Raw genomic sequence first — 70533 nt, 5'->3', positions numbered from 1 at the left:
TAAGCTCTTATTTGGCTGAGTTAGCTTATTTACGGGATAAGTGCCTGAAAATGAAAATAATTTGAAATCAATCTAAAACGGTAGAGTAAGATAGATAAAGGTATTACAATGCCTAAGCTTAAGGGGTTTAAATACGCACTTTTCAGCGCTTTGAGTTTTACAATTACAGATCGAGGTATTTATATCTAACTATTTATTTATGCATTATAGATATGTGAAAATTATGAAATTCTAAGATATGGGATTCATGTAAATCATGTGATTAATGCTTGACATTAATAATTATAGTTTACACATGCCCTTCATATTCTTTAATTTCTAGGCACTTAATGATAATTTCATTGATATTGTTTATCTAGGTTGGCAAAAGGAAGGTCATAGGACCAAAATGTTTTGTGTGGTCTAGAAGGTGAGTGCTTTAAAACGACATCTAAAGTTGCTTAACAAAAATGATTATGGTGTAATTTCCACAAGGGTAGCTACCTACAGAGAGGAATTGTCAAAATGCCAATCTAATCTTGGTTTGAATCCAACTGATGATCAACTCAGACTCAATAAAAGGGACCTGGCCGGCTACTAAGTTTTATGAGCTTTGCTTAGCTAAGGAGATGCATGTTCTTTAAGTAAAAAACACATATACATTGTCTTAGGATGTAGGGGGTCAAAACACTACATACTTCAGGAAACCATTCTAATCCAAGGCCAATAGGAGAAAGATTGTTTCAATTGAAGATTCTAATGGGAATGTTGTTCAGGATCAAGACCTTAAGAATGAGTTTCTCTGCTACTTCCAGAACCTCTTAGACAAACCTACAGTAATTACACAGGTATGTCCTCTTTCTCAAACTTAATTTCCAAGTTTGTTCATACCTTTTACCTCCACTCACTCATATACCAATAGACTTGGAAATTTATAATTGCATTCTCTCTTTTTATCCTTATAAAAGCCCTTGACATAGTGGCTTTAATTCATGTTTTTTTCTCCCATGCATTCATATCATTGGACAAGATATCATTAATGCAATCAAGGATTTTTTTCATATCTCGTAGAATACTTTCTGAAATAAATTATTCTTATTTGCATTAGTGCCTAAAGTACCTAACCCTATAAATGTCAGTGACTTTCGACATATTTCTTGTTGTAACTTGATCTATAAATGTATATCTAAACTTATTGCAACTAAGCTTAGCACTGTTCTTCCCTCAATTATTAATCCCTCACAGAATGACTTTGTTAAAAATAGACAAATAACAAATAACATACAAGGTTGTGCTTTTGCTAATGGACAGTTTTGGTTTCTTGTTTAAGTTTTTATGCTTGCTTGTTTAAGTTTACCAAGTTGGCTTGTTGTAATGGTCTTTTGAGGCCTTCTTGTATCTTGTTGTTGCCTTGGACTGTGTCCATCTTCATGGATTGTGTACATATTTTATATATTTTATATAAGCTTACCCTTTCAACTAAAAAAAATAGATAACATAATTCTAGCACATGAGCTTTGTAATGGCTATCACAAAGCCCCTTAGCCACCATGTTGTACTCTCAAAAAGGCATTTGATTCACTGCACAGGCAGTTTACACTTGATGCCATACATTTATTTGGTTTTCCAAACATGTTTGTACATTGGATCTAGCCCAATGCATTACTAACCCCTTCCTATTCTATATCTCTTAATGGGCAATTATTTAGGTTTTTTAAGGGCAAAAGGGGCATTAGGCAAGGAGATCCTATTTTTCCCTTGCTCTTTGTACTTGCGATGGAGTTGCTCTCTCTGTCACTCAACAATGCTATCTCTCAAAGCTCAAGTTTTATATGTATCACTGGAGGTGCAACAAGCTGTCCATCTCCCATCTTGTTTTTTATGATCGATATCTTACTATATTTTCATAAATGAATTGTGAAGAGACAAATATGATGTAATGCTTTGGAGTAGGTACCATTCCAACCACACAGCACTATTTGATTGTCATCTCTTTGTGTGTGTGAGTGAGTCTTTTTTTTGTTTGTTAAAGAAAATGGACAGATATTTGTGGCAATAATGTGCAATGTATAGCATGAGTTTATGTAGGTATTTTCAGGGATGTCAATGGGTTTCAATTTAAAGCACCTTATATTTAAATTGTTTTTGTTTTCTCAGTTTTGATTTTTTTTTTAAAGCAACCTCCTAGGCCAATTGTTGGTTCTTCCATGTATAATCCCAGAATTTATAATATATTATGGATCTAACCATCTCTAGTCTATCAATATTTTTGAGTCATGTTTATCTATTGAGTTCAAGTATGTATGAGTAGGTGTGTATGAGTGTATTTTTTGTTAAAATAAAAAATATATATATTAATTTTTTTTTCTTCATGTATTACAACTTCTACCAACCAATAAAATTGGGTTATTAAAAGGAACTACAAAAAACAAATTACATATATTACAACTTCTACCAACCTGTAAAACCTAGGTATTAAAAGGAACCATGCATATGGAAGGAACTTATAGAAGGAACTTTACTAAAGGAAAAAAATATTTATAAAACTGTTTTCGATAAATTGCTTATTATTGAAGTCAAACTTATTACTTCTATTTACAAAATAACAATAATAAATTAAATAAAATAAAAATGATGCATTCCAATTAGTTGCCAATGGGTAGGTTTGGGACATATGATTCAAACTCGACCCATCCCCCAACAAATGTAAGATAAACAGTTAAATTTTTATCAATCATAATAATAAAAAGTTGTTAAAAGTTAAAATTATCGTAAGAAATGAAGAGAGAGAAACAATAGTTAATAGAATTAAATTAATCTTTTATATATATATAATTAATTGGGGCGAGCTAGTTTAGGGCTTTGGGTTTTAAATTATTTTTTTAAACCAGCCCCTAATCCTATTAAGATGATCCTAAATCTGTCTCGGGCGAAATGGAGAAGCCCTTAAAATTACAGAAACAAACATTAATTACTGTAAGTGCAAAATTCTACTCAACCAATAACAATTGAGAAAAATAATACAACACACTCAAGAACAGTAAAAATAAATAAGAACAGTATCTAGAAAAGCGTAGAATTGCTCAATCCTTTTATTCGAGGTCTGGGCCTCCATTTATACACAAAAGATTCGTTGAATTATGGTAGGACTCGCATTGCTTGTCCTCTAATTCTTTCCCTACAGAAATTCTTTACAAATAGAGCTCCTTCCTTTGTATAATTTTCCTTCTGTAGTAATTTCTTTCTTTGTTGTATCTTTCTTCTAATATGACTAATTTCCTTTCAATGAATTTGGGCCATAAGTAACCTGATCCATGTGACATTGATAACGGGCTGGATCTCTTGTTTCAGGCTTGAGCAATGCTACAGAGATCAATTAACTGTGACCTTGGGCTAGTGTCTTATGACTTTGGGCTGTCAACGAGCTTGGATTGGGCTTTGAGCAAGATGGACCTCTGACATTTGTGATGGATATTTATATTGCGATGACGTGTACAATTCTTACTGGAGGGAGATTTTTCCCTCCACAATTACCTTAACCCTAGGTAAAATAAAAGAAACAGAAGGTGAACCCTTATATATCTTGGAGTTTTGCAAGAAATCTCTTGAACTACAAGATATTCTCATTTTGTTGCCGTCTAAGTCATCGAAAAAGACAAAAAATTCATTGGAGTTTAGACCTACAAAGTCCCACCAGTACTGAAAAAGTCTCACCGGTTGGACTTAATTGATAGAATGACTTCGTACTTGTGTGTTTTTTTAAATTAGATTTTGACTCAATTTTGTTCTAAAACTGATCGAATGACCAATACGCATACGAGAGACATTTATTTTCACCATTGTTAAGAGCTTTTGAGAGGGTTTTTGAGAGAAAATCACAATTGATTTTTCTGTTTGTTTTTCTTTATTTGAAAGCACACACTTACTATTTGAGAGTGATATTAGGGTGATGTTCATGAGAGTGATATTAGGGTGGCGTACAAATCGAGCTTTTACGATTTATCTTAGTTGATCATAACATCAGTATTTTTTGTTTCCTTTCATTTTTGTGATTGTGAAAAATGCGAGTAAAATCACTTGAGAAGTGAGTCAACGTGAAATGATTACATTGATGTGGATCAATGTTGCTAGTTGTTCCGAAGTCACTAGGATCAAAACGACAGGTGATTCCAAAGGTATTCGAATCATAGACTCACGTGGAGAGTAGTTTCAAATGTACTGGAACTTGTTGTACGTACTCCTTTTAATCCCAGTGGATTGTTTCGCCAGGTGCGCACAATCTTTGTTTTTTTTTTCGTTTGCATTTTCACGTTAAAGAATTGATGGTATCGTCTCTCATTTTAAATTATTGCATTATTATTGCTATTAATCTAATTTTAATTTGATAGAATTAAAATTAATTTTAAAAACTTAGGTAAAGTGCAGAAAACTCTTCTGATATATAGATTTTGTGCAAAATTAGTCCCTACTTTTTTAAAATGTGCATGTAAGTCCACAAAATTAAAAAAAAAAAAAAAAAAAGGTGTAGAACTAGTCTCTCTGACCACCTTTTTACAAAAAGTAAAGCTGAAAACCCCATTTTACCATTTTATTTCCCATTTTACCCCTCACCATTTGTGCATAGAACCCCCTCTAAACCCAATTCTTCTCTCTCTATTGTTGTATTATACAATATATATATATATATATATATATATATATATATATATATACATACATACATACATATATCTATCCTTTTGAACAATATGATGCAGCAGTTACCTCATCAAAATGGTTTAAGGCCCCCGCAGTTAATGCTGCAACAACAAACACAGCAACATAGACTGCATCACCAATTTCAGCCATCATTTGGCCATTTGCCGGGGCTGCAGTCCCAACTATATCAGCCATAATATATTATAAATACCAGCCATGGCTTGTAACTATAATAATATACATTCAACACAGGACAAAAAATTGATATATTGTACTGGAGGAAATGGCTTGTAACCATAATAATATATGATCGATGTGAGATGGTACAAACCAGGGGTTGTGTAGAATTGAAGCTTGAGATTGAAAATTGGCCTTTGTGGTCTTTCTGTCTCTGAAAATGGATAATAGTATTGGGAAAAAGATCTGGTGGTTTTCCTCTTTGTGTATTTTCATTGGAGATATGATTACTACAAGTTAAGTAACATACTGTGATGGCTTGTAGAAAGATGAATTATTATTATTTTTTTTAATATGAAGTCCCTTTCATATATAATATTGATACTTATCAATCTTGATAGTAATTAGACCATAACATCCCAAATTAAGCAAGGTCCTTTTGATCTTTAACAAAAAATTTGAACGGGTATTGCTAATCATTTATAACCGGATTCTCGCCAGAAAAATCACCGGAATCGGATTTTCGCCAGAGAAGACGCGTGGGGCGCATGACAGCACGTGAAATCTACGCGCAAAATTTCAGGTGGCGAGTGTAAACGCGTGCAACGTCGTCTGTGGCTTTTATTTGCAGCGTCGTGTTCATCTTGGTATTGTGGACCTTATTCTGCCATCAAAATGTGATTTTGATCACGTTTAATTTCTGCGTTGTTGGCTCTCAAACGTAAAGGTTTGATCACCTTCAGGTTTCGACAGAGAGGGTAAGTGGAATGGGATTGAAACCACATTTCAATCCATCTTTGAATGATTTGGGATTGAATTCTAACATGGGTATTGATTTGAGGATTGAGGGATCGAGATCGCGGCCGAGGGCGGCGGTGGCGGTAAATTCTACATGGTCGAGTATGAAGTCGAAGCGGTGGCGGCGACGTAGGGTGGGGAGGTCGTTGGCGACCGCGTCTTGTTTGCGGCAGTACCAGAACCATTTGGCATAGAGATGAAAGAAAGAAGTTAATGGAGGTTTGTTAATAACTTCTGCAGATGCGCGGAAGAAGATGAACAGTGACATATGGACATAAGGCTGTGTTTGGGTTAAGGGAAATTAGGTTTAGGTGGTGTTTGGGATAAAAGGGTCATTTTACATGTTCTTTATTTATAATTATTAATTTATTCACTGAAGGGAGGGTATTATCGTCATTTTACACCACACAGGGACCTATTTGCACCAACTTGATAGTATAGGGGTTTTTTTATCACAAATGAACCTATATGCACTATATCGATAGTACAGAGGGTTTTCTACACTTGACCCTTTTAAAATCAAGAGAAAGCTTGACCTTGCCAACTTAACCTAGTACGTGGCATCACTTAATTGGCAAACATGACAAATATAGTAAAGTCAAAGAAACTACCATTGCATCTCCTCTACAATTCACTTTCATGTAGTACAATTGAATTGAAGTGCAGCAACAAATAACAACATTAGATCAATAATGCCCTCACAGAAAAATTAAATCAATAATTCAAATCCATTAAAATCAATAATTCAAATTCATTAAAATAAAGATGTAACGTCATATTGTTTCAACATTGGATTCTCAAGTCAATGATATTGTAATATTACAGCATAATGCTATATAATTATTGTATATTCTCAAAATATGTGTGTTAGTATTAAAATGCACAGGTCAATGGTCTTGGTATAATGTTGTAGTGGGGGTATTTACGTAATTACAAAGTCTTGGCAGAGGTGGTTCGCATGAGGCAAAGTCATTCCGTTTTGTCTCCTTCAGACAGAACCTCCTCCATGCCTTCCTCTCCGACCACTTCCAAACCCAAACCCTAGAATTAGATCTCACAATTTCTCTTTCTTCCAATCAAAGAATCCCAATTCCGAAGCATTCCTGGATCCTCAGATCATATATTCTTCAATTAACCGTCCCCATGTTACAGTCCCCATTTTACTTTTAGAGAGAGAAAACGTGATCATTCAACAATTCAATACCAAAATCGATTCTATTGGAGCTCTGTTGATGTTGCTTATTGTGATTCTGCGATTTTTACCGATCTGAACGATGGTTTCGGAGCCCGATTTGGTCCTCTACGCATGTATCTCCAAAGGAACTACGATTCTCGCAGAGTTCAACTCCACAGACGCCGGTCTCGGAACCCTAGCTGCAAAATGCCTCGAGAAGGCTCCTCCTTTGCACACAGTGTTCTCTCATACGATTCGAAACAGAACTTACACGTTCTTGATGGACGATCCTCTCGTCTATTTCGCTATATTCGATAAAGATCTCCACAGTTCAGAAGGTCTCTCCTTTCTCAGAAGTGTTAAAGACGCGTTCAATGAGATCATCGATAGCAAGTGTTTGGATAATTTGAATTCTTTTTGTTTTCAAGGCGAATTCAATCCGGTTTTTCACCGATTGTTGGCGCCACCGCCGGCAGATTCAGAAGTTCGGCATTCGCCGCAAGATGTCTTCAAACGCGGCAAAGGAGAGGGTTTGGATTCGCTCAGAGGAGAGAAAATTGGGTGTGTGCCTATGTTTAATGGCGATATGGGTAAGAATTTGAAGAAGAAAAAGAAGAAGAAGAGGTTGTTTGTGGACGCCAATGTTGAAGATGAGGATGGATTCAGTTTGAATGACGACAAGGTGGATGTTTCTGCTGCTGCTGCTGGTGGTGGTGTTCGGAGTAGAGAATTGTCGGTGTTCATGCAGAAGAATGGACTGGTTGCTGTCGATCCGGGCCACCAAAAGGCACGGCGGGTGTGGAAGAAACATGTCTGGGTGGTGTTGTTACTGGACTTGATTGTGTGTTGTATCTTGTTTGGAGTATGGTTGTGGGTTTGCAGGGGCTTTAAATGCATTCGTGGTTGAATTACAGTGTCTCAACTCTAGAGAGGTTTGAAGGCTTTGGTGGTGTCCTGCTTCAAGTTTGGGTGTTTTATCTGTATATTGCTGTTGTAAAATTAAGTTTGCTGAGCGTTCTATTGGCAATCCAATTCAACTTCTGGTTCAGCTTCTACTGGTAATTGCTCTTTTGTCTTCTTCTATGAGATACAATGCCCTTTTATGAATTTTAGGGCTGAGAATATATACCACTCCTTATATGGTTCTGAACTAGCTTGTTTTTATGGCTTAAACTGTGCATAACTACAGATATATAGCATTGCACAGCTAAATTATTTGCTTATTTGGTATTTGGGCTGCATGAAATGAAAATTGTTCCTTTTTGAGTCTTGTAATTTGTTTCAGTTTCAATCTTTTAAATGTGTTATTATTGTTTATGGAGAGATATTTACAGGAAGACTGTTTGGACTGAGATAATATGTGACATATATATTGGGCAAGGGATTCCAATATTATTGATATAAAAATAGACGTAGGTACCTCTGAAAATTGTCAGAAGCCTTCTTTTCCTTTTGATAAATACCTCTGTTTAAATCTATGCTCCCTAAACCTTTCAACTAGATGATCTGTATGCTAAAATGTGTATATGACCATATAGGGTACCTGATGCAAAATCAGGTATTGAATTTTAAATATTTGCCATTGTGACTAATGATGCTTGGCTTCTTAAAAAGATGAAAAATTAAATATTAAAATCTTACCCTCAAAGTTGGGGCTGTTCAACAAATCAAGCCATTTTCTGGCAACTTAAGCTACAGTCAGTTAAAAGCTTGTTCAAGTTCAGCCATTGAGCTGGGCGGTTTTGTGTGATAAATTAACCAACATTGGGCAATTCTCACATTTGATCTTTTTAGTTTAAATGAATAGACAAATAGAACTTATTTATTTATTGGATACATTAAACAGAACTATTTTGATACCATGCAATACAAATATAGAGTCATTGACATGACGAATATAGTCACTTTTGCTGGAAGATTCTAATTAGTATCATGCAGCAGATTCTGTTATCAAAATCAATCAAGCACTAAAAGCTGCTGGCCTGGCGGGGTGGGATGAGATTTAGTAGAATGTTTTTTCTCTATTCTAGTTAGCACCATTGGTGCTTTCTTCTTTGTTGCAACCTTTTCTTATGTTTAGGTTTCGTTGCTATCTTATTAGAAGACTGTTCTTTTTTGTTTAATTTAATTGCTACCTCGAATGATCTAATATTTAGTACAATCCTGAACAGTTTTAGCCTATATAAGCAAGAGCCCTTTTTGGTCATTCTGAGAGCAATTCAAGGACATCGCTATCCCATTGCTTTGGTATGACTGTCTAGATACTTTAAAGGCTAATTAAAGGGTACTGTCCTTTCAGCTTTCACCAAGCCAATTCCACATTAACACCCTATCTTCCAAGAAGAAAATGTGCTAGTTTTTGGCAAGTTTGTATATACAAAATTATGGTCTTCGAGAATAACCTGAAAATGTGCTTCAAGAGAACATGATAACATTGAAGAGAGTATGAAATTTGTGTTTGCAGAGAAGTTAAAATTAATGTGTTTGGTGGGTAAAACAGTATAAAGAAGATGGATTACAGGAAAAGCACCTGTTTAGTCTGCAATAATTCTGTTTATCTACCACTGTACCTTAGAAAATAAGGGCTTTCTAACATGATATGCTGTTTATGTAATACTTCTTTCTCTTTCTTAAAAGCCAATTATTAATGCAATTCTTTGGGAGGTTGAGTGTGCGAGTTCCTGTGGGGGCAAAAATATATAGTGGGTGTGTGTGTTTGCTTGAACTTTCGGAAAAATATATATATATACATATTAATGCATTTGAGCTTGGTTGATGCATTAGGAGTAACGTTTAGACACATTTAGTAGATATTGGCCCATTGCACAAGACCTACAGCTTAAGAATGCAAGGCTATTTACATTATTATGAAAACTTGGGCTACTGAATTTATTCCATTATAGCACAAGTTATATCTGACCAGTTAATAAAAATCAGGATTTGACAGTTCACAGCTTATTTTCAACAGAAAACTTACAAATAGTTGAAAGGACAAAATAATGAATCACAAAAGATAACAGCTGTAAAATAAAACAATCCTCTCTGTTATGTGCATTATTCCTCGTTGGTTTTTCTTCTTTCGTTCTCTTTTTAATCGGCCAACGAAAAACAGGGTTTGATCACTCGTAAATTTCATGCATGCTTACGAGTGCTAAATGTTTATGCATATATAACATATAATATAATCTTATCTCTATATATATACTTTTAAAATTTTTGCCATTAAGATCCAATCTGCTTGTGAAGTTTTTTGAAACTTATAGAATAAAACAGAGCTCAATCTTTATCTATCAAGTACATTTTTTTCATATAGTAGGCCTTCCCCATAAAGTTGTATAGCTAGGCAGGCCTTCAGATCTCTTTATCTCTCTCTCTCTCTCTGCAACTGCAAACCGCAAAATCTACAAGATTCAGAAGTTCAAAACCCATATATTTCAGTTTGTCTATCTGTCTGCAAGAATCAAAAGTTCAAAACCCATATCGGCATATCATTTCAGATTGTTCAAAAAATCAAAACCCATATCTTTCAGTTTCCATCGCCGCTGTTCCAGTTCGGGTTCGCCGTTCGCAAGCTTCAGCCGCTGGCCCGCTGTCTCTCAACTCTCAAGCTTGCGCCCCTATCTCTCTGCAACTGCTAACTTGTATGTATTGGTTTTGTTTTAATTTTTTTTCTAAATCAACTAATCAAGGTCTGTAATTCTTGTTTTGCAAACTAAATCCTATTTGGTGAAATTTTTTATGAACTTTTTAATATATATATATATATATATTTACAATATAAAGTAACAAAATTTGCATGGCATTTTGAGGTAATCACCGTAATCATACATTTTATTTCAGCAAAACAAATATATATTTTTTATTTCTATAACTTCTATTTGTGTGTTTTTTTTTTTTTTTTTGCCAATTATGTCTACAAGAATAATTTGTCATCTTTTGTAAAGAAATACATTGTTGGTGATTGGTGTAATACAAGCCTACATGTTAACACTGCTCTTTTCGCCTAATTAGAATCAGTATTCGATTTTGCAATCGCCCACAATCTAAAACGTACAGACACTTCTACGAAGGTACCCTGATTGTGTCGGACACGTCACTACATGGACATGTGTCCGATACTTCATGGATGTGTCTATAATTTAGAAATATTTTTTATTAATTCGGACACTTAGTCAACACATTCTAAACGCTTGTGATACAAAAACACAGTTTAAAGTGTCCGATCTCTTTTTCATTAAAAAGAAAATTAATGCCACATGTATAACATATTAAACAAGACTACAATTATAATGACAAGATGGTAGAGTAATAACATAAATGATATTTGGATATTCACATAACTGTTTCCTCTAAATTATGTAACATGCTATAATTATCTTATTTAATAAAGTTATAAATGGTGATTTATATTTACATTAACCATGACTATGTTGCATCTATGTCCTACTTTTTAAAGAATTGACGTGTCACCAAATTCATGTTGTATTATGTCCGAGTCCGTGCTACTTGGCTCACAATTGACAAGACCACTATTTTGCTCACGGTTCCACCTACTAATATATTATATATTATGCGTATATATTTATATATATATATATATATTTTTTGATAAGTATATTATTTGTGTGTGTGTGTATATATATATATTGTTTTTTCCCTTGATCAGAATTGCAGTCCCAAGTCTGGACTGATTAATAAAGCTTGTCACAGCAGGAAGGAATGGCAATCCCAGTAACAACCTGTTGCCAATGTCCCACAAACAGAATGGAAAGTACCTTATTTAAAGAGACCAACACTATATGGTGGTCTTCATTTCAATTTTTTTTTTTTTTTTTTTTTTTTCCTTGGAAAGATTTTGGTGTGAAAAGATGTATTTTCTGGAAACGGTTCCGGTTCCATTTCCCAAGTTGTCACTGTTTTTGGGTTTTGTTGGTTTGCTGCTTGTTTGGTGAAATATTGTGTAGGTTTACACTTAGGTGACACACAGTCTAATTTCACTCACACACTTAGCTGCAAAACCATGCAATTATTGTTTGCTTGTGTTTTCAAATTCTGAGTTTTTGCTTTCTATATTGTGTTGGTCTATGATTTCAATTCTCCATACGGTGGCATTGGGAAAACTTTTTTTTTTTTTTTGGGCTGATTTGAAAGGCTTTTTTGTATTATGAATTATTGGAACCAAATAGTTTCTGTTAGTACTTTATTTTATTTTTAATTTTTCCTTTTCTGCATAGGTGAAAATGGAACAATAGGTTGGACATGGAATCAATTGGAAGTATATAGGAAAATCTTGTCCTCTCAAGTAGGGGTTTTTTTTTTTAAAAAAAAAAAAAAAAAAAAAAAAAAAAAAAAAAAAAAAAATCTGAATTATTGGAACCATGGTGAATGCAATGGTGTTATTTATAGATACTGGAAGAATGGTTACTATTTATGTTAAGAGGATTGTTGATAAATTTATTGGTTATTTTTTGGGTATATTACAATCATGTCCGTAGGAATCTCAACCAAAGTGATGAAACGAATTTTTAGATATTTATTGGACGTTTATAGATTTGGTATTATGGTGGCCAAAACACATCTTTTGATCTTTATAGTTATTCGATGCCGATTTGCTGGTTGTGTCGTGGATAGAAAGAGCACTAGTGGAACTTGTCACGTTCCGTCTAGAGCGGATAGATTATACATCAAACAGTAACTTGTGGATTTCAAACATAGCTTTGAGCACATTTTCATTAGATGTGACCATAGGAGTGCTTAAACATTTCTAAGAATTCAATTCGGCATCGTAGAATTATGCATAAGCACAAATTGTTCATTCTAACTAACATTGGTATTCTCATAACTAATTGGCAACTCAAGAAGTAAGGGGGTGGAACTTGGGCGAGCTAATTCAATTTAATCAGGAATTTTGAAATTTGGACTTTAAGTTTACAAATTGAGCTCATGTTCCAGTTGGGTTCTGAATATCAAACATATTCGGATTGGACTCGGGTTCATCCCGAATCCAAAATAAATAAATAATTTTTTTTTCTCCTTTCTCTCTCCTATCTCTCTCTCTCTTCCTTCTCTCTACCGCCATCCCATGTAAACTGAAAGATCTGGGTTTTGATTTTTTGAAGTTCTGGGAAACTGAAACTGAATGATCTGGGTTTTGATTTTATGATCTTTTGAAGATCTGGGTCATATATTTGAGATTTTTTTTCTCCTTTCTCTCTCCTCTCTCTACCGCCGTCCCATGTAAACTAAAACTGAAAGATCCGGCTCATGTTGATTTTTTGAAATTCTGGGAAACTAAAAGATTTGGTTGAACAATCTGAAATTATATGCCGATATGGGTTTTGAACTTTTGATTCTTGCAGACAGATGGGTTTTGAAATATATGGGTTTTGAAGTTCTGATTCTTGTAGATTTTGTCGATTACAGAGAGAGAGGGAGAGAGAGAGATACAGAAAGTTCAGAGAGAACAGAGATGGAGGCGATTGGGGGGCTAAAATGATTTGCCCTAAAAATAATATAATATAGATATATATATATATATATATATATTCAAAAAAATATATATATATATATATATTCAAAAAAATATATATATATTTAAATCGCAACCCGTCAATCGGACCCAATCCGTCCGGAAATATTCGGACCGGTTATGACCATAATTCATATTGGATACAATTCGGGTTGGTTCAACCCAATTCGATTCGGGTTGAGGTTGAGTTGGAATTGGGCTAGGTTGGGTCAGCCTAACTTGCAACCCTACCAAAAAGTCTAGTAAACATTTGGTGATAAATATAAAAATGTAAATAATTTTGGAAGCTAAATTGAATTAAAAAGCTAGAATTTGCAGATGTAAGAATTCCATTTAACTGAATCTCTCTTTTGTAGGTATAATGAAAATATATACAAAGTCTATGGAGAGACATAGAATAATTGTGATTTGTACATTTTCAATCTCTAAATATTTTACTCCACCTAGGTAAAATACATTTGAAGTAGAAAACTAAAAAGTCAAGAGAGATTCTACACCATAATATACCAAATCTCCGGCAAGTGCGTGTGTATAAAATTGTATTAATTTATAGAGCGTAGTCTTCTCTATAGTAATTTAGTATTGTGTATAGATTTTTTTAGATATTCTTCTTTGGGAGTGTTTTAGAGCATTCTAGTAATCTCATAGCCGTCGGATTGGTGACACATGTATATACCTTAGCCATTCAATGTTTGCTCCTCACCGATGTTAAGGTAGAATAAAAAATATAGAAAATGGGATATTTTACAAACAAAAAGGTGGAATAAACAAAATAAAAAATCAATCACTAAATCAAAATGAAAGCAATTGCTTTAGTAATTGAAACCACCTGTAATTAGATTTCTAAACCACCTGTAATTAGAGGGTGACCGTTCTCCCTCACAAAGTATAATATAGGAATAGGGATTAAGATAAAATGAAGTAGATGGATTAAGAAGGGTGACGTGTCTCTTCCTTACAAATAAAGTGTAGAATACGGAGGAGCAGGGTACCTCACAAATAAAATTTGAATTTGAATAGTTTAACATATTGCAAATTTTTTGTGTTTTTTTTGTTTTACGATAATTAAAATTTATTAATGTTATTTGGCCATTACTCTCGAGACTTTTACTAAACGCGACCCATGCATTGTTCACGCAAACATATAGCACACCAAAAAAAAAGCAGAATGTCTTCTGTTTGGATCTAAGAAATAGAGAAATCCAAGGGAGAGGGAGAGAGCCACCAAATTGATTCACGTGACTGCCATGAAATTTACAACTAGCAGTTTTACCAACCAATTTCCGCATTGTGATGCTCATTTGCAGGTTTTCACATTGTCCAAATTATTATTAAGTTATGTTTGGCTGATATGGAATTGGAATTTTAGAATTATAATTAGAATTGATGGAATTGGAACAATATAACTTAAAAAATTAAATTAAAATTTTCTCTAATTCTACTGATTACAATTCCAAAAATGTCGCCAAACACAGCGTACTACTGTTTTGGTTGTTAATACGGCCTCCTCCTTTTCTTTTCTTTTTTTCTTGAGATCTTTTACTCAATTTGGCACATCTTGCTTTAATATCAACTTATTAATTTGAAATTGTTGATATGGTCACAATGAACTAATTCCATTCCAAAGCAAGGTGACTATACTAACCCATCATTTTAGAATGGTGATTAATCAATAGGCATGTGACCGTGGAAAAAAAGAAAAAAAAATAGACATGTGACCTAGCAGTATAAGGTTCCTACGTCTCAAAAAGAGGTCAAGGATTCGAACCTTAGTGGAGACGGTGTGTGTGAGTCCCAACTAAGAAAAAAAAAAAAACAAATGGTGACTATATTATGCTAGAGGATTGTTGATCAATTGATTGGGTTTTTTGGGTACTGTGTGGATCAACAACAGTATATATGAATAAGATGTGGATTTTTAGAAGCATAGAGAAATGATTAGAAGCCTCGGCAAGTATAGAAATGCTATATTCCAATAATGTCCTTAGAATCTCAACCAAGTGATGAAACGATTTTTATGTCTTTTTAAGATATTTATATAGATTTGGGATTATGTTGTCTTTTGATTTTTGTAGTTATTCGATAACTAATTCCCAATAACCAGAAAGTCTCATAAACATTTGGTGATAAGATAAAAATGCAAATAATTTTGAAAGATAAATTTAATTTAAAAGCTAGAATTTGCATAATTCAATTTAACTGAATCTCTCCTTTGTATACAAAGTTAACATAAAATCACATAGTCTCCAATTATATATATATATATGAGTAATTCGAACCACCTGTGTACTTAAGAGGAGTTTCATATCTTCTCTCACAAATTCTACAAGATAGGTATGATGAGTATAAACATATTGCAAATTTGCAACACAATTGAAATACATTTCAAATTTTTTTAAATGATAAAATATAGAGCACTTTATTATCGCCACTTTATTATATTATAATTAAATCTCAGTTCTCATGGAAAAAATAAAAATAAAAATTATAAATAGCATAAATGCTTTTGTTCATACAAACATATAGCAGACCCAACATTTGTGATTGACCTAGTATATAAGCAGACGACATCTTTTTTTATTTTTTGAAAGAATCAGGAGAAATTATAGCAATGACAGCAAATTTCCATATTTAACAACTCAATTATTCTCCAAGTAATTACTGTCGCGTCGAAAGCCATTAACATTTTTGTTTCATCCTCTCTGCTTTTGTCCCATATGAATGGGGTGGTGATTCAGTAGCAGTGGACAGCAAAATGACTTCGTTACGCATTTCATTAGGAACGGCAAATTTTTTGATACATCACATTCATGCATTTACGACGGTGTTGATACTCTTGAAAAGTGTTGTATTTGCTCATAGAACCTGTTTGATGCCGAATGAAGCAAAGTACACAGTAAGCAGGTGTTCCCGTCCCACCATTCCTAGATTTGAGGGCTTCTTCCAAATGGGAGGGGTATCTTGGTGGAAGAAATGAGAGACTCCTCTACAATACAGTACTCGTTGCTAGCTCCACCAAGCTAGCTATATCCGATTTTGGTTGGCTTTTCACCCCTAGCCACAAGTCATCAAAAGTGCAAAATATATGAAATTTTTATTTTTTTTATTTTTTTAACATCACTTAAAATTTTGATAAGACACAAACAACCCTCCTAGTTGGTACATCTCCCGCTCTGCAATGAACTTGACCAAAAGTTATCACTTCAATTCATTACATTTAGTTCTTGTGCATTGACTAAACTGCTTTATATGCATGCGAGAAAGAAGATGAAAGAAAGGAACAAAAAAAGAAGAAAACCTTCAGGACCATTTGTGAGTGAAAGAAACAAAGAATTAAGGATAATTTGGTCTTTTCCTTATTGAAGGTTTTAGAGCTAAAGAGGAGATTGCTGGAACACAACAAATAGCAGCTCCCTATATAATTTTGACCACGATCAAAGAATTACTTGCTTGTAAAAGCTAATAGTTTAAATAACAAATTCAAAACCCAGCTTATTCGTTGGATGATAGTAAATCTGACATTTAATAAATGTGACCAATGTATTAAATCAGAATTGGAGTAGAAAAAGTATGACCTAATAGAGAACTACCACAAGCAAATGCAGAATAAATCAAAACTAATTTTGGCTGACAATATTTCCATAAGATTAAAGAGTGACATTACATAATGAAGATATGAAGAAAAAAAAAAACTAATATAACTGCACCGCGACTTAACTTGAGATATTCGTTCCAAAAAAAAAAAACACTCATCATGAATAGATTCTGAGAGAGGGCATGATGGGCGGATACAACTACCAGCCCCTGTCCACATATAGATGAACAACTAATACTCCTACCATCATCACTACTCTATACATGGCAACAAGTTCTTCTGACCAGAGAAACAACAGTAGCAACAAAAATTCGTATATACTACAAATCGACTAAAGATTTAGATAATTGTCCATGAAACACTAATTTATTAGAGCTGATAAGAATACACGACAGACATTGAACTACCTGCCGGTCTTACCCACAAGGGGTGAGCTTCTTGTTGCCGGCGCCCCGAGGATTATCGTCTTTCCAGTCATCCCATGCCCTCGCCTTCTCTTGGGCAGCATCATCATCTTCGTCCTCTTCACCTGGCCTCAACATCCGGTTGTCCTTGTGCCATGCTGAATTGGCTTCTTCTAAGAACTTGGCATTTCTCTCCTGCCATTTATTCATCATCTCCATCTCCTTTAACCCAGCTTCCTCTATGCTCATAGTAGGCAATCTAATTCACCCCGAAATAGGAAAAAAAAAAAAAAAAAATGTCCGATTAACATTGTATACGATAAGTGTTCCCTTCTAACTACTCAATTATTGGTTTGTTAAAAAGCATGGAAATATACCTGAAACCAGGCTGGAAAACCTGTGCTTTCATCCTTTCCCTTTCACTTGTTAGGCTTCCTCCAACAACACTTGCTGGTCCAAATATCATTGGCTGGTGTTTGTGTTCATGTTCCTGTGAAACCTTAGCTCTCCCTTCTAAAACATCTTGAGCAAAAGTAGCACATGTAATAGGCGGTGCTGGTTTTGTATATCGAGCTCGAACTGCCGCGTTACGATGCCAATCTTCTGCTCTCTTGGTGCGCTCATCAAGAATAGCCTGCGAAACTTCCTCTTCTCCTTCCTGCAAAAGAAAAATACAGCATTAGTACCTCCTAAATCTCTCTATTCATTATAATACGAGCGCCTGACTGGCCATGGTGTGGGGAAAAGAGGTGGTGCTTTTATAAAAGGAAGAAAACTCCATAACAATGTAAACATGATAAATGAGGTTGTGAAGGGGTTTAATTCTTCAAGAATGGATCCTACTATGGCTGTCAGGATTGACTTAAAAAATGCATATGACTGTCACGGCCTTCTCTCTTTAATTTGCTGCAAGATTATGGCTTTGGTGGAAGATGGATTCGGTGGGTAAGGGTGTGCCCTGAATCACCCTAGTTCTCTATCCTTGTGAATGATTTCCCTGCAGGTTTTTCTCAACCTCAGAACGGCCTCAGACAAGGGTGTCTTCTCTCTCCCTTATTTACTCGTTATTGAATTTTTTCTGGTCTAATCCAAAAAGAGGTTGATGCTGGGATATTTTAGTTTTGCAAGGCAGCCCATCAGGTTGGGATAGGCTTTTCCCATTGCTTGTTTTCTAGATGATTTGCCGATTGTCTCCAAGGCTGATGCTGGTACTGCCAAAAGCATTGAAAACTTACTGCAAACCTTCCATTCAGTTTCAGGATTGGCAGTCAACTTTGATATAAGTGGTGTTTTTTTCAGCTTCAGTTAGGAGGAAATGGGTGCTCAAAAATATTTTGAAGATGATGTTAGGGAAAAAATCTTAAGCATTCCTGCCTTGACGGATAAAATCAGTAACTGGAACTCCATAAATCTCTCTTTGCCTGGAAGAGTGGAGCTCATGAAAACTGTCATCTCCTCCTCCTTTTATCATCGGTGCTATACCTTTAAGATTCCAGCCTTCTCCTCCTCTTTGATTGACAAAATGATGAAGTATTTCATTTGGGGAAGTAAGGAGATTGATACGAATATGCATCTTGTGAATTGGAATCAGGTGACCAAACCTATAGTAGAGGGTTTGGGGATCAGAAAGGTTAGAGAAGTTTATAGAGCAGCTAAAGCTACTTTCCTTTGGAATTTTATTCAAAGAAAAGACAGTTTGTGGATTGTCTGGCTTAAAGCTAACAAGGTTGTACTCCCTTCTGTGTGGAGTTGCAGCAACAGAAGCAGGTTTTCTATGTTCTGGAAACACCCGCTGGAGATTAGGGATGATCTTGTGCCTATTGTGTAGTTCAAAATCGGAGATGGTCAATCAACCAATCTATTTTTGGATCTTGATGGTAAGGCAAGTCTCCAATTCAAACTTTTGGTCATAGAGTTGTGAGATGGTATGATTTGTCAAAAATTGCAAACATTAGGGATATTATTCAAAAATGATACTTGGCAAAAGCCTAGGTTACTTGCTCCCAATGCACACCATTACTGGACTCAAATTTCAGCTACTCAGATCCAACAAGACTGACAAAATTGTTTGGAAACATGGTGCCATATCATTCAAATCAGTTTGGAAAAATATGAGAGGCCTTCACCCCCAAAAAGCCTGGTATAAAATACGCTGGAATCAGAGTAGGCCTGCAGCTTGTCTAACCTCTTGCTTAGTCCTTCAGAACAAGATACCTTCTCTGTCCAATCTGCAGTTAAGAGGGTCTCACACCTGTGTCTCATAATTGCTTCAAAGTTATGGACAAGGTTGAGCATCTGTTTTTTGAATGTCAGTACACTTCTTATGTGTGGAGATGGCTGTTTGATATCTGCCACTGGAATTGGGATCAATTGGTCATATGGCCTCTGACAAAGTTCAAAGCTGATACCAAACGAAATAAATGGTGCAGAATGTTGTTTTCCTCTGTTGTTTGGGGCATTTGGTAACAGCAGGAATCTGAATCTTCATCAAGGAGATGCCCCGAGTGGTACTCAATTGGCTGGAGGATCTTTTGGGAAGTCGGTGAATTGGGAAGAATCCACGTCTGATGTCCAAAATTGAATAAATGAGTAGTGCTAGTCTGGTTCTTTTGTATGCCTAGCCTTCTGTCCATTATATAGATGGAAAGAGGTGTTGTGATCATGTGTCGTGCATTGTTGCATTGTTTTTAGTCATCTTAATGTTATTCTGAGGGTGGCTAGAAGCAGTGATAGTTTCCTTTTTCTGTTTTTTTATTATTTCTGTGTTAATATATACAAACCAAAGGCATACTTCTAATTATTACTGGAATAATAATTACCAACTCACCTCAGATATCTTCAGAAAATATTACAAAATAAACATTTAGACAAGTAAGTTCAACTATGATATCTACAAATCCAAAATGCATAAAACTTTTCCTCAGAGTTGATGCCACAAAGATATCATTATTAAGCAACATAATTCATGTTGGCAGAAATACAAAGTTTCAGCAAACATATGATGGTCAAGCTTCCAGGGCCCATGTTAAATTTTTGTTGAGGCTGAAGTATTATATAGAAGTAATAAAGTAATCGTGTAAATCATTAAAATATGGAACATTAAGAAAACAGAACAATCTTTTCTTCCCTTCTTTTCCCAACAATAGATACTTCATTAAATCTAATGAACCCCTAAAAGAAAAACCCTCTAGTCATAAAGGTTTTTCACAACGGCTTCTTAATGTTATCCGAAAGTTCTCTAAAGAGAAAATTCCCTGCTATAGAGAAAATTGGAAAGTTAAATCCATTGGAGATCATATTTTAGAACCTATCCTACTTAATTAACTCAACAAAGCCTTTCGCAAATATTTCCCAGCACCTACATGATTTTGTTTCCCCATTTTCAGTTCAGCTCTACTTTGGAATCCTTTCTGTATCACATCCCAAGCCATCTTATATTTATTCCCGACGTCCGTCTGCCTTCATTTTTAAAGCTTTCTATTATCTTCACAGAACATTCAAAACTAAATAGTTCATCCCAGAAGGTGGATTTATTGGTCTTTGTTACACATGGCCAAACTGTCTCAAACAACTCATAATCGCTAAAGCAGCTCATAATGCCTCATGTTATAAATTGATGACACCACTATCTTCTCTTTATGCGCTCACTAGTTTCATCCATATTACAGCATATCCACCTCGCCATCCTCATCCTCTAAACACATTTTTTACATACTTCTTGGTAGCCTGACACTTCGACAATCCGGTCACTTGCTCAATCCTAACAATTTTTTTAAACCTTCCTATATCATTTTAAATCTATTAATATATATACACTTGCTCTATCCCTCTTTATCAAAGCAGATGCCAGAAAGAGTTCAAAACATAAATAACTGCACCTTCCATTGATACATTAATTTGCTAGGTTGGAATAAACAATCTCCCAGATCACAACTTGTGTTTTAAAATTTTAATGTATGTTAAGTTTGTAAAGAATCTTCATTCCAAACCTTCTAAATCTTTAGTTATTTACATTTAAACTTCTTACACAGAAACCAGAATCTCTAACACCTCCAGCCTGCTAATGATTCATAGAGACAACCATTCTCAAATAAAGTCATCGACACAAAGAGACAAAGAAGTCCAAAGTGAGAGCAAAAAAGTCAAACTCTTACATGCATCCAGATCCAGTAACTAACATAGAACAAAGATCTGGGATTTGAACCATCTGGTTCTTTAACTCGTCCAACTCAGGCAGATTGTTTCCATTACCACAACAGAAAATGATCTTTGAATAAAACATTAGACTTAAACAACGGAGCAAACCAATTGACGGTTTTGTAAGCTTCTACTGTCCAGGAGCAGACCAATTGATGGTTTGTAAGCTTCTACTGTCCAGGCCAGGCCAGTCCCGGTATCAAGTCACTGGTTTTGGTAGACCCATATGTTCCAACAAGTTAACATTTGATATTAATTAGCAAAGAGATGACAATTGTCTATTCCACCTAGAACGGATATGATTTTAATTCAAACAAGTTGCTTATACATTTCTATGGGCATCCTAGAGCAGGTTCCATGTTAATAGACCCGAGACGGGGAGAATTTTTGGAGTAAAAATTCAATCTACCAAATGTGACCTCTTACATTAAATGCAGACATAGGAGAATATGACATGTCTTGCTCTTGTCCATGTATCAAGTTTTCAATTTAGAGACAATTAGACACTGCTTACTTTGTTCCAGATGATATGTTCAGGAAAAGAACAGTGAATTATGAAGTGGCGAAATCCAAAATAGAGATACAGAAAAATCCATTTCACTATTAATATATAAGAATATTTTCAGTGACCACAAAGTAAGCATAACATTACCTGTAATTGCTTTTCCTTTACGGCCGAGAGCATTTCGTCCTCTCTCTTAAGCATTTCTAGTAGATCAAAAGCCTAAAATAGTTTCACAGCAAGAAAAATAGGTTATGAATATGTACAAATGATCACAAATAAGAAACTTGGCATCACAGTAAATATTAAATCTATTAGACCAACCTTACAAAGAGCCAAAGAGATGGTTGTAAGCCATGCCTGCACAAAAATAATACTATCATCACAAGGAAACTGCAACATTTCATTATAATCAAAAAGTAGAATTGTTTGAACTTATATTAACGTGAGTACTGATTGGACTGTGCATTTAATTCATGAATTAATATAATTATTATGTGCACCATGTTTGTTAGATTTATTAATACAGAATCGACAAAGGAACATATAGTAGTAATTGATAAAAGCAACTCAATGGCTTAGGTTAAGTTCCCTTAGCACAAACAAAAGAAATTTGTACAGGATCACATTTGGAGGAACAATGGTATTCACAGTCGGAATGAATTTGGAGCACCATTTAATGGCCAAGTATGGATTATAAATTAAGGATGACCTAAATTGATATAATGTCACAATAACAACTCCAATTGTGAGACAACAAAAAAATAAATCCAAGGATTAGGGAACCCAATCACAGATCATAAATGTCAGTAAACCATTAACTAAACCCAGAATAAGAAATATGGTATAATGTTACCATGGATTGTCAATTCAAAATCCCATGCAAAGTTGAATTTCATTTTATCAGTAGACTTGCAGAGTGGAGAAACCTATAACATTTGCAAGACCATATGGTGGTTTTATACAGACAAGGACGATATCTCGGTATGAGCCAAGGGATGGTGTGGTATTTCTGGGAAAATTTGGCTGTATGAGCCAATGCAGGTAACAGTTATCACAGTGGTGGCGTGATGCAGTGCAATTACTAATGATGGTTGGTGGTCAGTACGGTGATGGCACTAATTGTTGTAGTTCTAATAATGGTGGGTTGGCAGCAGTGTACCAATGACAATGGTTCTGCTTTTGCAGTGGTTTGCAGTTTTTTCTCAGTAAGGACTACAGAATGTGTTAATTGCTTCGTAATGGTGGTAGAGAGCCAGTAATTGAACACTATCCTATAATTATCAAAGATTTTACACAAAAATCCAATTAAATTGCTTTAAAACTATTCCAGCACACACCTAATAATTGCCAATTAGCAGAGGAGGTGATAACGGTGAGCTAAAGATTTTTATTTTCTTTTTTTGTAAAGCAGACACTTTGTGTAATATTAATGCCAAAGGTTATATCTGTCTCTAGTCTTCGTCTCCCATCTATTTTTTTCTTTTTTTAATGATAAGTAATGGTGAGGTAAGATGTTACATACTAAGCAAAAAAATTAAGGCTTAATACAATAGCTTATATAGATAATAAAAGTTAATTCTTAATTAGAATTCATCAAACCTCAATACATATATTGTTTGTATCACAATAGCCTGGCAAAGGTGATTAACAGATTCAAAGACTTCATTTTTCATAATTAGTACATAACAGCTAACCTCCCTTTCTTCCTCTCCATCATCATCCGACAGATCCTCATCTCCTGCCTCAACAGGAGTAGATAAGGCGGAAGCCTTGGTTGAACGCCCACGTCGCTCCTTCCGCTCCTTTATCTCCAGCAGCTTTGACTCTGCAGCTCTTTGGCGCTTGAACCTAGCTATCTGAAGTGGTAACTTTAAAATTAGAACTAAAACATAACTAAAAACTCCCAATGCAATCAATTTTGAGTTGCACAGAGAGTTAGAAGTTATCATGAAGAACATTAAGCATAATGAGGAATGCAGTAACAAACAACACAAATAAATCTATTGATAATAAAATTCAATGCTACCTTCTTTGCTCTTCGATCTGCACCTTGTATGGAAGTCTCTAATTCCTCTTCAGGCACAAGCTCTATTGCCTCACAAAATGATATGAATTCCTGAAAACATAGCAGTATAGAAAATCTTTATCGTCAACATGAGACATACACTATTTAAATAAATAAATAAATAACAAATAAAATATCTTTGCAGACAGCAAAATAAGAACACCAAATGTCCAAAGGCTCTATTTACAAGCATGCTGATATTTAAGCTTCAACACAGAACATTTTTTACCTTTAGCTTTGCCTGTGACATCTTAACGACTTGTATCCTATCATCCTGTGCAATTTTCTCTGTCAACTCAGCAAGATAAAATGGAACCTGACATGAAAAACTGTCAGTATCTGCCATATAAATCACATCTTGTAAAACCAAACCGAATTGAAACTAACATCTATGCATTTGATAATTTTAATTCAAACATTATAAAAGCTAGGAGCCTTTTTCAAAGTGTAAAAATTCAAGAGAACTGAATCTCCCATCCACATACAAACTTCTTTTCCATAATAAAAGGAAAAACACAAAGAAGAAAGGAACAAATATTAATTTATGTGACTAATTTGACATTGATGTCATACTGCAAATAAAAATTAAGTTATAATGGCTTTAAGCATGATAACAAAAATCAATGACTAATGCATGATTTTATTGTGATAGACAGCTATCCATGACCGAATTGTATCCTATCATCCTGTGCAATTTTCTCTGTCAACTCAGCAAGACAAAATGGAACCTGACATGAAAAACTGTCAGTATCTGCCATATAAATCACATCTTGTAAAACCAAACCGAATTGAAACTAACATCTATGCATTTGATAATTTTAATTCAAACATTATAAAAGCTAGGAGCCTTTTTCAAAGTGTAAAAATTCAAGAGAACTGAATCTCCCATCCACATACAAACTTCTTTTCCATAATAAAAGGAAAAACACAAAGAAGAAAGTAAAAAAGAAGAAAGGAATAAATATTAATTTATGTGACTAATTTGACATTGATGTCATACTGCAAATTAAGTTATAATGGCTTTAAGCATGATAACAAAAATCAATGACTAATGCATGATTTTATTGTGATAGACAGCGATCTATGACCCCTCAACTGTTATCCTAGACTTGCTATATGATTGAATTAAACAGTTGAAGAAAGATTAATAGATCACTGAGACATAACAATTTTAAATCCATCACTCTCTTTCTATTTTAAAAAGATTGAGGCATCTTTTTTCCGTTAGTAACACAATTAGTGACTAAGACGCATTTAGAAGCACCCCACAATAATGCCCCTGTTCTGTTACATTTGAAGGTGAGAGAATATGTGATACAATATGACACCAATAAAGTCCTATTACCGAGATAGTACATAAAAAAAAAAATCAGTCTAAAAACTATTTGGAAAATTTAGGTCTTGCTGTATGGGGTGTCAAAGTTTTGCTGTTATTAAGATGCCTGATATATTAAATGATGTCCCCACTTAAGAAAATGAGGGCCTTCCCCTGTAGCAAATTTAAAGGATAAATTAAAATTAAAATAAAAAGAAATAAGGAAAAAAAATAAGGGCCTCCGTGGTTTAGTTTTCTGAGAACAAATTTATGTTCTTACAAGAATTGGAAAAATAGAAAAATATTTGAAATTCATTTAGGTTGACAGTTTTCTAAAAATTGCACACTAAAAATTTTAAAAAAAAAAAGGAGGCTCATTTCTTAATCTGAATACAATTCTGATCTAGAGTTCTCGAAAACTATTTTCGAAGAACTGAACCAAGCAAGCCCTGACCTTGAATGTTACAATTCACAACGGACCCATTCAGTTCTCAAGCATTCTAATTTCAAACAAGTATGATATTTCTGTACGAAAATAATGCTTGTCATATGAATTCTAGATCCAAAGAATTCTAATCATACGAGGAGTTAAACACCAAAACCCAATTACTATTACTGTACATTAATTGTGCAGTTTCAGCCAATCAGAAAATAAAATTATTGTTATTATTTCTCTTTTTGTGGGTCCAATAGCTGCCCTACGAACAGGGCAGCTCTCCCCTACCTAAACCCCAGCTCAAACAAAAGGAGGATTCAATTTTCAGCTCTTTGATTCAACTACCTGGAGACTTACATAACATGTACTAGGTTCAGTCTATCCATGACATGTGAGGTTAGGCTAGGGTTATCCCAGACCAATTTACTTGAGCAGCAGATGTATTGAAAACTTAAAATTACAAACTTTTATCCGCCACAAATACATAACACGCAAATAGTTGTGGGGCTGGAAATGAAACAGAAATTTCGCCAATCTACAAATGAAAATATATATATATATATATATATATATATATATATATATATATATATATATATATATATATATTTTTCACGCTTATAAATGCATAAACGACCATTATTACCAGAATATATTTGAGGTTAGTGGTGCTAATATCATCCTTCGTCTCATTGGTGGAAAACAACCCTAATTTGCTTATCATATTGTCGCAGTGTTGCAAAGCTTCGCATCCCTTTTTCACAGTCTCCTGAAAAACCCACCAAAAAAACCCAAATGAAATCATCTGACATATGTAAATATATATGTGTGTGTGTATACATATGGGATGAAATTACATGATCAACGGCAGATTCGGATGCCAATGAATGAATCTTTCGAGCCTGTTCGAACAGAGCAGGCAGAGACATCTCTTCCATCTTCAATTCACCCATTGGTGATCTCACCGGAATGAAAACCCTAGAAATCAATAAAGGGTTTAGAAAGAAGCTACTAATAAATCTCTCGAATCTGAAACTATGAACTGAGAACGGTTCGCGAAGAAGAGGCTAGATTGATTGCGTCGTTGGCCTCAAGCGAATGTTAGTGTTGGCCGGGTTAAGAGAGGACACGTTAACATATACAAAACTCCGCTAGACCGACTTAAATTTGATATGCAGTCAATTTGACTTAGTCGGCCTATGTGTTCGGTTGAACAGTTCGGCCCAAAAACCATTATTCTTTGACTTAGTTTGTTACAATCAAATTGACGGTTTAGTTGCATCAAGTATATTGTACTGATTCCAAAATAACTGTTCGCGAAGAAGAGGTGAGATTGATTGCATCGTTGGCCTCGAGCGTGTGTTAGTGTTGGTTCGGGTTAAGAGAGCACACATTAACAAATACAAAACTCCCCTAAATCGACTTAAATTTCATATGCAGTCGTTCAACACTTTCGCCCAAAAATCATTATTCTTTGACTTAATTTGTTACTATCAAATTGACAGTTTAGTTGCATCAAGTATAGAAAAAAATTAAAAATAATAAACCCAAATCTTACAAACACAAACCCAAATCTTATCCTTCGACTTCGAGCCTTGGAGGAGCGACAGCCGACAGGAGCCCTAGAACAGAGATAGTTTTTTCATTTTTTTTCTTGATTCGAAAAATATAAAAATGGGTAAAAAAAATTCAGTGGCTAAAAGACAGCCAAACTGAACAAAATTGGGCCCATAAACCCAAACGTTTAATTTCTATTATGGGCCCAACCATTTTTTATTTCTGTATCAGTATTCTTTTCTGTAGGATTAACTTTTTTTTGGGCCAAATTTTGAGGCCCAGGGCTTGCCCTGAACATACCCCACAATAGCACACACAAAGCATTCGAAATGATAGTACGTAGTATATGTTAACAAGCGAACCAAACACTATTTCAAACCCGTCCTGCAAATAAAAGCTCTTTCCAAACGCAGCCCGCCATGTGGATTTGGACCCCTCAGTATATATATATATTTTTAAAAAATAATTCAAACTCCAACAAATTTAAAATTAATTTTGTAAAAAAATAAATACGTATAGACAAATACTACTTAACAATAACAAAAAAGCTAATAAAATTTAAAATTATCATAAAAATTGAAGGAAAAAAAAAAACTATAACTAATAAAATAATGTTCATTTTTATATGGACCAATTGTAAAAATAAAAAAATAAAAAAACCATTTAATTATAACCATTTACACTAAACCCCTTTTAAAAAAATTAGCAAAAAACCCCTTCCAACTAACCTTGGGGTGATTTTAACTAACACTCCATTTAAGAAATAAATAGACGCTATTACAAAAATACTCACCACCAGCTCAGGTGGTTATATTTTTCCGTTGATATAGAGAATCATATAAGAAATTACACTCAAATGGTTGGTTGTGGACTTGTGGAGACACAAGAGCAAGAGTAAAAATTAATCATTGAGGAATTTCATTTATAATTAAGTACACAATAAATATTTCTAAATAAATTATGTTATTGATTCAATTAGCATATTTTAAGAATATTTTCCCTGCCATCAAAACATTATGACCAATATCAAAAGCAAAAATTAATTAGTTTTCTTTTTCTTTTTTTCTTGGAAAGTAAAAAATTAATTAGTTGACCTCGTAGAAAATACAGAACTCATCAAACAAGGGGACCAAAGCTAAGTCTGAGAAAAATATAATGTCAGAAGAATTCAATATTTTCTATTATGTGCAATGAACATATATATACATCATCATATCCCTTGATCCGAGGGATTGACAATGAATTCCCTTGATATGAGGGATTAACAGTAAATACAATTGCCATAATATATATTAGGAAATCAATAATGGAGGAATATTATGTGGTGATTTGATCTTTCTTAACACTCCCCTTCAAGTTAGAGTGTATATTCATAACACCTAACTTGCAAAGTAAATGATGAAATTGTTTGGACCCGAGTGCTTTAGTAAAGAGATCAGCAGGTTGTTGGGTTGTAGGCACATGAGCTGTTTGAACGACACCAGCCTGAAGTTTTTCCCGAACAAGATGACAATCAATTTCTACATGCTTTGTGAGTTCATGGAAAACGGGATTTGCAGCTATATGCAAGGCTGCCTTATTATCGCAATGCAACATGGCTGGTTGTGAGTGCTCCACTTAACCATAGGATTTCACAACAAGTCGTTGCCATAGACCAGTACTCTAACTCAGCCGAAAATCGCGAAACTGTTGTTTGCTTCTTTGTCTTCCAAGAAACAGGTGATTTACCAAGAAATATGCAATATCCAGTAACTGATCTTCGAGTATCTCTACAACGCGTCCAATCAGCATCACAAAATGCCCTTAATTGGCTAGGGCTAATCGCTGATAAGAAAATTCCTTGACCTGGTGTTCGTTTGACATACCTTAACACTCGATGTGCAGCATCTAGGTGTGGTATGCGTGGCTCGGCCATAAATTGACTTAATACATGTATTGCATACACCAAATCGGGGCGTGTGATCGTTAAGTAAATCAACCTTCCAATAAGTTAGCGATATGTAGAGGGATTGTCTAACAATTTTCCATCAGAGTCATTGAGTTTCAAATTTTGCTCCATAGGAAATTCTACTGGTCTTGCACCTAAAAGGCCAGTATCTTCAAGAATTTCAAGTGCATACTTTCTTTGAGAGAGATGAATTCCCTTTTTCGAACGGGCAACCTCAATGCCTAAGAAATATTTTAAATTGCCAAGATCCTTAAGTTTGAAGCGATTACTTAAGAATCTCTTAAGTTCTTGAATTTGCTCCAAGTCATTTCCTACCAATATCACATCATCTACATAGACAAGAACAACAGTAAAACTATTTTCCTTGAATCGGACGAACAACGAATAATCTGCCATTGACTGTATATAGCGGGCATCACCAAGTGCTTCAAAAAATTTTACAAACCATTCTCTGGATGCTTGTTTAAGACCGTACAAGGACTTGTTGAGTTTGTTTACTTTTGTCTCCCCTTTTCGCCCAAATCCAGGAGGTAGTGTCATATAAACATCCTCGTTAAAGTCACCATGTAAAAATGCATTGTTTACATCCAGATGGTGAAGGTGTCATCCTTGAATGGCAGCTAGAGAAAGTAAGATATGCATGGTGACTAACATGGCAACAGGAGCGAAAGTTTCCCCATAGTCAAGACCTTTTATTTGGTTGTAACCTTTCGCAACCAACCTCGCTTTATATCTTTCCATTGAACCGTCAGAGTTGTATTTTATTTTGTAAACCCATTTGTACCCAATAGGTTTCTTCTGAGGTGGTAGTGGAGTTAATGTCCAAGTGTTATTTATTTCAAGAGCTTCGAGCTCAAAGCGCATAGCGTCTCTCCACTTGGGGTCTTGAATAGCCTGCAAAAATGTCTTAGGTTCTGTTTCAAGATAAATAGAAGTGGTGAAAGCATGGTGAGAATGAGATAAATGTTCATATGAGAGAAAATTGCACAATGAGTGAGAAGTTCTATTAAAATTTACCATTGCCAAGTCTGATGACTGAGTTGGTCAAGACGAGAGACCAAAGCCAAGATGAAAATCTTGTAAGTAACCAGGGGGCTTGGTGATCCGCATGGATTTGCGAAAAACTTGTGATTGTTGAGGAGAAGATGATGGATTAGATGACGGAGAAATTGAATTTGGGACTGTAGGTTGTATTGAGCTAGGTGGAGGAGATGGTGTGGAACTAGGTAGAGATGAGTCAGGTATAGGATTAGAAGGTGGATGATAGGTTGACACATTTTCATCTGGAGCATCAAATGGACAAGGTAAAATGAGGTACCGAGGTGACTCGCTGGATTGAGCAAATGAAAATTGTTCTTCATGGAAAATCACATCACGAGAAGTAAATACTTGGTGGCTATCAATATCATATACTCTATACCCCTTTTGCCCATAAGGATATCCAAGAAAAATACACCCTTTAGCACGCACATCAAATTTGGATGGTTTTTGTGCATGGGTGGAAGCAAAGCATAAACATCCAAAGACTTTCAAATGAGTATATGATGGCTTAATTTTAAATAACATCTCATATGGTGACTTACCGGACAAAATAGGTGTAGGTGTTCTATTGATCAAGTAGGTGGCTGTTAGAATAGCATCTCCCCAAAAACGTTTAGGTAAGCCAACTTGAAATAATAAAGCACGTGCTACATTTAAAAGATGACGATGTTTGCGCTCTACTACTCCATTTTGTTGTGGAGTGGACACGCAACTGTGTTGATAAAAAATTCCTTTTTTCTGCATAATAAGAAAGCATGCTAAATTCTTGTCCATTATCACTCCGTATGGTTTGAACTTTGGAAGAAAATTGGGTTTCAACAAGTTGAAGAAAAGACTTTAAGAGATGACGGGTTTCAGACTTGTGATACATCAAATAAACCCATGTACATCGAGTATGGTCATCCACTATGGTAAGAAAATAACGAGCCCCTGAGATTGAGGGTGTTCGGTACCCTCCCCAAATATCAACATGTAATAATTCAAAAGAATTTTTGGTTGAGATAAAGCTTAAAGGAAATTTAAGTCTTGTCTGCTTTGCTAAAGGACAAATGGAACAAAATTCAACATCACAGGTTTTAATTTCAGAAACATTATTTGAAAGCAAATGCAAAGCTTTATTAGATAGATGCCCCGAACGACGATGCCATAATTGAGAAGATAAGGAGTTGGCTGACTGGCACATGGCTCCCCCTGGGGTTACTAAAAAGTATAGGCCATCCCGCTCAGATCCCATCCCAATCATCTTCCTCAAGCGTTGGTCCTGTATTGTGCAAGAATCAAAGGAAAATGTTATTGAACAATTTGAGTTTTTGGAAAGTTTACTAACTAAAATCAAATTAAAATGGAAGGATGGAACACACATAACATTTGTCAATGTTAAATGAGGAGAAAAAATGATGGAACCAATATGTGTTACTGGAGCTAGGGTCCCATTAGGTAATTTAACAGTTTGGCCTCTTACTGGAGAAGAAGAAGTAAAACAAGTTTGGGAGCGGACCATATAGTCTGTTGCTCCACTATCGAGAATTCATGGAGTTTGTTCAAGAGATGAAGTGAGACAAAGTGATTTACCTGACAGATTGGACATTGTGGATGTGTTACCTACATGATGTGCCATAGGAGTTGTTTTATTGGAATTGTTGAGAAGAGTAAGGAGTTGTTGGCATTGTTCTGGGGTGAAAGGAACTCCACTTGATAGCTCTTGCCTTGCAACTGATGAGATTTGATTGGCAGTAGCTTTGAAATTTTCTTTGTGGAGTCGGTGGCCCGGAGGATATCCATGAAGCTTAAAACATTTCTCCATTGTATGACCCACCCATCCACAATGATCACACTTTGGACGTTCTTTGCCTGCTTTCTTCTTTCCAAAGTTTGTATAATCATATTTTTCTCGACCACCAAAGTTTCCTCTCGTTGTAAGAGCGGCTGCTTCTGGGATTGTAGGTTTGTGAGAAGACACTTGTCGTTGTCATTTTTCTTGAAACACCAAAGAGTATGCTCGGTTAACAGAGGGTAATGGATCAATTAAAAGAATCTGTCCACGAATCGCATGGTATGAGTCATTGAGACCCATAAGGAACTTCATGGTTTTTTGACGTTGTTGATATTGTTGGATCTCCTTCATGGCACCACAAGAGCATGCTGGAAGGGGGCATAAAGCAGATAGTTCATCCCAAAGCCCCTTCAATTTGGTAAAATAAGTCACCACAGACATGGTGTCTTGAAGCAGTTCATGAATACTTCACTCAATCTGGAACACATGGGGAGTATTGACCTATGAAAAACGTTCCTTCAGGTCTGCCCAAATGTCATATGCGAGATCACTGTAGATCACACTTTGATATATATCTGGTGAAAGAGAACTAAGCAACCATGATTTCACCATATTGTTACAGCGAATCCATTATTGTAACTCAGCTACCGAAGAGTCACTCGGCTTTGGGATAGATTTGTCAATGAAACCGATCTTATTCTTAGCACTCAAAGCCATAACCATAGCACGACTCCACGTACTATAATTGCCTTCGGTTAAGGGTTGAGTTACTAAGACTACTCCTGGATGGTCAGAGTGATGAAGATACAAAGGATTATTTGGATCTTCATGCTTAGATCCAATCGATGTATTCTCCTTCATTGCCATGGATGATTCTGTCATGGCTTGTTGATTCTCTTGTCGGAATAGACAAAAGAGCAGCGGAATCAGTAGGGGTTTGCCGAAATGAGCAAACGATGTAGATTACCAAGAGCGTTTAAGCTCTGATACCATGAGAAAAATATAATGTCAGAAGAATTCAATATTTTCTATTATGTGCAATGAACATATATATACATCATCATATCCCTTGATCCGAGGGATTGACAGTAAATTCCCTTGATACGAAGGATTAACAGTAAATACAATTGGTATAATACATATTAGGAAATCAATAATGGAGGAATATTATGTGGTGATTTGATCTTTCTTAACAAAGTCACATTAAACGGGAGTGAGAGCGGCAAAGTTTAAAATTAAGTGAGAGCGGGAGCGCCGTAAGAGCGTCTGTACATTTATTAATATATACTATTCTAATTAATGTATTAAAAATTTTATTCATCAATTGGTATAATATATATTAGGAAATCAATAATGGAGTAATATTATATGGTGATTTGATCTTTCTTAACAAAGTCACGTAAAACGGAAGTGAGAGCGGCAAAGTTTAAAATTAAGTGAGAGCGGGAGCGCCGTTAGAGCGTCTGTACATTTATTAATATATACTATTCTAATTAATGTATTAAAAATTTTATTCATTAAATTTTTTTTTTTTTTTTTTTTGACTTTTGTAATATAAAGTTATTTAAAATTAATCAGTTATTTATTTATTATTTTGTTCTATTAAGTAAATCTAAGAAGTAGTTATATATTTTAATGGTGGAAAATGAAACACAACCAAAAGTTGGCATTCTGGTAGACTTTCTTCTTTAGTCTCCACACTATCATGCTCACAAGATGACAAAAAGTTTGATTGGTCAAAATCAAGCCCATTTGGCACAGTCCAATAATCATTGTTGTGCTCACAAGAGGCAAATCCGACCCATCTGACCCAATCCGCGGATTACAAAATAGATTCGCGAACTCAAATTTTGAGTACGCAAATCCGCATGCGGAGCTGGATTCATCGACCGTTTCCACGAATCATGTGACTTAGGACCAAAGTTCTATAAGGAAGCCCATAGGCGACATGGACACGAGAGTTGGTGGGTGTTTTAGTAATAATATTTATTTACTAAAGGGGATGTCAGTTAAAAAAAACCCAAAGTTAGTTCGAGGGAGTTTTTTGTACAAAAAATTCTGAAGGGGCTTATTGCAAATGCTTACAATTTAAGAGGAGTTTTTTGCAATTATATTTATTATTAATCACGACAGATTGAGGGAATGACAAGTTTTAAACTATTATCCCAAACTCTCCACTAATCCAATTAGGATCATTCAATAGAAATGGGATGGAGAAAAGGCCTAGAGAAACGTATTAAATTGATATGTCTACCAATAAATCAATAATATTATACACTCATCACATTTTGAAAAACCAAAGTAAATTGTTTCTCACTTTTATGAAAATTGAAAATATATTAAGAGTAGCATATACGGACTGGTCTCATCAAGTCTCAATTCTTACCCGCTGCATCCATGTCCATCATGGTGGACTCTCTTACTCAATTTTGAAACAATTTAGTCCAATGAGTATTAGTTCAGATAAATTATCGTATACTTCAAAATTACATGGTCCTTGTTAATCAAAAGCTGAAATGTAAATAAATATATCAACTTTATTAATTTTTTGTTCACATAATATTAAAAAGAGATTGATTTAACTGTTTAATTTGATGCTCGATCCATTGAAGAATATTGAAGCATCCCTCCTTGTTTTGTAATTTTCTATCCTCTGAAAATTGGGAGAGAGAGAAAAAATTGATAGTTGCCACAAATATTTAATTTTAGTTTCTAACAAATATTTAATGGTATTAAAAATGATTAGATCAATCTTATTTGAGCCGAAAAGAAAGAGAGGAGAGTAAATGGAACAGCTTTATAAAATTGTGGATAATGAAAAGCTTATGCAATATTTGAAAGTGCCGAATCTACGTCTTAGAATTGAAATTATAATTGAAGAAAATTTAGTTCGAACTTTTAATTAAATTTTTTCTAATTTTAAATTCATACCATCCAATCGGTACTTCTAACTACAACATTAACAAAAGTTTGAAGATCCAGAGACACAAATTGGAACATATTAGTTAGGTCCGGGAGGCAAGTCTGATTCTTCTTCATTAAGCAAGAATTAAATCCTTAAACAAACATTCAGAGTTTCGAAAATTAAGAATAATAGATAACTCATTAAGTGTCATCATCTTGTGAAGTTGAGTTTTTATTTTTGTTGATCTAAAATGCAATCCCAATTGTTTTCATATTATCATTTTTGGCATATTTTTCACAGCCATCATAATTATAATAAGAATAATAATAGAGAGATCGAAGAATTGACCCCGAATAAGTACCGAATCTGACGTGTTTTTGTCCATTTTATCCACCTAAACAGTTTTTAAAAAATAATTGTTTAACACGTCATAAGAATGGCCAATCACGTCAAATTCAATGTTAATTCGAGAATTTTTTTTCGATTTTTCTATCATTATTCTTATAATAATAATAATAATAAAAGTCCACTAAAATAATATTAAAGTATATGTATAGCAAAATTTGTTTGGGTCAACACAGCACGGGTAGATGGTTTGGTGAAAAAGACATAGAATAGTCAGAAGCAGCAGCAACTTGAATATGTTAGATGAGGAAGATTATTGATGTTACTTGCTCTCATTTATGCAGTGACCTGTCTCTTCAAATATAATTAACATTTGATGTCCCCTCCTTTTGTTACACATTTTAAAGTTAGTTATGTTAGGTATGCATTTAATGTCTACGTGGCAATTTTCATGGTGTCATAAATTTTGAAAAAAAAATATAGCCACAAATCTTATTCTAATTAAACTCTTGGTTTAAGTAATTCCACTTGGGTAGGTGACATGAGTTAGAAAATGATTCAATGCAAATTAAAATTTTATGAAGTCTTAGGTCCATCGTAAAGGTTTGGTGGTCCCCAAATGAGGAGGTGGTTCAACAAATATGTCATGTTGACTCCTAGTTTTGGACTGCATATGGATCATCTTTAGTTATTTGTTAATAGAAAACATAAATTTTGATAATTATAAAAATACAAACTCTTACAAAATTCATGAAATACCTCAGGTAAAATTTTCAAAATTCAGAAGGATCCCTACTTTTCTAACTCATTTGTTCAACAAAATTTTCAAAACTTATAATTTAGAAAAAAATTAATGTCTTTTTACCTTTACGCAGGTAATGCAAAAATTTTAAGAATCAAAGTTCAGAAAAATACCCCACCTTTTCTGTTCATTATTACTTTGGTTCAAAACTTTTTTCTCATATTATTACTAAATTTTAGGCTTTGTCACTGGGTGTTGTAGTAGTATCGAATACTCGGACACACGTTAGACTCGGACACATGTTAGACTTGCAGACACGGACTAGGGGCAAGTGTCGGATACAGTTAGGGATGAACCTGAAAAAATATGTCAGGGGAGGGGGGGTTAAATAAAAAAAAATTCAGCAGGGAAAATTGCCGCCACTAAATTTACTCATGGGTTTGTGCGTGGATAGGTTAGAAATATCCTGAAATTCGAATATTTTATTTTTTAGTTGGACATGATATGGACATATTTTTTGGACACTTTGAGGACTTGTGGAGTGATTTTATAATGATTTTTTTTAGAAGAATGAGATTAATTGCAATTTAAAATATATTATGGATTAATTGAAAAGTAGCATAAAATTTAAGGAAACAAAATAACAAACATTTAGCTCTAAGATCCAAATTAGTAATTTTATTCATGATTATATAGATAAAATGACCAAAAATTATTATTACATATATACAATTATATATTATTTTATTATTATTTGACGCATTTAGGCCATTTTCATGTCCTATTTTTTAAAATTTATTGTATCGTCGTATTCAATTCGTATAGTGTGGTATCCATATCCGTACTTCAACTTTTCTATACGTAATTAGCCACTAACATGCTGTTGAACTGAAAAATAATAATAATAATAAATAAATAAATAAAATAGAAGAAAAGAAAAGAGAAAATGGAACATGTACTTATTCGGAAATGAAATGAGATACAAACAGGAACAAAGCCAATCAAGGACATGTGTAAATTTCTTACCAAGGTAAAAAAAATAAAATAAAATAAAAAAACAAACAAAACACAACAGCAATTACTCTTTACAAAAATTTGAAGAACATGAACAATTAAGGTCAAGCAAGAGTGGCCAGAGACATAATCTTCGTGGATTTGGCCTTGAAACAGGCCTGCCAGAGCTTCTTGATGTGGATATTCACTTTTATAAGTACATAATCACATATATGTGTGTGTAATTTATGCTCATTTCAATTGAGATATACGCCATTCAATCACTCCCAAATTATATGTATTTTTAACTAATCCTTACAAAGATTATTTCTAAAATTATTCATATACTTAGGTTATTAATTACTATTCAATCACACAGCAATAAGGTAAAAAGTCCAAGAAACAAGTGCGATAAGAAGAAATTCATGAAATTGTCATCTTATTCGGTCAAGAATTTTTTTATTCATCAAAAGAGTAATTTTAAGGAAAATGTATACTTTATGAATTTTTATTTGCGATTTTATCTTGAATCAGGTGGACTGCTTATTTGAGAGTTTTATTTGGCTATTTTGTGTATTTTAAATGTAATTTTTTAATAAAGGAAAGATCATAATATAGGAAAAATAGCAAAACTATGACTACGAAATTCAAATTCTAATATAACTTAATAACTTGAATACAATTCTAACAGATCGTTTGGGCAGATAGAGAGAGAGAGAAACTAGTGCTTTTCTTTTCTTTTTCTTCAACGAATAATTGGTTTAGTTTTGTTAAAATAGAAAACATAAATGCATAAAAAAATAAAGTGTAATATGTATTAAAATATAGAACAATAATGTCTTTTTAAATATCGCCATATTAAATTTAATATTACATCTTCAATTTTAATTTGAGATATATATAGCACTGCTCTAATTTTAATATTTTTGTCCATCAATTTTACATTTTTGGCCAAATTTGATCAAATTAGAATTTTTCAAATTTTTCAAACATTTTGTCAAAATTCCCCGAATTTTTCTAAAATATCTGTAACTTCGATACTGCTCGCTAGAATTTACAAAGTACAAATTTAAACCCCCACCCCAAATTTTTAAATTTTTTTATCGAGCTCTGTGAATCAAATAAGTGGGACCCATCCATAGTCTAATTTTGCCGAGGACCCCACTATACGAGTTGATGAGTGAAGAGAGAGAGAGAGAGAGTGTGTTGTTTGGGTTCCGGATTCCCTAACAGCTGCGTACCGACGTCCTCTGCTCTCTCTCTCTCTCTCTCTCTCTTTCTCTCTGTCTGTATATATATATTTGCAATTTCTGGGCTTCTCATCCTCAAATAATCCCAAAACTGCCGTTGTCGTTTTATATTGGTTCAGTCGAAATCTGATTACACATACCTACAATAATCTCTGTGGATGAGTGGTCCCGTATATGCCCATTTTGTTCCCCTTCACCAACTGGGTTTCTGTATTTGATCAGCAAAGATGATTATTTGAATGAGTGCTCTTCTGGGTTTATAGCTTAAGCAGCAGAGTACCAGGTTAGGCTCTCTTCACTACCTCACTGGTCCACGTTTTTCTGTTTGGTTGCTGAAAAAGTGTAGCAACAGAGTATAGGTTTTAATTTTCGAAAAAAAAAAAAAAACAGAGTATAGGTTTAGCAAAAATATGGCAAACTTGAGGTGTTCTTTTCATACTTTGAAAATCACAAATTAATTTCCTTCTTGTTCTCAGGAATCAAATTACTACAACTTTTGATGTTTTTAAGGATAGATAGAATGTCACTTTGATTTATATTTGGGATATTCCTTTCTGCAAACAGTCTGAGTGTTTTGGTGAAGATTGAGACAAAATGGGCTTTTTGAAATAGTTGTTGAGGTATTAAAATACTAGCTTTTTAGTTAATTATTAGTATTTTATTTCATGGGTACTTTGCAGAAGTATGATGAGGGCACTATTGTGGGTTACTCTTTTGATTTTCTTATTTTGTCTGTCTTCATTGGTTGCTTTTCTACTTTACAAATCTTGGTTTTAAGTTGTAACATGAGTCTCTCTCTCTCACACACAAACACACACAGGGCTGAAATGGGTTTACAGTTTTTGGTTCAAATAGGTTTGTTGGTTGTAACATAAGTCTCTCTCTCACACACAGACAAACACAGAGAGATGAAATGGGATTTCAGTTTTGGGTTCAAAGATTGAAAACCTATTTGATTTTTCTGATTTATAAAACAACATATTACATTCCGTTATGTGAATGACTCTAATTTGTCTACTCTTTGTTTTGCTTTTCTTTTTCCATTTTTGGCCCACAATGATTATAGCAGGATAAGGATTTCTTAGTTACTGTTCTCCTTCATGGAGACCATAGCTTCATCTGGTTCACTGCCCATTCCTCAAGAACCAGCTGATTATGATGATGTTTCTATGCAGCAGAGTTTGCTCTTCTCTGATAGTCTCAAGGTATTCCCTTTCTCACTTCCTTAAATTTCAATTCCTATTTTTAGGTTTGCAAAATCAGTAGCTGTTATATTCCATTTTCGGTAGATTTTTACGGGCGGCTATTGCAGTCTTCCTGAACATATCAAATTTCAGTATCTAGCTTACCTACTAATAAAGTTAAGATGGAGAATTTGAACAGTTGCTCTTGAGGACAGCAATTATTTATGAAGACAGTATTTCCACTGTGTTGATTATAAAATTGCAGCCGGAAAGAGTTTTCTATTGGGTTAAATTTTTGGTAGAGATGCTATCTGTATAAGAAAAGCTCCTTGGTCTATTGTTCAAAGAGTTGAGTCCAGTCTAAAGAAAAAGGTACCCTTCAATTATGGATACTAGATTGTGTAGGCTAGGAATAGACCTAACTTTTGGCATTATCGGCACAGAAGTTGCTGTCCTAAAATTTGAACACATTTTCTGTGATATTGTGGCCCGAATTTGGTTGCTGGTTGCATTGTTACCCGTTTCGAAATTTGTTAACCAATTGTTCACTTGCAGGTCATGGACCCTATTTTGTACTCTCTCGTAACCCGGTATACAAGGGCACTTAGGGGTGGCCTGGGATGGAGAGAGAATGCTGAAAATCGCATAGAAGTGAGAGTGAGAGCTAGGGTTTGGGGGTTGAAACTTGTAATTTAATGTCTTTTGCATAGTGAAAACTTTCGCCGGATCTTCACCGTGGGCGTAGACAACTTGTGTCGAACCACGCTAAATCTTTGTGTTTTTTGTGTGTGACGTGTTTACTTTTCTGTCTTAATTCTTGATTTGTTCTTAGTTCGCTGCGTTTGTCGTAACAAGTTCTTCTTTGGCTGAACTTTTATCACTATGCCAACCTAAGATAGAATCGCCTAGTTTTCAGTGTTTACAGTGATTGGGGCAGTTTCACATTCATCTTTCTTATTTACCCATTGCTCAGATCACTCTCAACTACTTTTGCCGTTTAGGTTACCCATCCATGCATGTAGTATGTACCATGTATGCCTTTTATTTTGTTAGTAATGCAACTTGGCATAAGACTCATGCCACATGTTCTTTTTATTGCGTAGCAAATATTCAAAGATTTTGCAGTTGTGCTTCCTAGCTTTAATTTTATCTTCTCATTGAACTTCTTTATGCAGGATTTGAAGAGTCTGAGAACACAGCTCTACTCGGCAGCTGAGTATTTTGAATTGTCCTACACCTATGATGACCAAAAACAGATGTGAGCTACTCTGATTCATTAGAATACTGATTGTTTATAGATGTGGATTTATTATTTTCCATCCATCTCAGTTGTTTGATTTTCTTTTTTATCCTCAAATATTCTGATGAATACAGAGTGTTAGATACATTGAAGGATTATGCCATTAAAGCCCTCGTGAATACTGTAGACCATTTGGGCTCTGTCACATCTGAGGTTAATGACCAATTAGATGAAAAGGTTGATGAAGTTTCTGGTACAGAGCTTCGGGTATCTTGCATTAAACAGGTGCTCTTCTGCTGCTTGGTGTGACATTTATGGTTTTAGTTTTTTTTTTTTTTTTTTTCAAGAAATATTGCTTAGAAAAATTCATTTTGGAGAATTGATAATGAGATGAACAAATTAATGTGGGTGTAGTAAACAAAGATATGGTAAATTTTGGGTGCTGAGAGCGTTGGGTAGGATGAGAAGCTCTTTTCGTCTAGACACCTTCATGTCCTTAGGTCAAAATTTACCATATCCCTAGACAGAATGGTGGCAGAAGGATTAATGTAGTTAAAACATCCCAAGTGTCAGACAAGGCATTGTTGAGTTGTGATATGGCCCTCGATAAGTTATATATCTATCTACTTTGGAAAATTGAACATTCTTGACAATCATAAAAGCTGAACACTTGGAATGATGAACATGAAAATGATGGTTTGTCTTGAAATATGTAGCTTTAGACCCAATGATAGAGCCAAAAAATTACTCTAGAGGGGGGAGACTTTTGATTTGGTAAAAGGTAAATAATAAATCACACAATATTTAAAATGAAATGGTTGAATAATATTTATTCGGGACACATTCAATGTTGAGATTGCATTTTAATAATCAACTAAGCGTCTGTAATTGTTCCAGAATAAACGGAAAAAACAGATATGGTAGAGCTGGGATGGTTTTGTATGAGGTCTATCTTGAGCTAGATGTAGAGGTGCATAATTAGGGGAGGTTTGATATTTGCTCTTTTTATAGAGTTCTTGCAGATTAGGAAATCACCCCATTTTTCATGCCTTTTCATTTCCCTTATCATCCTTCCAAAAGGAATAGAGTCGATTCTTTTACCTCCTAATACTTCACTGTGAGAGCCTTAATAATATTGGATCTGTGTTATGGCTTCAAGTTTTAATTTCTAGATAATTATAAAGTGGAATGGACTTGGCCTTTTTAATTTATTTTTGGACTGGATACCCAAAAACTATAATCATGAAAAAGTTTAAATAAATTTTGGATATTTCTAGAGGGCCAACTTTAAAACTATCAGAAAATATATATGCAGGAAAAATATATATATATATATATATATATATATATTTAGCAGGGGCAGCTGCCCCAGTAAACCCTTCTTGGATCCATCCTTGTAATAGAGGATTTATAGTTTTCTCATGATTAAATAGCGAGAGGACCTTTTTTTTTTTCGGTCGACGATGGTGGTGAAAATAAGGATAAGGTGGAGATGCATGGTAGAGAAGATTTTTGTTTTTTTTTTTTGTTTTTGTTTGTGCGCACAAATTTTGGCTAGATAATGTCAGATAGGATAGCTGAAAGTTCCCAATCGTTCATGAGTTTAATTTGTGAGCGATATTTTTTGCAACCAAGGGAAGTCTTTTCTTTGGGGAATACTTTGGTCTAACACTAAGACAAATTATAATTAATATCCTACTTGTTGTCTTACTTGAAAATAGGAACAAAAGTGGGCTACTGAATACTTAGTGCTGAGGAAAACATAATCTTAGTGTAGATAGCACCATGAAATATATAAAAATAGGCATGGAAAAAACACTAGGAGTAAGAAAACACAAGGATTTCCATGGTTTCAACCGAGTAACTATATTTGCTGGTTTGAACAACCAATGTGAGTTTTTGATGTGCAAGCTCACCCTGTATCGTGAATGGCTGAAAGCTCACTTGGACTAAATCCAGTGTCAACTTTCGGCATAGCAAAACCCTATTTTTTTGATTCAGCAGGGAACATGAGAAAACTCTCCCACTTGCACATTCTAAAATATAGGGTAACCATGACAGTGCAGATAAAATATTAGTCAAAATTTGACCTAAAAATTAACGCAATATTGAGCAGCATGTATGCACATAATACTTGGTGGGAGAACATCACCTTCATTCTACCCAAACACTTCTATTTAAGGATATGTATGATCACATTGAATTAAAAAACCAGCTGAATGACCGGTATGCCTTTCTCCTAGTGGCTCTGGGTCTTACCTCTCAAGTTCTAGGTCAAGGTTTCGATACCGGTGGAGAGAAGAAAGAAAAATAAAAAAACCAGCCGCATCTATGACTATGCTTTTTGTTCTGAAGGAAGGAATCAATATTTTGTATAAATATTTACCCTCGTCATTCCTTTAATGTTATATCGCAGAGACTACGGACATGCCAAGAGTACATTGATCAGGGGGGGCTCTCCCAGCAGTCACTGATGATAAATACTCCCAAGTACAATAAGAGATACATATTGCCAGGCAATTACACTTTATTCTCTCCATTTTTCATGAATTTCCCATTTAACGTTTTTCTTTTTCCTTTATTTTTTCTATGAATTTATTTCTTTGGAGTTATGGAGATAAGATGTTTGAAAGAGGTTCAATTTTCCAAATTTCAGGATTAGACAGGGAGACCATGCATGGGGCATCTCATACTAAAGTAAAACATCAAGGATGCAGCCTGGATGATAAAGAAGACGGGCACCAATTTAGGAATGGTAGCTTTCTTCTTCTTCTTCTATCTCCTTCTTTGCATTGTTTTTGTTTCCTTGAGCTTTATTTTGCTGTCACATGATAACATTTATTAGCTGGTTGTTTCTCCATAGCAGTTCAAACTACAAAAAGAGAAATCCCATCTGCTTCAGTCAGGTAAATTCTCATGCCATATTTTGAAATACATCATTTTGGTACCACCATATAACTATCTACATTACCAGAATCATGTATATATCATGTTACAGTCCATGCAGAAAAGGGCGCTCCCCATCGCCTTCTCCACGACCTTTGCAGCAACCTGCAACTTTTTCGTTCACTGCCACCAAGCCAAAAAAAGAACAAGGCGCGTTCATTTGAATTTTACATTATAGACTTGGTTTTCCTTCTCCTTTTCTCATCTATTTTATTTTATATATTTCTTACTGATGTTCCATTGACATGCATGTAGCAGAGAAGCGAGCAGTTTCACCAACTCGATTTCCTCTTTTAGATCTTGGATCTCTCTCTTCTAGGCCAACCACCCCAAATTCAAAGATGACCGTTCAAAATTCAAGTCGGCGAGCAACTACTCCAAATCGAAGGCTGCCCTTCCCAAATTCAAGTTGGCCAACCGCTCAAAACCCTGCTTCTGCTAGACCAAGGGTAAGCAGAGGATAACTCTATTTATTTATAAAAATGTTTTCTTATCAGCAGAGGGAAAAGTTAACCGTTTGATATACCAATTAAACAACATTCTCCCATCAGTAGTATATCAGTAGTTCTTTTTTTTGTAGAATTCATAATTTCTTCTTCCTTTTTTTTCCCTAATGTTTGAATATCGTTACATTTTGAACAGCATCTTTCAGAGCCTCGGAATTCAGTTCCACTGCATCTCCATTCCGAGAAGGAAATTCCCAAAGAAACCGAACAATACCCCAGAAAAAGTAATCGCCTCCTCAAGTCCTTGCTCAGTCGGCGAAAATCAAAGGAAGATGAGATGCTGCTATACACTTACTTAGATGAATACTGAATTAAGAGGGGAAAAGAGGTAGAGAAGGGCATGAAAATAGGGTAAATGAATGTTGACTTGCTTTTTCAATTTTCCTTCAAAATCCAATTTGTAACTGTAGCCCTTGTTCCCTTTGACGCGTTAGCCTGCAGTGTTATAGTGTATTTTCAACACATTATAAAGTTAGTGGCAATATATGAGGTATTATTATTCCGGTTATTTTTCACTACCCGAAATTTATCTGAAGCATGATACATTCTTTCAATTAATCTTGACATTTCTTTTTGGATATAAGATGCCATTTTATGTGTGTTTTTTATTTTTTATTATAACTTCTTAACAATATATAAATAGTGAAGTTTGAACATTTGATTCTCATCCACCAGCATATTTAGCCTTCTCCATTTAGGAAATTAAGACGCTGATTGCCTATTTATGTGTATCCACACACACACACACACACACACATGTATATATCTACCTATATCATAACAGTAACCCTAATTCCTTGTGACCCAAGTATTAGTATCCTTGATGGACTAGGATTAATCTATGTATACTCACTATCACTCTTTACTTGGTAGAACTTGACTGCATTCCTGGAGCCCGAATAAGAGGCTAATCAGGGTGAATCCGACGGGACAGAGGACTCATCCGAACGCGAATGAGACTAAGCAAGGGGAACGAATTACATTTTTGGTCATAAATGGAACTTTCCTATATTGGACTTTAACATTCCTTCTCCAATTAGGAATGTTCCTTATTAGAATCTACTATATATAAGGACATGTATAGAACAAATAAGCTTCACAGTTCACATATAGCCACTCTCTGCATAATTCCACTGTTCCTTCTTTTCATCCTCTTCATACCCTCTTTTGAGCTTATCAAACAGAGTATTCATTCTTTTTTTTCTCTCCTGTTATTAATATTTGAGGTCAAAGTCATGTCATTCAACGGAGAGTTGTACGAGATATGGTCATGGTTACCCGCAAAAGCAATCTGTAAGTTCAAATCAGTAAGCAAAACATGCAACGAACTTGCATCCGAAGAGTTGTTCATCAAAAAACAAGTTCAAAACATGGCGGCGAAGGGGGATTCGGGGTTCTTCATTCAGCCAAAATCTTGTCAGGGTTTCAAGGACATAACAGAACTGCATTCCGTCTATGGCGAGGACTCCACGCTCGGCGTGCCTCAGGAGTTCTTTTCACACAACGGTCGGGTTCTAGCATCGAGCAACGGCTTGGTCTGTGGAAGAAATTTGAACAACCGGCAACCGGAATTGTTCATCTGCAATCCGGCCACTCAAACATGGCTTTCCATTCCTGTCCCGGAAAGCTTAAGATCATACACAGATTGTGACCTAAATATCGTGTTCGAATGCAACGATATTGCTCTGCCATCCGAGTTCTCTCACGATAGTTATACGTTGATGGCAATGGACTTGGAGGCACCAGAAGATTTTTCAAACTCCAAGTTCAAAATCTATTCATATAGAGAAGGGACGTGGAAAGAGATGGGACAGATGGTTACCGGGTTTAGAGAGATGGAATTTGACATGCCAGTGTGCTACAACGGCACCATCAACTACATTTCAGATTGTTCTCCTTATTTAAAGAAGGGCAGTTCCTTTTACTGGCCTTATGTAGTGTCATATGACATCCAGAGTGGGAAATCCAAGTTTTTAGCAATACCAAAGAGTGCGAGGAAGGGTGTGCATGACTGGAGCTGCAAACTTTGCATCTTTAAATGGAGAAGCGGGACGAACACTAGTATTTGTTTGATTCAATTGCTTAAGGGAACATTCTCTGCATGGGTGTGGAGTGGTGATTCTGATACAAGCTCGTGGACTCGGATTATGAAAATTAGAGTAGGAGCTATGGGGATGATGGAATCGGATCTTACTGTTGCCGGATTTACAGTAGTGAACGGAAGCTCTCTGCTCATAGCGACGGCACAAAAGGTGTATTCTTATGATTTAAGGGGAGAGAGGCATCAGAGGGCTAAAGAAATATGTCATCACGGATGTAGGGAGAATGTGCTTTTCCAGTCGTACTCTAATACTCTTCGTCCTTGTGGGAATATTGGCGCCACCACATTGTCAATATAATGCTTGCGAATCATTCTTTAATTTGTTTTCTAGGCGATGTAATGGTATGAGCAATTAGCGTAAGATTTTCATGATTTCTAATATGAAGTTCACATTGTAATTCATCTTGATTTTTTAAGCATGTAATGGATTGTCCAGTTGGTTTTTCATATAAAAAGTTCTTACCTGTTTTGGCCAGATCATTATAAAAAAAAAAAAACAAAGAAAAAAAAAAAAAAGAAAAAAATTTCCCTTCTGAATTCATTCATGATTCAAAAAAACAAAGAGTTCACATTGTAATTCATCTTGATTTTTTAAGCATGTAATGGATTGTCCAGTTGGTTTTTCATATAAAAAGTTCTTACCTGTTTTGGCTAGATCATTATTAAAAAAAAAACAAAGAAAAAAAAAAAAAAGAAAAAAATTTCCCTTCTGAATTCATTCATGATTCAAAAAAACAAAGAGTTGATGAAATACAGTAAAATTATAACATAGCCTCTAGAAAAGCAATTGAGCATCTAGATATGAACCAAAAAGCCACGACGCAGCCAGAGCTTAATTTATAAAGGGGGAATATTAGTTCAAATTACAACTCAAATGATGGAGAAACCAGTAATTCCATGAAATTCTACTAAGGATGTCACAATTTTATTCCTTGACCGAATGCTTCAATTGTCTTTGTGGCAAGTGTAAGAACGTCTACAAAAGCGCTAAATGATGCACGAAGAAATCTTGCCTCAACCGCTTCGAAACGCCTGTACCAAAATGAGTGAAGAGATAGAGAAAACAAGAAAATATTAGACCCTTAAAGATCAGAGCAAGATTTTTAATACTAAAACAAAGGCATACAGAAGGCGCTTGCCTCTGGGCAAATAATAGTACCATGGAATTACATGACAACAGTGATTTACGCAGTAATTATATTGTAAATAGGAAGATTAAATAATCAGATTATTATTTTCCTTTCCCATATTTTGAAAATGCCTTTTCCTGCCAAAAATACAAATCAAGAATACAAAATATTTTTTTTTTTCCCTTTAATTACAGACTACAGTATTCTGGTGTGACAATGACAATGACAATGACAAACAAATTTCATTCAGCTAGTGGACTGGTTTGCTGTTAGCAAGTTTCATTCCAAGGCCGATGCCAAAAAAATTCAACAACAGTATGGCACATCAGAACAGAAAGAAACACAAGGTTGCATCAACAGATATCTAAGACAGCTGTGGAGATTGCTAGATCTATTTGGCGGGAGGTTTTGGATACTCAGGGCTGCACACTTCAGGGAAATTATCCACAGCTGATCCTTTCACTTTATTCCTTGCTAGTCTATGTCCTTTTCCTGTTTTTTTGTGACGCATTTGAGTTATGTTCTCTTTATGAAGTTGTAATGCAGAGGAATGTCTTTGCTTAGTGCTTTGTACAATTATTTTATCTATAAAATTTTCCAAATTTACTTAAGGAAAAAAAAAATACGGACAACAAATTCGGGTGTGCTTCCAGATATTTCGAACAAAATGAATATCAGAATAATGTAAGCATGTCAAAGACCTTTGTCCTATTTACAGATATTTCTTCCATAACATCTCAAAGGAATCCAATCTATGGTATATCTATATACTAATCAAATAATGTTTTTTCAGCAAAAAGAATATTGAACTGATTTTTGCTTATCAAAAAAACATTAAAACTGATTTTTGAATGAATAAAGTTCCAACTAGTGGTTGTCACAGAAAAGGAGCTCACACAGAAAGCTTCCCATCAGAGACAGACATCTGCCTTTTCACTTTGTCCGGCTGCAACTGCAGTTAAATTAAAAAAACTTGTTACGAATCTAATCAGAAACTACTCATGGGCAAAGATAGCTTGAGCATCATGGAACATCACCTCTTTATCCACAGCCAAAGCTGAATATACTATCCGAGCAGTTTCCTCGGACTCATAATCTACTTCCAAGTCACTGCAAACAAAATTCTTTCATCAAGTTAACAAGAAAAGAAATGAACAAGCACACCATGCCTTGGTTTTGGAAAAGAAAATTACAAAAAATATATAATAATTAATTAATTAATAAAACAAATTATACCTCCAATTCCCCACAGTTCCTTGGAATTGTATTTCATTACTTTATTGATTAAAGTATAGATTCTTGTAGGAAAAGCATTTTACCGCTCAGATTCAATCTTAATATATTTTTGCCAAGATCAACAATAATAGTTCCAAATTTTATCATGACCACTTCCTGTTAATAGCTTATGTTTCATCGATATTACAAATATATTTCCATTTTGCATAACAATCCTGAATATAGAATTTGCTATCATGTGCCAAAGGAGACCAGACAAGCTAAAAATAGAAGCCAATGGCCTGATGCCACCCCAAAACATTACAGCGAACGTAAACCCTTGAACTTCTACTTTGGAAGGTAAGTAAGTACCACTACACTTCACTACCTGTGTGGTGACAAGTAGTAGCTAATCATACTAAAAATTACTATATTTCAATTTATGGCCACTAGTTGGCTATACTATAATTCTGCCAACATGAACTTACCAAACCAAATGCATGAAAAAAGAAAAAACCTCTGTTATATCAATCAATTGGATTTATTTGTGGATAAGCTAGGTTTTCATCTGCCAAGAACGGTTCATCACTTCATCCCATTTCAAGATATAAACACCGAGTTTATCCTGCAGACAATCTTCTCATAATATAGATTATCACACCATCTCTACTTGGCAAAACCATTAATAACTCTTTTCAACCAATCATACTTTTTTTTTTTGATAAATACTTCAACCAATCATACTTTGAATTGCATAATTTGTTAGCTGTTGGCCAATTGGTTCGAATCTTTTTAGGTGCAAGGGATTCAAATAATCTTCAACTCAATAATAGTTATACAACATTCTCTATTATGATTGTAGCACCCTACTCAGTAATTTATGTTTTCTTCTGCATTTGCGTTGACTGGTGTGAATGGAACTTTACAATTGGTTTTAATCAAAAATTAGAACTTTCAATAATTATATACGTAGAAAAACACCCAAAAATTAAAAAAATAAAAAAAAATGAAAGAAGCTAAGAAGCAAATGAAACTAATGAAATAGATATATAATCTAACAGTATAAACAGATAAATCACTTAATAATCTATGAAAAGTTGAAAACCCTAACCAAAATGACGAGTATGGACCAGAAAAATTGAAAACCCCCATGTGTACAATCCAAAAATAATAAAGCAAGAATGTATAAAGCCGATACAAACCTTCAAAAATATACCGTTAAAAACATAGACTTAGAGAGAGTAAGAGAGAGACTAACCAGCTGAAGTCCCACTGGGAGGGAGGAGTTTGGCCATATGTTGTCATGTCTAGCGCCCAATCCAAACCTTCACCGACTCACTCTTCTCTCTCTCCCCCGTAGAAAAAGGAACGAGGAGACCCGTTAGGGCAACATGTAGATTTAAAACCAACCCATATGGTCAGTCAAGCCTGTTTTTTTCTTTTTCATTTTTTTCAGTAATATATATATATATATATATATATATATATATATATATATATATTTATTTATTGTTTTTTTCTATGAATTTTGGTGAGTCAAAGTATATTCAGTGAAACCGAAAATTCAAACCGGACCGGTTAGTTTGGTTCGGTTTATTAGCGGTTTGGTTTGATCATGACTCTAAATTTATAGAACCGTAAAAATACAATTTGATCACGGTTTGAAATCATTTACAATTGAATAGAACCAAACCGTTAAGTTGTATATATATATATTAAATTATACATATAATATAATATAATTCTAGAGTGGCCTAATGTTGCTCGTTTTATAAATTGTGGTGTTTGTTGTTGAATTAATAATTCTAAATATATTAGACTATTAACAATTATGAAGATGTTCACTGATTCATATAAATTTCAAAAATAAGAAAAATAAATATATTAGTAATTTTGAATGTGGTTTATTATTGTGCATTTAAATTTTAAATATAAAAAGAAAAAGAACAGTAAAACCGAAACGAATCGATGTTTGATTCGATTGGATTCCTTTAATGAAATGATTCAATTTAGTCCTATATTTTCTAAACCCATTAGAAATGATTTGGGTCGATAGGTGCGTACCCTAAGTCAAACATTAGTTTATTTGATGGGACACAAATCATTGGACACTATTGGTGAAATATTATCGACTCATTATATCCTTTTTTTTAATAGAAGAATACATGGACTTTATATGGTTTACTCAGCATGTTACAGAAATAGAAGTCTTTTAACATCTACCTGACTATCAGGTGATAAATGTCCCAGTCATGACATTTACTTCCAATAGAAGGATATAATGTTTCTATTTAGGTAAATAAATAATGTATAAAACAACATAATATACAAATTTACAAGGGGAATGAAACCCCAAAGGCCATACATTTAACAAAGGCCAAGAAGCCAGAAAGGCAACAAAATAAAAGAAGCCAAAACCAGCTAAAATCTACCACCGTAGAGACGCAAAACAGCCAGAGCCAGCAAGCTTGGCACCATGAAGCCACACAAAACCGATAACAGCCGAGCATAGCAACAAATACTGCCCCGTAGGGAGAAATCCCAGCCATGAAGGGAGAAAAAACATGGGAACTGGAAATGTAACCATGAGCAAGGGCAAGGCCAAAGCACCTCAGGAATAGCACATGTTGCCTTCATTCTCTCAGAAAAAAATAAATAAATAAATTAGGCAGATTCCAAATTCTACCACTGTGCGGAGTACAAGGGCATTTGTTTGTGTATAGTGTTACTAATACTGAACCGTTTGTTTGTATCTGTTTCTAAGCTGAGACAATCTTCTTTGTAGAGGAAATTTCTCATCCTTCAACCCCAGTTTATCCAAGTAGAACACAATCTTTTTTAGGGTTTCTGTAACCTCCAAACTCTCATTGCCCAACTCTCTCTCTTGAATTCTCAAAACCCTCTGAAGCAGCTTCAGTAATTCCTGGTCATCTTTCCCTAATCTAGTCTGAATGGACACCAAACAGTCAAGGGCCTCCCCTGCAGTGACCAAAATGAATATTTTATTAAAATTAATAAATAAATGTTGCAGATAAGCCTTATTCAAGTGATGGGGTTTTATGAAGAAGCTACTGAGGCAACACAGATATCAAATAACCATGGTTAAAACTAGCAATGGGTTCAGATATAATTAACAAAATTGGATATGATAATAGCGAAATTCGCCATGAATAAAAAAACCGTGAAAATGCCAAACACTAATTTCCCTGATATATTGCATTTTCAGTTGGTACTCAAAATTCAAAGTCCATGTTAATTCGAGTATACAGGGTAATGGAATACACAATCAGGTCCAACAGAAAGGCAAAAGGATAATTCATTTCAACATAAAACAAAAGGCAACACAAGCTTACCAACTGGAAGAGATTCTTTGCCAAATGCATTCTCACGGATGCGCAAAACCTCCAGGGCAAGTTGCTCAGCTTCTTCATCCTGCTTTAATTTGTAGAGAATAACTGCAAGATGTAACATAGGGAAGGTGATGGACTGATCATCAGGACCAACAGTCCTCATCATGATCTGTAAACTTGTCCGCAGCAGGCGTTCAGCCTCCACAAAATCCTTGGAGCGTGAATAGGAGGTTGCAAGATTTATAAGATGAGCAACTGAGCTGGGATGTTCTTTTCCTTTATATTTCTCAGTAATCAACAAGCATTCCCTAAGAAGCTCACGGCCTTCTTCTCCTCTGAAAGCAAATAAGACTATTATTAGATAATGATGTTTTCGCTACAGCAACTGCAACCCCATAATGTCCAAAATAATAGCTTGGTTTAAAATTAGCAGATTCTGCTGCAAATTCACATGTAGTCTCAGCTCAACTAATTTAGGTAATTAATCAAACTCATAACCTCAATTAGCATGCTCAAAGATTGATCTCCACCTTCAAAAGTACAAAGTACTAGTTTTTCAAAGTAAATGTATTTAAATCTCATTTTTTCTGTAACAGACAAATGGTTAGAGAAGTCAAGAGACCTCACAAGAAGTTGCAATTGCAGTCCACTTAGGGGTCCTTTTGTAGAAAAAATAAAACTAAAAGTTGCATATTCACAAAATAATAAGAAACAAGAATTGCATCATAGGCTCAGGGAGAGCAATTATAGGACGTAACCACTTCAGAATTAACCTATCAACTTGAACTCACAAAATAAAGTAACCCATTAAGAGATCTAGTGATAAAATGATGAAAAACATCTCAATCCTTCTCAGCCTGTGTCTTGCTGTTCAGCAAAGATAGATTGTTAACTTGTGATAGTCAAAGCACACTGGGGGTTCCTTAATATTTCGGTAATGATAAATAGAGAAAGAAAATACACCAAATTATAAAATTAAAATGAAATAAAATAAATAGCTTTACCTTCCTACTGCATGAAGTAATTCTGCCAAATCTATCCTTGTTTTCTCCATTACGTTGTCATCTAACTCCATAAAACCTGAATCCTTGAAAACCTGAAGCGCACTCCTGTATAAATTTATGGCTTCATCCGCATTCCCTGCAAAAGCAGCATATAAACCATTCTAAAAAATGAAAAGAGGTATCAAATTTATAAATAAACTGTTTAGCACCTTTACATTTTTATTATCCATAATATCAGGCTGAACAATTGTCAATATAATTGGAGATATTTCTTGACCCTGTACAAATTTTGTGCTGTTTACCATTCACCACTTAAGGTTGACAGGTTGAGAAACACACTGAAGTAATGATCTAATGTAAGAAATATAAGTAATATCATATTATATTATAGCATAATGAGAAGAAAACATTTGCAAACCAAGAAAACTGCAATATTCACCTTCTGCACACTTCACATTGGCTAGGGAGCACATAGCTATTCCAACTCTTCCATCATTCTCCCCATATAACTTTTTATATATGTTCAAAATTCTGCATTTGAAAGAGAAGGCGGGGGGGGGGGGGGGGGGGGAAGAAGAAGGTTAACTGTCTGAATGCATAAATCCATAGAACCCAAGGCAAAAAAATAAATAAAAAAGAAAGTAGAAGAAGAAGGAATATGCAAAAGCAAAGTCACCTAACAATATGATTTTTGGCATCAGAAGCTCTTCCTTCCTTGATTAAAAGATTGCCAAGGCCAAATAAAGGTACTACCAAATCCTCGCTTTCTGCACCTTTACTCAATTCCAATATAGCAATTGCACGGTGATATGATTCTATTGCTTTTGTGGCCTTTCCTACAGAACCAAGTACTTTTGCCATGCCTAGTAATGGAGTGACGAGAAAAGTACTATCACTCCCTACCAAAAAAAAAATTAAAAATTCAATCATCAAACTGCATCTTTCAGAATATTGCCTAACTAAAGGAAATACTAACAGATATTTTGGCACTAGCAAGAGCTAGAACAAATGTTGATCAACAGAACAATTTAGTGCTAAAATGCTCCTTCAAAATAAAAAATAATGGACCCAATCTATGAAAAATAAAATTTAAATTCAGCACAATTTGCAAAGGTCAGAGCAGAAACTCCAATTAAACAATTGCAGTAGAATTTACATTTCATTCCCTTTCACATTGCTGAAAAAATTGAAAGGATTCAAAGATTATAAATCATTTGAGTACAACAAAGCGGCCCAAATTGAACACAAAGGTGGTCAAAATTTAATGTTAAATCTTCTTAAACATCCAAAAAGCATTATTTGACATTACAATTTAATGCTGATTCAATTACCAATATTCTTTTATAGAGTTGAAACGGCAGATAGTTCTATCTAAATATGGGGACTTTTCACTGGACCCAAGATGGTTCTCTTATGTCTAACAAAGAGTTATGACTAAACCAGTAAAGGGAAACATTTTGTTGCAAACAAAAGGTGCCTAACCCAAGACAGACATAAATGAAAAAGAATTCATGTAGTCATTTGAAGCGAAAGGAATTTGGACTTGAAACTTTTGTTGAGCTGAGTTGAGAAGATACAGTTTTTTTAGCTTTCTTGAACAATGAGAATGAGAAGTATGGTAAAATCATTCTCTTCACCTGGAAGTATAACTTAAAGCGAATCATAATATGAATCTTTGCACTTCTTCATGAAAATTTGAACTAACATTTGCAAGCATCAAATTAGCTAAATCAGTGAAAAATTATAATAACATTTGCAAGCATCATTAGCCAAATCAGAAGCAACAGAAGAAAATTAAATTGATTATGAATTTAAATTAACTTCCCGCTCATCATTGATGAATTGTCATATTATTGTAATTATTAATTTTCCAAGAAGGAAGTCCGTACTACTTTTAGGGTTACATCTACAAAACTATTTTCAAGCTAAACAATAGCTTAACAAATCTACATGAGAAAAAGTTAACAACATCAATCTCAAGGTCAATAATACTTCACCGCTGACCAAGGCCCTGTTGTACCAAGAACAGAACCAGAATTGGGTAATGCCCCTTAGATTAATACATTTCAATCAAAATCTAAGTATACAACTAAGAAGCACGGACACGGATACGGGACACAGATACGACACGACACCGACACGGCGACACGGCAAATCCAAAAAAATTAGGACACGGACACGGCGAATAGTATATATATATATATATATATGATGTGGTACTTTAAAAATTACTGAGTGTTACTATTTTTCATCAACCTCACAGTGAAAAAAAAAACACAAATCATAACTCATAACTAATAAACTATAAAAGAACAATGTTGCAGAGTTATAAAACCAAATAAAAAACAAGACATTAGAATAATAACTAGTATCATTTAATCATCATTGCAACTTCACTCCAAATACAAAAGCATAGACAGAAAGGACTATTAACATTCATGACTGTTTAACATTCAGGACTTTACTATTAGCACTTAACATTCACAAAAACCTAAAGGCTAGTCCCCAAAAAAGATACAAAAACAAGTCAGTGTACTATCATTTATTCCCATCCATCATTTGACCTAGGACATTTACCATTTACAATACCAAAAGGGTAGTACAAAACAAAAAAAAGAACATATCAGCATTCAAAAAAACAAATTAAAAAAATTCCAGAAGTGTCCGTGCTGTATCCGTGTCCGTGTCCGTGTCCGCTGAGTATCCGTGCCGTGTCCGCGGAATATCCGAGCCGTGTCCGAAAATTCAAAAAAAATAAAAAAACACCAAACACGTTTTTTGGCGTGTCCGACACGTGTCGGGGCGTGTCCGACTCGTGTCCGTGTCGGACACAGATTCTTCGCCCATTTTGGAGTGTCCATGCTTCCTAGGTATACAACAACAACAACCACGCCTTTTCCCAATTACTTGGAGTCACCTAATGAATCCGATGTTTCCATTCCGCTTTATTTAAGGCCATAGCCTCAGTCAATCCACATGCTATCATATTTTTCTTTACTAACTCTACCCACGTTAACTTCGGTCTTCCTCTTCCCACTTCCCCTTAGTATTACCCTCAATGTGAACTATGTCACATTTCCTAACAGGCGCACTTAAAGGTCTTCTTTTGCACATGTCCAAACCATCTTAACCGATTTTCTCTCATTTTATCTCAAATTGGTGATACACCAACCATCTCCTAAATGTGATCATTTCTAATTCTATCCCTTTTAGTCTTACCGCACATCCATCTTAACATTCGCACTCACTATATACAAATGTTGTTTCCTAGCTGCCCCATATCTAACTATAGCATAATGAACTTCAAGTTGGTTATAGTTGTCAAGGAAAACCACTAGAATCATACCTAATCTCAATGGCAATATTTCCAGGGATTATTTAAATGCGGATTTTAGTATCCACTTACTGTGGTACGAACTTTTGAATTGTATACAATAATAATGTAATAGTAACATTGACACAAATTTATTAGCATGTAAAATATCCAGCAAGCAGCATGTCTAGCAAAGTGCATTTGGAATTAACATTGCATTTTAATCAATTCTTTCAAATCATGAACCAGGGATCTGCCAACACTGGCAGATCAGCCAAATCAAGTTACTGTAGAAGATTTAGAACAGCCACTTTCAACTACAAAAAATACTACAGAACAGTAAATTTTTCAAAGATTACACATACCATATACTCTCTCTAGAATTTCAAGAACTCTCATGTACGCAAGCATGGATTTCTCAGATTTCCCCAAGGTTGAATACATACTTCCCATATGTGTAAGTATTGAATCCAGAAGAGGTTCATCACCTTTTAAACCATCAACAACCTCATTCAGCTGGCAGTCCACGAATATGTAAAGAAAAAGAGGAAAAATTTTGCTCAGAAAGAATATCTTAAGTAGAAACATAAAGTTTCCAAACAAGATGGCAAGTTTGAATAGACAAAAGCTTAATTACAGTAATATATACAAGAATAGACCAAATTGTCAAGTTTGAATAGCCAAAAGCTTAATTTCAGTAATATATACAAGAATAGACCAAATTGTACATATCCATGAAAAAAAAAAATCTCTAAAATATAGAATTTGATGGTAGAACTTCAAGGTGGCACAAAAGATATTTCTCACACACACACACACACCTGTATCTATTTTAGCATATAAGCTACTTGCAAATATAATGACCCAATAAAGAAATTTATCAACTAAAAGTTAATATAATCAAAACGAAATAGAGGACAATAGGATATAAACTCTCCTCTCTCTTTTCAATAATATAAATTAGCATTGATCTACTAGAATCTTCATGTCAATATAATAATGAGTATGGCGGCATTGTTTTGATTAATCACCGCCCCACCAATAAGTTCTACGGATAGTAACAAAGTAAATGAAAGGGGACAGCCTCACACACACACATATTCTGAGTCTCAAATTACTTAAATAAGACATTACCATGTCCAACAAGGATCCAACCATCTTGAAGTCCCCAATGGCCATGTACCCCAAGGCTATGGTGTCAAGAATAGCAGCCTCTTCTATGCCCCTAGAACCTGCATCCATCTGTTCTTTCACACCTTCATAATTTGCTTTAAGTAGATCTAATGCCTCATTTTTGTTCCCCATCCTAATCATAGTTTTGATTTCTTCAAATAACTCCTCCAGCTGTCTTTCAAAATCATTCATATCATCCAAGGGGAGCGTTGAGATGCCATGCAACTCCTCAGACCTGCTAAAGCTATACATTATCACAGATATTTTTCAATCATGAAACTTAAAAGAGCTTATTGCTTTCGAAACATTAATTAATCTGACTCAACCAGTACTTGTCCTGATTTTCTTAGATCAATGCTGAGACTAAATCCTCATAATATATAATACATAAAAAGTTCAGACATTAAAGCAATAGCGGATTCAACAACCTCGGGAAAGAAAATTTGCCCTGTGTACCAGCATAGCACATACAAGTTCAACATAAGTCTGAAGCTTGCCAAGATATAAACCAGCAGCTCATGATGATAAACTAAAGTTGAGGATTCAAAATTTTCACCAAATTGGTGGTTATCAACATTTATTTAAAAGTTGGTTCAACAAAGCTACATAGCACATCAACATCTCCAACACGAAAGCCCATAATAGAGGAAGCAATTTTCTAAGGAATTAACAGAGAGTTAGTATTACCAAATGAATATTAAAAAATTGATCTAGTAGGAGATATGGCTTATGATAGAAAGAGTGGAAAAAGAGAATTAATGTTGCAAACCAGTATGTGCGAGATAAAGGCTAGGATGATGATGATTAGCATTTAGAAACAAATACTAAGAATTCTACAATAAAGCAGCTTGATTACTTCACTAAAAGATACTTTGTTTGCTTGGTTACTAATCCGATTAAATTCCATTCTGTAATATTCCACAGCCCGGATTGACAAAATAGAACTCATGTAGTCAACTCTAAAAGGTTTATAAAGCAGCCTTTTGATTTATTTATTTATTTGTGAAGAAGTATGAATTTTATTTATAAGTGAAAACAGCTCTTTTAGTTTATTTGAACATTCTACTATACTCCAAAAAACCTTGGTCTAGAGAATAGATTTGCTCATTTGCAAATACGTGTGCGTGTGTGATAGAATAAGCTAAATGGCCATTCAACAGGTCACTTAAATTCCTACCTCTGAGAGTTGTCTCGATCCAGAACACCAGAAGAAACTTGAGTTTGTTCCTGGGTGCCATGTACTTCTAATGAGCCAGATGTAGCTCTCAAGACACAGTGGCGGGAATTGGATGTAATAGGTACCATGTAAAGCTTCATGTTGCATTTTCTATTTCGGAGATAAAAACAGGAAGACGCAATGCTCTTCTGCAACTGGCTTGAGTGCATGTGCAGACAAACTTGACCAGTCCTGAAAAGTTAAGGTGTGAAACATTAAAGAACACCCAATATGCCAAAAAGCCATGAAGCCATCTTGAAATAAAATCATGATATTGTACTGTACAGAACTAACAGAAGAATCAAATATCAAATGACCTTGAATTATGAATATATGCACATAGACATGGCAACAATTAAAGGGGAAAAAAGGGAATAATACTGACCATAGAAAAGGTTAAAACATTAGCTCTGCATTTTGTAAGTCAACTCAACAAAGTTTTTTCCAAACTATTTAGAGCGAGCCATATAAATCCTCTTTCGTGCTCTATCCAAGGCCACTGTGTTACTCGGACTTGGGTACATTTGTTGCATAGGTGCATGCTTAAGGGCCAGATTCATCCATCATTCAAATTATTGTATGCGAAGAATTGGCTGAGAAGTATCCACTGGATATGGATACTTGGGCACGATATACAAAACATTGCCCAAAAGCGTACTAAATTGTATTACAGCTACCCGTGAATCTATTACACATACAGAAGCAGGTGATAGTTACCCACCAATTTGTATGAAATTATTTATTATTATCTTTTTTGTAATGTAGAAAGTATGTAAGTGTTATTTGAATTTACAACCCTTCGAGTCTTGTGACTCCTTAAGATCATGTTGCGCCCAACACATGAAAATCACTATTCACCCAAACATAGCAATCATGCAAGAGCAACGAGTAATGAAACAATAATTGCCAACCTCCACTAAAACACAACGTTTGAACGAAAAAGCACTGCAGTAAAGGATCAGAAGAAGCTGATCTAAAAGGAAATGTCAAAAAAAAAAATTACTAAACTTTCACAAACATCCACCTTCCCAATCATCCATCACCATTTCTTCGCCAATCATGAAAGAAGAAAAAACGTTTTGACAAATATCTTGTATCTATGTCATCATGTCCTGTTGACACTGTTATCCTCAATTACAATACTAATACAAAGATCTAACATATCTTCCCTTACTCATGTTACTTTCGGTCTTACCCTTTGCCTATCGTTACCCTTATTGTGAACTATGTCATTCTTCCTCACTGATACAGTCTACAATCAACAAATAGGTTGAACCATCTTAATCTTTTTTCTCTCAGCATCTAAGAAGCACGGACACGGATACGACACGACACCGACACGGCGACACGGCGACACGGCAAATACAAAAAAATTAGGACACGGACACGGCGAATAGTATATATATATATATATATATATATATATATATATATATATGATGTGGTACTTTAAAAATTACTGAGTGTTACTATTTTTCATCAACCTCACAATGAAAAAAAAACACAAATCATAACTCGTAACTAATAAACTATAAAAGAACAATGTTGCAGAGTTATAAAACCAAATAAAAAACAAGACATTAGAATAATAACTAGTATCATTTAATCATCATTGCAACTTTACTCCAAATACAAAAGCATAGACAGAAAGGACTATTAACATTCGTGACTGTTTAACATTAAGGACTTTACTGTTAGCACTTAACATTCACAAAAACCTAAAGGCTAGTCCCTAAAAAAGATACAAAAACAAGTCAGTGTACTATCATCTATTCCCATCCATCAATTGACCTAGGACTTTTACCATTTACAATACCAAAAGGGTAGTACAAAACAAAAAAAAAAGAACATATCAGCATTCAAAAAAAAAAATTCCAGAAGTGTCCATGCCGTGTCCGTGTCCGTGTCCGTGGAGTGTCCGTGCCGTGTCCGCGGAGTATCCATGCCGTGTCCGTGCCGTGTCCGAAAATTCAAAAAAAATAAAAAAAATTCCAGACAGGTTTTTTGGCGTGTCTGACATGTGTCGGGGAGTGTCCGACGCGTGTCCGTGTCCGACACACGTCGGACATGGATTCTTCGCCCATTTTGGAGTGTCCGTGCTTCCTAGCTCAGCATACTTATCAAAAAAAAAAAGAAAAAAAAATATATATTTTTTCTCTCAACTTACTCAATGGGTGCTACAATAACTCTCTTACAAGTGTGTTTTTGGCTAATTTATCAATTTCTTTTTCTTATTTCTTTTTTTTTTTTTGACTTAATCACCATTAATCTTACTGATCTTACCATCATCCACTTTTTGAACACGCTTATTTTATGTACATTCTATTTCTTAACTGCCCAACATCTTTCAAATAAAGCACACTTGGTCTAAAAAAAGTTTTATACTTTTAACTTTTAATTTGAAATGGATACATTGATCATGCAATATGCCAAAAGCACTCATCAACTGACCCATTTTGTTTTAGTTTTATCAACAATATCACATCCAACCTCCCCCTTGCTGTAAATAATCCAACTAGGCCAAATAGTCACTGTAAGATATCACTCGACAAATAATCTCCATTGCATCTCCACTTTTAATCTACTTTTTAAAAGTCACATTCCATATATCCAGTCTTAGTCGTGCTCAGGACTGACTCGAACACCAATCGATTGAGACGGATGCCTTAGGCCTCACATGGAGAACACTCAATAGAAAGCCCCATATAGATAATACGGTTCAACAGAAAGACTACATATACACATGATTAATTAGATTCTTTCTAGATTGCATTCGTTAGTGATAAATATAATTGAATACAAAGTATACATTTTTAGATTGAATTGAACTAAGTAATTAACTAATAGACTTCTACTTTAAATCTCTCTCTTTTCCCACATCTTTTCTTAGTTCTTTAAAAAAAAATTGTGTTATCATATAGTTTCTTCTTTTTCTCTGGACTCATTTTAATTGGTTAATTAGTAAAGTTTTCTAAAATATAAAGACTTACTAAATATTACTAATATTAATATACTGAATTTTTTAATTTTTTTTAAATGTTTTCTTTAAAGTTATCGCTTTAGGCCTCAATATGAATCAAGCTGGCCTAGATCCTGCTTATCTCATTTTGAATTCATCAATAAAACTAATATCCGTGAACAAATAGCATATACATGATGACCATAGCAAATCAAGACTGTAGATACTCTTAGTTCAAGACTTTAACATACTTTATTTCAATATTGTGATAGAAAACTTATGTACTATAGAAATACTATATCTTCATTTTTCCATTTCTTTGCTAAGGAAATGGTAGTTTAGGGTGGGACGGACCCGTGCACCCTGTGTTTGCGCAAGGGTCGACTACTTGTCTTCTTGGCATCTCGAGACTTGTTCTCATTGCCAGAATTTGATCCAGCGACCCCTACACCTTCTCCCCACCAAAGCCTATGGGCCCAGTAGCATAAAGAAGGTGGACAGCAAGCGAAGTGAGAATGAAATCAAAAGGAAAAGAACCTCATGCAGCTATTACAACCTCACCATATTCAAACTAAGTCAACTAATATAAAGGCACTACATTCAAGTATGTGAACACCATGTTACCGTCCCCATTCCACATGGCAAAGTGATCCACATTCCAGAATTTTCAATTTCACATGGAATTTTAAATGTTTTTACCATACTGACATTCATGTTCACACATACTTTTCTGATCTGGTCCAAGCAAAAGAATTCTTAAACTAATCTCAAAATTTCACAAAACATTCAAATTCTGAGGCGCAACACACAAAATTTATACTTCAATACAAATATATTCTTCATTATTACCAAAAACACCGTTGCTAAAACTAGGAAGAGAAAAATTAATGAATGCCCCAAAATGATCCTAATAGTAATAATATGACAAGGGATTTCTCTAGTTCTAATCAAGCATCCCTTTCTTCACTCATTTTTGTTTTTAGTGGTATCAACGGTAAGAATCAAACCAATAAACTCTCTCTCCCTTTTAGATGCCGAACAATACTTAACCAGAGTAAACATGGGTTTCTTCACTTGCTATATTACATGGACTCTTCCAACATAGTTGAAGTACCCGTGTTATTTGGACATGGGTATGAGATATGTTCGACATTTTAAGTTGGACATGTATCTGTAAACATATTTAATAATTCTATTCTATTATATTATTACTTTAACTGAGTGAAATGCATATATTGATCACTATATCACATACATGGGCGGAACCAATGTGCAGGGGTCAGCTGCCCCCCTGCCCAGCCCCACCCAATGTATATTTTCTTATTTTTATGCTCCTATATTTGTGAAATTATACTATATGTTCCCCTAAAATTTTCAATTTCTAAAAGCCTCTCTAATTTTTCCTTTCTTTTTTCTATTACTCTTCAGGTGGATACATACACATGCTTGAGACATGTAACCGAGTCCATGTAACATAAGTTCACTTATATTCATAAATTATTGTGAAATGGTTTTGCTAATTTGTCAAATAACTCACTCATTATAAATTAAACAGCCCTTAATAATTCCAAATCTTATATTTTTTTGGATGGCTTGCACAAAAGAGATTCAGTAAAGAACTCTTGAAAATCCAAGACTCCTTCAATAATACTGTAATTCAAAAATTTAGATGTTTAAGTAAAAGTTATTTCTCGACATGGTACTCTGATGGATAGGGGAACTCTTCTACAGTTGTAATTAGTGCTTTCCAGAGACTACTTACTCATTTGACATTCAAAGTTCACTAATCTGAGTACATACTAGAATTCAATTTACCCGAAAGAACCAATTGCAAAGATATAATAAACCCACATTGACAAACCCCTTGGAAATGCAAATTAAAATTATGAGAGTAAGAAAATGTTTCTGTCATGTATATATATACACCTCTTTTTATGTATTTGTGTGTGTACGTATACATATGTGTTATATATATATATAGACAGAGAGAGAGGTTGTTTAGTTAGTACCTGAAGTTGTTGAAAGAGGGCGAGTGGAGGAGTGAAGTAGCCATTGTAGGAGCTCGCAAGAGAAGACGCGAAATTACGAGTTCATAATACTTGAAGGGCGGTGTATTTTAAGCCCAAAAGATAAGACCAGTGTCTGTCGTCTCAGTAGGTCGGTTGGCTTCTTTTTCTTTTTTTATTCTTTTCTTCATTTTTTCTTTTTCTTTTTTCTTCTTTTTTTTTCCTCCATTTTTTATATAGGAATAAGTTCCAAATAATAATAATAATAAAGGAATCAAAAAGCAATATTGACATATAGTACATATCCATTCAAACACATGTTGCCACACACAAGCAAATAATGTAGTTGGATTTAATTTGTTCACAGTAATATTTACTAAAATGACATGATTTCACCATTTTATTGAAGATTTTATCATATTAAGCATTAAAGTGAAAATATTTTCCATCATATTTTTCAAGACCAGCTAGCACAAATGAAGTCAAATCTCATGAGATTTTTCTTAGGACTAACCTGCTTTATCTCATGAGATTTTTCTTAGGACTAACCTGCTTTTGGGAGGATAGTACGTTCTTTTTTCTTTTCTTTTCTTTTCTTTTTTTTTTTGTGCATTTTTAATTTATTTACCTTTCAATCTCAAGATCCAAATTTATAAGAACATATCATTATTTAAATATGTTCACAAATTATCATTTGACATAAAAATAAAAAAATGTTACACACTTCCTTCTTAGTTTTCAATGCCAGAATGCATTAACATCCTATGAGAATCAAATTGTTAATCCCTGTGTCTGTACACGGGCAGTCCAAAGTGATTGAAAAACAAAGCCAGATCTCCGACTTTGTTTTTCAATTAAATATTTCAGCAATCAATGTTTCTACAGGAAACACACACACACACACACACACACATATATATATATATATTTGAGTCATCACACATTGACTGATGCAACCCTGCACAATGGCCTTTCAAGATGGCTAACTCATACTCAATCCACATCAACCTTACATGGAGGTGTATCTTTTATATGCATTAAGAAGGCATTCAATAAACAGTTTTAGCCTCTAACAAAGTACTGTAAACATTTTAATCACTGCGGCGAATACACACTAGAACCTCCATGTAGTTCCTGCTGTGCATTAAGCATTTCAGCAAGATCCCATTTTATTTACAAGCACTCGGCACAAAACAAGCTGTGGACTAAGTTCAGAGAATCCACATCTAATCAGACAAATCCATATTTGGTCAAGGATACAAGATCACGGGGGTACATCAATCATGTGTTCAACAATAGAAGCATTTAGCTTCGTCACTACAATAATTTAATTTTCAGTGCTCAGGCCAAAATTGTCATTCGAGCGTCATATGGGAGCATTATGCCCATTACTAAGAAATCGTTCTTCATTTTCTCCGGATTTTAACATTAAGAGCCCACTGTAGCTTCCCCTCTGGCAAAGGAATGGACATTGGCAAGCGGAGTGGCACCTCAAACTCCCCCAAAGATGACAAAGGAGATGGTAGATGCAGATGTACAGGCTCGATACTCACGCAAAGCTGCCTTGCCACCTGATGCAAGTACAAAAAGCTAAATCAGTAACAAAACAACTGTTGTACTAAATCAATTTATGTTCTTAAGCATTATCTAAATGTATTGTGATTACATCTACAATGACAAGACAAACATGGTCAAATAACAGAGTCTAACTTTGCACAGTTGTTCCAGACTGCTTAAAATTTCTAGTGAATATTGAAGAAAAAATTTCAATCAGATTGTCGGAATCTCACAGCACAAAAAGTGATTCTTTTTTTTTTTTTTTTTCCATTAAGAAAAAGACATGGACATGCACTAAGATTATTTGTGTTGGCAATCTCCTATATGGAGGCTGGGGACACTGTTCCAGACTGCAAAATATTTCTAGTAAGTATTGAAGCAAAATTTTCAGTCATTTTGTCAGAATCTAGCACTAATAGGCAATCTCCCATGTGGAGGCTGGAGCCAATACTGCAGTGGACCGCAGTATTTATAATAGTGCCGTGAATTCAACAAGGATATATAAAATCTGTTTTGATCCAGATACAAGTTCCCTTATGCACAATAATCAAATTTACTATACATATTAAAAGAAGGAACTTGCAATTTATAAACCAACATGGTAAAAGGGCCAATGGCTTCAAAATGATTAATTAAGAAACACAATGAATTGTCCATTTTGTACATTCTTACATTTTCCACATGTTGATGAAGTAATGAACCTGAATGGAATGCTGTTTTACAGTATATAACTGAACATTTATATTTTTACAATGAAAACTCTCCACTTCTATATCATCCAAAACTAGGCACAGTTACAATAGCAACTCAGAAATATTTTCCTACTTTAGGAAGGAGATTGGAAGCAATACAAAAAATAACAAACCCTAATACCATGCTGAACTTTGAAAGTACTCTTTTTAAATACGAAAGGAATTATCTTTAGTTGAAACAAAAAGAATTACCAATCAGCATCTCCACAACTGACAGCTCCGCTACCACTCTACTCCATCTACGGAGCAGCCAGTACCTCATCTCCAATAAAATCTACAACCATGATTGCCTAGATGATTTCAGCAGCTAAAATATCCTCCAGCGCAAACCACCGGCAATAAACTTAGCATCACTAACACCAAAAACTCCGATGAAGTCTCCCTCTGGACTGACTTACGCAGCTATACCACTGGACTAGGGCTGCCATTATTTTCAATATCACCACTGCCACTCCCAAAACCTCTACTAGCAACTTTGCCTTTTCCATGACCACTAAATCCTCATATCTTTACATATTTTCAATAAAAGTACATCTTTTCAGGTATCATCATATAAAGCCTACTTTGATTATCACTTTGCCCAATCATTCCCTCCCCACTCCCTCCCAAAAAAGGGACAAATGACTAAAAACTGATCTGAAAACTACTAATGAAAAAATATGGAGTTCAAACACCACACATAAAAAGTTAAAACAAAAAAGAATATATACACAGTTATCCTTTTGTTGTGTTCTTCATCTTCGTCATCATCTTTTCCTTTATAGTTTATCCCACATGGACTTTGTGATTTTCATATGAATAAATAATCTGAAAAAAAAATTGTGAAAAATCAACAGAGAATAATGAGACCGCACCTCAGCTACAAGTTCATCTTTTGTCACTGGTAAGCGCAATTCATTGTCAACCTTGATGAATCTTTTCAGAACCTAAATGAAAGGCTACAGAAGTCAGAAGATATAATTAGAAGTAATAGAACATATCTTGTGGATGTATAAGAGACTTTTTCAAACTCCCCAAATTAAAATTCAGGCATTAGTCCATCACTCTTCAAGAACAACAATAATTACAAAATAATAAAAGAAATCCAATCAGTTCTCATGATTCCAATATTTTCAATTCATATGCCCAAGGCCAACTTTTAAATTTGAACACTTGATAGGCACTAAGACCTACTTTTATATGAACAGTGAACTATACATTATAATAGATTATTTCATTGAGCAAACATGAAACAAGAAACCTGCTTCACTCCTATACGAACCCAACAGGATGGAGGAACAAAAAAGAACCATAAAGACCACGCTAATATAGAAAAATCAAATGGAACTTTGTCTAAGGGCTTTGAAATAGGATACAAACCAGCTTAGCCTTTCCAAGACGGTTTGCAGCTGTTTGATACTCTTTCATCGTATCTGCCTCTGTCTTTGGAACTGCTTTAACAACCTTTTCAACTTCCTTAGGTTGGTAAATCTGATCATACAAATGACAAGCATAGATTCAACAATTGCCATTAAATAACCAAAGAGAAAAAAATAATAATAATAAATTTCCAGGTACAGAAAAATGATCCAAGTGAATCAAGTTATGAGGTCATACGCTAAGCAATATCCCTATAGAAATATATAAAATAATAAACTGCTGATGGTAGACTGGAACAGCAATATCAGAATCATATACCTGGAGGAAGGGAAGGGAGAGAGCAAAAATAGCTAACATAGTATAAAAAATTGTCAGATAAGACCCTTTTTATCTTGAAAATCATAAGAGAAGAAGGAAAGTCATTAATATACATAGGATCCCATTAGTCTAACCAGCAGGTTATGACCTATTTGCTTCATAGATGCGTGAAATTTCTAATGAACTCTGCAGGTCCCACAGTAACAAAACTGCCCGTTACTACACATAGAACTCACAACATGTGACAACAATTGTACTCTTGTGACTTCGCTATCTCAATGAGAATGTACTATCTGAAAACTACTTCCAAATTATCAAGCATGGTTTTACTAAATTTTCACTACCCACTTACAAGTTCAAATGAATTTCAATATATCATCACAAATGGCAAAACAATAGATGTACGCCAAACATACGGCATGGACAGTCAATATAAAATTTGTACTTAAAAACACATAATGTTCAAAATTCAGCTGTACATTTCTTTGCAAACCTTATAATTTGGAAGGGCGCCAATCAAATAAAAACTAATGCACTAGTACGATGCAATAGAGGAAGAACCTTGCGCTGCTCACTGATGAGATAAGCGTATTTGTCGATATTTGGGACAGCAAGCAACTTGGGCATCAAATGATTCCGGAAATAGCCCGGAGCAACCTTCACTGTCTCGCCGGCTTTCCCGAGCTTGTCTATTGTCTGAATATATCAAAACAACAATAATAACAATAACTCTTAAACTAAAAAGCCTCTAAATTAAACCAAACAACAGTGAAACTCCTTAATTAAATATACTCACCGTTGTGAGAATAACTTCCAATTTTCTGTATCTAACACCTTGACCAGCATACAACAATGGGTGATGCAATACACTCTCGGTGCTCTGAAAATGAGTTGGGTCTTTGATGGTCTTAACGTGGCGGAGGACACTTCTACCATATTGGATATAAGCCATTCTTTATATGCTCTGACTCTCAAAAACTTAACTTAGCAACAACACCAAAAGATTTAAAATATAAAATATATATATATATATATATAAATTCAAATACTAATCAGATGAGAAAATGATGAAGCTTTTCATAGTCTAATCAGCAAGTATTGGATCCAAATTTCAATTGAAAACCACCATATTCAATTTACTGGCAATCAATGCTATAAAATCCAAAATTATATTCTGAAAAAACAGGTTGAAAAAAGGAACAAGAAATCATGAGTTGTTATAAATGAGAAACTACCATCTAAATAGTCAGACTACAGATATCATGATCGTCCACCAAGAGTTTACATGAAATTCATGAGAGTACTTGTTCAAATTCATGAGAGAGTGTGAGCTTTGAACTATTGTTTATGTCTACCTGCGATTCCGATTCGATCACACTTTGATTTCAGCACCTTCGGGCTAGGGCTCCTGCGAGGGCGTCTCCATTTCTACTGAACTAGGGTTTTTCTCCAACAGAACCAGGTGATGCAATCCGAAAAACCCTATTTTATACCCACATTCCAAGCGGGTCAAATAGGGATTCAAGCATTCCAATCTGGTTGATGGATTCAGGACGGACCCTTTCCTAAATGGAAAATTATTGTTGCACGATTAGTTCCAATGAATTACTTATTATTTTTTATTTACTCCGTATTAGTTATGTTACAAATAAGGAATTCACTTATTTTTATTTAATAATCAATTAAAATTTATTTGATTAGGTAATTTAATGTAAGTAATCAGTATTACAATTCTTTCTAAATTCATTCCATTAATTGAAAAATATATTTAAATTTCGTTTGGGAGTTCGGGCACGGTTTGAATCACTCCGCTATACATATTTTTTTTAAAAAAATAATTTATTATCTTGAACAAATTTAAGACAAAAAAATTGTAAATTTTTTTAATATGGTCAAATATTTAACTATCAATTATTATCAAACCGAGTTAAAATTTAAAATCATTATAAGAAATAAAGAAAAAAGAAAAAGTATTCCCGATAAAAGAATTTTTAGGTATATATTAAGGACTTTTGTGTGTTTTAAACTATTTTTTTAAATCTGTCCCTAACCTAACATTATTAGGATGATCCCAACAAATTGACATCTTTATCTGGTTGTCATTGTTTTAGGGACATTTATGTTATAAAAAAAATGACAATTTCGTTATTTCATTTTAAAATAGCATTTGGTTAATAAAAATGTCAATTTTGTAATTTCATTTAGTTTCTATTAAGCATTTAGTTAGTATGAATTTTTTTAAGGAAAAATATGAGAAAATATTGTTTCATTAATTTGAATGGTAGAAAAGTGAAAAGAAAATAATTTTATATACCAAAACTACCCTTACTAATTTAATATAAATAATATACCTGACATAAAAATATATATACGATTGGGTTATGAATAAATATATATATATATATATATATATATATGTGAGAATCTTTTCGAGTTTTTATGGAGGAAGAAAATCAACTTGTTGCGAGAATATTATTTTTCTGAAAACTTTCTTTTTTTATTTTTAGTTTTGATAATTTAAAGGAATTCTTTTTTAAAATATTGATTGCTGAGGTGTTTTTTTTTTGCAATTTGTCCTCTTTGGCTTTTGAAAATTTTAAATTTTAGTGAAATTTTAAACAAAATTGACCATAAAATAAGAAAAGTATAAATATTTATCAAATTAAAACTTAATTGCAGAAAAAATTGAAATTGCCCAGGGAAAAAAAAAAAAAAAAAAAAAAGTGACCATTAGAATTTATTCTCCAAATTATTCTTCACACATTAGACATTCACAC

General features: G+C 34.4%; 8 protein-coding genes across 16 annotated transcripts; 3 read left to right on the top strand and 5 right to left on the bottom strand.

The window, feature by feature from the left end:
• The first annotated feature begins 6569 nt into the window (after window positions 1–6569).
• Window positions 6570–8101, top strand: LOC132271597 (phytolongin Phyl2.2). Its single transcript, XM_059773038.1, has one exon. It carries the CDS (start codon window positions 6927–6929, stop codon window positions 7731–7733), a length of 807 nt encoding a protein of 268 aa, XP_059629021.1. The 5' UTR covers window positions 6570–6926; the 3' UTR covers window positions 7734–8101.
• Window positions 8102–16962: 8861 nt separating this feature from the next.
• On the bottom strand, window positions 16963–26997 carry LOC132271596 (PP2A regulatory subunit TAP46). Its single transcript, XM_059773037.1, has 9 exons — window positions 26730–26997; window positions 26519–26641; window positions 24351–24437; window positions 24083–24172; window positions 23751–23912; window positions 22378–22413; window positions 22204–22275; window positions 17732–18012; window positions 16963–17613 (listed from the first exon to the last, which is right to left on the bottom strand). Exons 1-9 carry the CDS (start codon window positions 26823–26825, stop codon window positions 17367–17369), a joined length of 1194 nt encoding a protein of 397 aa, XP_059629020.1. The 5' UTR covers window positions 26826–26997; the 3' UTR covers window positions 16963–17366.
• A 2011-nt stretch (window positions 26998–29008) lies between these two features.
• LOC132270178 (uncharacterized mitochondrial protein AtMg00810-like) lies at window positions 29009–29344 on the bottom strand. The gene has a single exon (XM_059771377.1). It carries the CDS (start codon window positions 29342–29344, stop codon window positions 29009–29011), a length of 336 nt encoding a protein of 111 aa, XP_059627360.1.
• A 9030-nt stretch (window positions 29345–38374) lies between these two features.
• Window positions 38375–44811, top strand: LOC132271595 (protein ABIL2-like). 7 transcript variants are annotated; one of them, XM_059773031.1, is made up of 10 exons: window positions 38375–38710; window positions 39497–39632; window positions 40787–40869; window positions 40986–41136; window positions 43268–43367; window positions 43508–43606; window positions 43697–43757; window positions 43850–43947; window positions 44056–44246; window positions 44440–44811. In XM_059773031.1, exons 2-10 carry the CDS (start codon window positions 39528–39530, stop codon window positions 44611–44613), a joined length of 1062 nt encoding a protein of 353 aa, XP_059629014.1. In that variant the 5' UTR covers window positions 38375–38710; window positions 39497–39527; the 3' UTR covers window positions 44614–44811. The 7 variants fall into 7 exon arrangements, with proteins under 7 accessions (XP_059629014.1, XP_059629019.1, XP_059629018.1 ...); XM_059773036.1 differs by having other exon boundaries at window positions 39494–39632; window positions 43718–43757; window positions 43859–43947; XM_059773035.1 differs by having other exon boundaries at window positions 39494–39632; window positions 43715–43757; window positions 43859–43947.
• An 862-nt stretch (window positions 44812–45673) lies between these two features.
• LOC132270177 (uncharacterized) lies at window positions 45674–46702 on the top strand. The gene has a single exon (XM_059771376.1). The coding sequence runs from the start codon at window positions 45674–45676 to the stop codon at window positions 46700–46702; it is 1029 nt and encodes a 342-aa protein (XP_059627359.1).
• A 504-nt stretch (window positions 46703–47206) lies between these two features.
• On the bottom strand, window positions 47207–50165 carry LOC132271594 (uncharacterized). The gene is made up of 4 exons (XM_059773029.1): window positions 50008–50165; window positions 48572–48644; window positions 48431–48486; window positions 47207–47436 (listed from the first exon to the last, which is right to left on the bottom strand). Exons 1-4 carry the CDS (start codon window positions 50052–50054, stop codon window positions 47322–47324), a joined length of 291 nt encoding a protein of 96 aa, XP_059629012.1. The 5' UTR covers window positions 50055–50165; the 3' UTR covers window positions 47207–47321.
• Window positions 50166–51018: 853 nt separating this feature from the next.
• On the bottom strand, window positions 51019–64080 carry LOC132271592 (uncharacterized). 2 transcript variants are annotated; one of them, XM_059773025.1, is made up of 9 exons: window positions 63774–64080; window positions 58767–58997; window positions 57551–57833; window positions 56782–56932; window positions 53780–54002; window positions 53543–53634; window positions 53104–53239; window positions 52103–52434; window positions 51019–51728 (listed from the first exon to the last, which is right to left on the bottom strand). In XM_059773025.1, exons 1-9 carry the CDS (start codon window positions 63815–63817, stop codon window positions 51478–51480), a joined length of 1743 nt encoding a protein of 580 aa, XP_059629008.1. In that variant the 5' UTR covers window positions 63818–64080; the 3' UTR covers window positions 51019–51477. The 2 variants fall into 2 exon arrangements, with proteins under 2 accessions (XP_059629008.1, XP_059629009.1); XM_059773026.1 differs by having other exon boundaries at window positions 57551–57824; window positions 63774–64076.
• A 798-nt stretch (window positions 64081–64878) lies between these two features.
• Window positions 64879–69266, bottom strand: LOC132271593 (uncharacterized). 2 transcript variants are annotated; one of them, XM_059773027.1, is made up of 6 exons: window positions 69112–69266; window positions 68553–68720; window positions 68318–68452; window positions 67439–67549; window positions 66934–67005; window positions 64879–65341 (listed from the first exon to the last, which is right to left on the bottom strand). In XM_059773027.1, the coding sequence occupies exons 2-6, from the start codon at window positions 68706–68708 to the stop codon at window positions 65177–65179; spliced, it is 639 nt and encodes a 212-aa protein (XP_059629010.1). In that variant the 5' UTR covers window positions 68709–68720; window positions 69112–69266; the 3' UTR covers window positions 64879–65176. The 2 variants fall into 2 exon arrangements, with proteins under 2 accessions (XP_059629010.1, XP_059629011.1); XM_059773028.1 differs by having other exon boundaries at window positions 68553–68734; window positions 69112–69237.
• Between the last annotated feature and the right edge of the window lie 1267 nt (window positions 69267–70533).

Source organism: Cornus florida, unplaced genomic scaffold (genome assembly GCF_030987335.1).
Source record: "Cornus florida cultivar Cherokee Brave unplaced genomic scaffold, ASM3098733v1 CherokeeBrave_3.0.0_Hap2_Chr08, whole genome shotgun sequence".
NCBI lineage: Eukaryota > Viridiplantae > Streptophyta > Magnoliopsida > Cornales > Cornaceae > Cornus > Cornus florida.
Note: the sequence above shows the minus strand (reverse complement) of the source record. Positions and strands in the feature narration are given on the sequence as shown.

What these genes read in the sequence shown, in the direction of transcription:
- LOC132271595 (XM_059773031.1), top strand. Translation starts at nt 39,528, where the DNA reads ATGGAGACCATAGCTTCATCTGGTTCACTGCCCATTCCTCAAGAACCA. An exon ending in TAAGAGATACATATTGCCAG is followed by an intron (nt 43,368 to 43,507) that starts GCAATTACACTT and finishes TCCAAATTTCAG; the next exon opens with GATTAGACAGGGAGACCATG. An exon ending in ATCCCATCTGCTTCAGTCAG is followed by an intron (nt 43,758 to 43,849) that starts GTAAATTCTCAT and finishes ATCATGTTACAG; the next exon opens with TCCATGCAGAAAAGGGCGCT.
- LOC132271592 (XM_059773025.1), bottom strand. Translation starts at nt 63,817, where the DNA reads ATGGCTACTTCACTCCTCCACTCGCCCTCTTTCAACAACTTCAG. An exon ending in CCCTCTTTCAACAACTTCAG is followed by an intron (nt 58,998 to 63,773) that starts GTACTAACTAAA and finishes TTAACTTTTCAG; the next exon opens with GACTGGTCAAGTTTGTCTGC. An exon ending in AATTCTAGAGAGAGTATATG is followed by an intron (nt 54,003 to 56,781) that starts GTATGTGTAATC and finishes TTTTTTTGGTAG; the next exon opens with GGAGTGATAGTACTTTTCTC.
- LOC132270178 (XM_059771377.1), bottom strand. Translation starts at nt 29,344, where the DNA reads ATGGCCGAGCCACGCATACCACACCTAGATGCTGCACATCGAGTGTTA.
- LOC132271596 (XM_059773037.1), bottom strand. Translation starts at nt 26,825, where the DNA reads ATGGGTGAATTGAAGATGGAAGAGATGTCTCTGCCTGCTCTGTTCGAA. An exon ending in ATGGAGAGGAAGAAAGGGAG is followed by an intron (nt 22,414 to 23,750) that starts GTTAGCTGTTAT and finishes ATTTTTGTGCAG; the next exon opens with GCATGGCTTACAACCATCTC. An exon ending in GTTTTCCAGCCTGGTTTCAG is followed by an intron (nt 17,614 to 17,731) that starts GTATATTTCCAT and finishes GGGGTGAATTAG; the next exon opens with ATTGCCTACTATGAGCATAG.
- LOC132270177 (XM_059771376.1), top strand. Translation starts at nt 45,674, where the DNA reads ATGGCGGCGAAGGGGGATTCGGGGTTCTTCATTCAGCCAAAATCTTGT.
- LOC132271593 (XM_059773027.1), bottom strand. Translation starts at nt 68,708, where the DNA reads ATGGCTTATATCCAATATGGTAGAAGTGTCCTCCGCCACGTTAAGACC. An exon ending in TCATCAGTGAGCAGCGCAAG is followed by an intron (nt 67,550 to 68,317) that starts GTTCTTCCTCTA and finishes TTGTATGATCAG; the next exon opens with ATTTACCAACCTAAGGAAGT. An exon ending in GTCTTGGAAAGGCTAAGCTG is followed by an intron (nt 67,006 to 67,438) that starts GTTTGTATCCTA and finishes CCTTTCATTTAG; the next exon opens with GTTCTGAAAAGATTCATCAA.
- LOC132271597 (XM_059773038.1), top strand. Translation starts at nt 6,927, where the DNA reads ATGGTTTCGGAGCCCGATTTGGTCCTCTACGCATGTATCTCCAAAGGA.
- LOC132271594 (XM_059773029.1), bottom strand. Translation starts at nt 50,054, where the DNA reads ATGACAACATATGGCCAAACTCCTCCCTCCCAGTGGGACTTCAGCTG. An exon ending in CTTTGGCTGTGGATAAAGAG is followed by an intron (nt 48,487 to 48,571) that starts GTGATGTTCCAT and finishes ATTTAACTGCAG; the next exon opens with TTGCAGCCGGACAAAGTGAA. An exon ending in TCTGATGGGAAGCTTTCTGT is followed by an intron (nt 47,437 to 48,430) that starts GTGAGCTCCTTT and finishes ATTTTGGTACAG; the next exon opens with GCGTTTCGAAGCGGTTGAGG.